Below are 72,089 nucleotides of genomic sequence, written 5' to 3' on the forward strand. Positions count from 1 at the left end.
GATTACTGTCATGCTGGACAAGTTTAGAGAATTTCGTGACGGACCCATGTCTGTCATATAGTTTTCTCCTCAGTCCAGCTCTGAGTGTTACTCTAAATTCTTAGACTCATATGATTGCAAATACAAGGTAGTGGTTTTGCAATAAGATTACTATTGTCTTAGGCAAAAACTCGTATTTTTAAAGCATGTGTATTATTTGTGTTGGGCGGGTACTTTGTCATAGGAAAATAAATGCAAGTTGCTATGAGTTTATTTTCTCCTTTTTCGCCTTCCATTGAAAACAGGTAGTGTGTCAAAGCCAGCCTATTTATTATTCTCCACACTTAAGACATGTTTCAGTGATGAATCTGACAACTTACACTGAGATTTTCTTCAGCTGTCATAACTGTGCTGTTTTAAAATAAGGCTTGTTGTATGAATCCTCCAAAAGGTAAGAATTCAATCATGTAATCCTCATTCATTCAATGCAACAATGTCACATCAAAGGCATACTTTTTTTAATTTTTATAATAAAATCCTTAAAAAGAAAAAGAAAAAATGCATCAAATAATGACATTCTTAATAGCATAGAATATTATTCCAAAGCATATTAGCTTCAAATATAGTGGTATTAAAAGATCTGTACTTTTATTTCAAGGAGTATATATTAGGTTAAATCAAAATCTTTGAGTATCTTAGTTCAAAATACGTATGCATTGCCTACATGAAAAACCCAGTGATGGATACTTAAGAAATTTCCATCTGGAATAAGTATGAGTCTCTCACAGAGGGCTCATACCCACTGTCACTCCACTCCAGCCATGCTGTTAATTACTCCTTCTGGGGGATCTTCTATCTTACAGCTCTGGCACTTTCTCTGCCTTTTCCTGTACACACCCCCCTAAAGACCCATATGATATCCTCTGACCTCCTTCAAATCTTCACATAAATGTCACCTTTTTTTCCGAGGAAAACTTTTATTTAAGGAACACAAACTACATGTATTTCATAAGTACAATTTTAAGAATATAGTAATTCTTCCCACCATACCTGCCCTCCCACTCATACTCCCACACCTCCTCCTACTCCTTCTCCCATTCCCAGTCCCATTCTCCACTAAGATCCATCTTTGATTAACTTTATACACAGAAGACCAACTCTATACTAAATAAAGAGATCAACAATTTGCATAAGAAAAAAAAACTGTTCCTCAACTGTTGAGACAAGGGCTGTTCAAAATCATTGCATCTTGAAGTTAATTTCACTTCTTTCTTTTTTTAGAAACTTAATTAACTTTAAAGAAGCACCCAGGAAGGATACATCATTTGTGAGCACTTAGCCATAATTATAATACAATTCTTTGATGGGAGAGATCCTGCATGGGAAGTTAGTGTACAGTGACTCTTGTTGTTAATTTAACAATTAATACTCTTATGTATGACTTCAGTGATTACCCAGAGCTCTTGACATGAGCTGCCTAGGCTATGGAAGCCTTTTGAATCCACAAATTCTGTCAGTATTTAGACAAACCCATAAGCAGAGTGAAAGTCCTCTCCTCCCTTCAAAGAAAAGTACCTCCTTCTTTGATGACCACTTCTTTCCACTGGAGGCTCACCCACTGAGGTCCTTCATGTAGGACATTTTTGCCACAGTTGTCAGGATCTCCCCCTCTGGAAACTGGCCAGGTTGCCACAAAGGAAGAGTCGAGGAAACTGAGGAAAGTCAAGCTAAACACATTTTATTGGTACTCTAGGCGACTAGGAGGAGAGATCCCTCAAGCCTACTCCTGCAGGCACAAGGCGCTATGGACCAGGGAGAGAGGCTGAGCAACCTCTGCTTTATAGTGTCTGAGGGTCCCCTTATATACGGTTTCTAGAGGTCAGCCCTGCCCTCGCACCAACCTCCCAGGGTCCTGTAGTCACAGCAACGATGGTTATGACGGTTGATTTGCAGTTTGCAGTTAGGCCATTTTAACGGTTTTGCAGTTGGGCCGTTTCATCTTCCAAACTGCACTATAGCACAGTTAATTTCTCCGCGAATGGGTCACTAACAACAGTGACTTGGCTTTCAATGCCTGAAATGCTTGCATGGGCATTTCATCCAGACCAGAATGCCTTAAGGGCTGATTCTGAGGTCATAGTGCTACTTAAAGCAATTGTCATTCTGAGTCTGCTGTGTGATCTGATTCCCATGTTGGAGCATTCACTTCTTTTTAATTCTATTATTATTACCAGACACTTAGTCCTATCCATATGATCACTTTAACACTTAAAATGGTATTTTTACCACCCAGCTTAAGGGGATTTAGGATCCCATGGGAAGTTTTTAAATTGTACCCTTAGAAGTAAGTCTGTAGCAATGTATGCAGAACTATATAGCTTTACAGTTACAAATTTCAAACACTTCAAAATTACAACTTTAGGAATATGATGATTCTTTCCACTGTTCCCACCCTCCCACCTGAAGGACCCTTATGGGGGAGAGGGACAAGAAACTAGGCCTGGGCAAATATCAGGGGCTTCTTAAGAGGTTAGATGTTCCCCAGAGTCCAGCGGGCAGGACATTCTCTGGGAAGGAAAAGACAATCCCCTTCAGAGAACCTCTAGGCACGCCCAGAGCAGAACTGCCCCTCCCCTCCGGGAAACCTCTGGGCGCGCCCAGCAGAGCTGCCCCTCCCCTTCGGAGAGTCTCTAGGCGCGCACTTATGATGTCACTGCGACCGGCCAATCCTGTAACACCTCAGCACTCTCCCTCAGCATTCTCCGGTATGCTAATTGTCCCTCCGAACCAGCCAATCCTGTGCCACCTCTGCATTTTACACCAGCACTCTCCACCAGCATTCTTCGCCAGCATTCTCCCATATGCTAATGTCCCTCTGAACTGACCAATCCTACGCATGTGCATTAGGAATATGCTAATTCATTGCCTATATAACCTGTGTGAAACTGCCGCTCAGGGCTCCTCACTGCCTGAGGTGGGGGCCCATTTGCGCAAACGTTCAATAAAAACCTCATGCTTTTTGCATCAACTGGTCTGGAGTCTGGATCTTTGGGCGTCCTCCCGAGCAAGTGGGCATCTCTGCAACTGAGAGGTCCAACACACCCATACTTCCACCCTCTTTCTCCTCCCTATTTTATTCCCACTTTTATTTTTTTACTGAGATCTATTTTCACCAAAGCCTTCATTGACCCTCCCCCATACTCTCTACTCCGATTCCCCAAACTGTTTTTCTCCACCACACTGATCTCCTCCTAATATACTGTATATTTGACTTATTTTAGCAGTAAGTATTCAGTAACACCCATTTTGCTAGAGTAGCGTTAGCATGCATGGTATGGCTTTGAGTCCATAATCCTGATGGCTCCAGTTCATAGCTATGGTTTTGTGACTCTGGAGTCAAGTGTTTGGAACAGCATCTTCCTGACTCTTCAGCTTTCTGTAGTTTGCAGAAGTGGGTTTTTCTCTTGTGGGCTGGTTCTCAGCTGGTATTCTGGAAATTGACCCTGGAGACCCAAGCCTCGCACCAGCTCTTCTTCTCAGTCAATTGTTTCTTCTTAGATTATCCAGATGTTTGCTATTTTCCACAGCTGAGCCTTGATTAGCACGATATTATATCCTCATTTTATAATAAGAAAAGCTGATATCAGAAACATTAATTGATAATAGCAAGTTAGGCCCCAGTTCATGTGGTTCCATAAATAGTATAGACTACAGATATTATAAAGGATACAGGTGAACAGCCAGATGGAAGAGATGCATAGAGCAAGGGATGGGGGAAAGGGTATGGGGCCACCATGCTCTCTCAGGATGCACCACCCTCCAGGAACCTCTACACATTCAGTGACACAGAAGCCCTTCCAAAACCCCCATTCTGTGGGATGTTTATTGAGGATGCATGATTGATTACCTCATTGGCCATTAGTAAAGTGCTTGACCTTCAGCCCCTTCCCTTCCTGGAGATACTGGGTTGGGGATGAAAGTCTCAACCTTCTAATCATGTCTTGTTTTTTCAGACGACCAGCTCCCATCCAGAAGCTATTTCATCAGCATAACCTGCTTATCACTCAGGAGTTCCCAAAGACTTTAGAAACCATGTGTCAGGAAGTACGAATATGTTTGTCCTGCTGTCACAGAGCAATCAATTCTAGATTCTTCTTCCAATGGTTTAGAATAGTTAAAACCTACCCTGTCCAAACAATTCTCCTCCTAATCCCTCAAAAACTGGGTTTTGTCCTGTCATTTGCAACAACATGGGAGGAACTAGAGGTCATAATGTTAAATGGAACAAGCTAGGCACAGAAAGACAAGTACATCATGATTTCACTCATCTGTGGCATCTCAAAAAGTTGATCTCTTGGAAGTTGAGAGCAGAATGGTGTTTACCAGAGACTGGGGGGATAAGGAGTTTGATTAACAGGTACTGAGTTACAATTATGCAGGAAAAGAAGCCCTGGTGTTCTGTTGCACATTAGAGTGTCTATAGATACTGATAAATACTGTATTTTTAATAAAAGCTAGAAGAAAGGATTATGAATGTTTTCACCATAATGAAATAATAAATGTTTGAGGATGTATACTAACCCTGATTTGAATATTACACAACATATACACATATCAAAACATTATATGATATCATATTAATAAGTATAATTTTATGTAGCATTTAAGAAATTTTTTAAGCTGTGGTTTCCTGCAACAATAAATAAAAGTTGTTTTCAGGCCAGTCCTCTTTCTGGAATACCTTGCACCTGCTACTCATGTCCATTAAAGGTGCTCCCAAAGGCAAGAAAATATTGCAACTCAATACTTGAGTGTTTTCCATAATGTATAATGTACAATATTTAAGAATTTACAAAAAAAGGTTGCAATAGAAAACAAATTAAATCCCAAAAATTGGCTGTGTGGCTCTTTAACCTGTTGTGTGGGTTTAGCACATAATAGAATCAAATCTTTAAATTACGCATGGCTTGTTTTCCTTTTCTGGTTATTCACTTGATGACTTGTGTGATTTGGGACACTCAGAGGCTGTGACTCTGGCTGCTGCTTCCTGTCTTTTGCACATTTTGTTGAGACAGCTAAACCTTTTCCATGTTTAATGACGTTTTGTGTACTTGTGCTTTTGGAACTGAAAATTTTTGGAGAGAATGCCAACTCAGAAAAACAGCATAGGCAGAAAATATTGTCCATTATTTATAAAACATTATACAGACAAATCAAAACATTTTATGTGGTTGTGCTTAAGTTTACTGGTTAAACAAACTACACCATGTTAGATATTTAAGAGGTGTTTCCAAATACATGATTCTTAAAATTTATAGAAGGCATTGGACCTTCTGGTAAATGTTTTCTTAAGTTGTTATCTAATGGTTGAAACGGTTTGCTAAATATTCATGTAATATTGCTATTGTCAGCAAGCGATCTAGGACTTGCTCCCTCATTTCTTTATTCTAAGCCCAACTTGTTCTTTCATTTCTCTATTCTCTTCAAGGTAGGAAACTAATTCTATTATGAAGGAATCTGTAGGACGCACCATTTAATCTTTAGACCTTATAAAAGAGATGGCTAACATTTTTCTATAATAGCATAGCCAAAATAAGAGCTTAAATAATAATCTCATAGCTAGATGTACTTCGCCATCATCGAAGTAAACAGTAAGTAGAAAAAACCTCCCTTTCATACCAAAGTGAAAGAAAGTTTTAAAGTGAGAATATAATTTTCCTCATGGGCATTGTCTACCTTAGAAAAACTACTACAGAACATGCCTGTGACTATAGACTTGTAGTTCAGGCCATCGAAGATTAGAGATGGGACTTGGGCACTCCCTTGACTTGCATCCTCTGGTCTGCTTTAACAAAAAGCAGGTGGAAAAGAAAGCTAGGCATCAGAAGCAATGGGTGGCAGGCCTATTAATGGCTGATCTGTACAGTGATCTGCCCTCAAGGAGACCCAACAGGCCAGTCCACTGCAGTGGCTTTCAATGTGGTATGCCTGGGCTTCAGCAGAAGTCAGCTTGTGAAGAGCCCAGGCAGCTCTGCCAAGAGTTGGATCACTGGAAATGGACCTGCCCTGGAGTCGAAGGATGCCCAGGTCAGAGCCACAGATCTTATTGGCTCTAAGCTGAAAAGCCCTTCACTCAGCCCAGCTTCCAAAGTGACCACCGCAGCTGAGGGGACGGCCACGTAGGGTCAGCAACACTGAAGGTAGAACTATAAATTTCTTGTTAGAGATGCCACCTGCCTTTACCTGGCCAGCTCTCCTCCCAGGCCAGCCAAGTAATGAAAGTCAACAGAGTGCCTTCCCCTAGGAGGTTCACACCTCCCTTAGGATGTACCCCATGTGAAGAGATAGATAGGTCTGGGCCTCTTAACTTACAAGGCCTAAAGCCCACCAGATTATTATCAAGCCCCTGCTGTCAGGTTCTATTTGCCTCTCAATCAGAAAACTTCATTGTAGCTTAGACAGCACCTTTCTTAGGTCCTCTAATAATGACTCTGTCCTTTGTTCTAGACCCTGTCTAGCGCACTTGGGCCTCATTCCTTCGTAATCATAACCTCTACTCTACCACCAATGGCTCTACTCCCAACCTGTGTGTACTGATGGTCCTCTTCCCCACTTAATGCTGTATAATTGTTCAGATCTGGTTAATGCCACTCAGGATCATTGGTTACTATCCTTACCCTGTCTTTTATGACCTTGTCTAAATATGATCAGAGTCAGCAAACTTGGAAGGCTTCCATAGCCTTGGTAACTCATGACGAGAGCCTAGGGTGGTTACTGGTGCCATAAACTGGAATGTCAATCTGTTGGGTCAAAAACAGGAGCCACTGTGCACTTGCTCCTCATGTGGGATCTCTGTCCTTAATGTGCTGTTCATTGTGACTTAATGCTATAACTAGTACTCAAACAGTATGTTTCACTTTGTGTTTCTATGTGGGTGCAAACTGTTGAAATCTTTACTTAATGTATACTAAATTGATCTTCTGTATATAAAGAGAATTGAAAATGAATCTTGATGTGAATGGAAGGGGAAAGGGAGCGGGAGAGGGGAGGGTTGTGGGTGGGAGGGAAGTTATGGAAGGGGGAAGCCATTGTAATCCATAAGCTGTACATTGGAAATTTATATTCATTAAATAAAAGTTAAAAAAATTATACAGACAAATCAAAGCCAGGCTCTTCCTCAGAAAAACTAAATCTGGTAACAGAAAATTCCACAACATAGAAAGAAAATGGAGTTGGAATGATCACAGGATTATAGGATGTTTTTCAAGGTATTTGAAACTCAGTAATAGCAAATGATCAAGTAACATATGAGTTAATTACACTGCATTTTTATAATACTGTTTGTCCTACTTATTATTCTACAAGTTTTTAAGAAGTGCTCTGAAAGGTATAGAGTCCAAAGTTGTAAGTTAGGTCATGAGAAATGTCTAAAAATTATTTTAGAAGAAATAAATTCTTTCTTAGCAATCAAAGTAGACGTTAAATTGCCAACTACTCAAATGGAAATTATAGTATAATAACAAACATAATTCCCCTTAAAATGGCAGTTTCATATTTAACATGATAGTTTGTGTGGTTTAAAAGAGAGGAGAAAAGAGACTAAAATCTTTGCTACCATCAATAGAAATTTTATTTTTTTTAAAAAAATCTTCTGCAAAAGAATTATAGCCCAAAACACTGTTACATAAAATGTTATCTTAAATATGTTATATGGGAAGTACAGATAAATAGAATGGCTAACTCCCAGAATGTATAAGAAAGATTGGGGCAGAAGAATTGCAGTGAGTGTGTGGGTATTAGAGAATGGCTCTTCTTCATGTATATAAGGTAAAAAAGGAAACTCTAGGAGAAAATCTCGTATGTAGATCTGTAGGATTTTCTTTCAAAAAAAATATACATTTGTTGAGTTGCCATTAAATTCTACAACCTGGGGGAGGGCACTATGGCACAGTGGATTAAGCAGCTGCTTGGGACACCCACATCTCATATCAGTGTTGGTTGAATAATGGCTACTCTGCTCCTGATCCAGGTTCCCATTAATGTTTCCTGGGAAGTGCAAGTGTTTGGTCCCCCGTCTGCCACCCATTGTGAGACCCAATTGGGGTTCCTGGCTCCTGACTTCAGCCTGGCTGGGCCCTGGTTGGGACAGCCATTTGGGAATTGAACTAGTGGGAACATCTCCTCTCCACCCCACCGCCTTCTATCTCTATCTCTGTCTGCCTTTTAAGTAAGTGAAATTAAGTAAACATTTAAAATAAAATCCACACCTGATACACCACCACACAAATAAAGGTTTAATACATATTTGTTAAACAGTTTAATACCAATGATGTTTGCTGCTCAGGGCAATTATTTGCTACTTTTGTCTAAATGGTGAAATGATGCCTAGAACAACAGGCACCAAATTCCATCCACGAAGCCAATATACTAAGGACAATAAAGCAGAAAGATGCAAAAAGATGGGGCTCTTTGAAGTTACCAAGAGTTGCTTCCTCAAGATATTTTGCTATATGAGATCACTAAATGTCTTTATTCTTTATGTCTAAAATGGTCACTTTATACTTGTGGCAAAGAACATTCCTAATTTATATAACCCTAAAAACATTTTATATTTTTTCAAAATCCTCAAAACATAGGCCCAGTCTACTCCTTCATCACATCATCCACAGACAAAACAAGCAAAAAACAAACAACAAAATCATCTGCTTACTGATTGCTGCAGTTCTTTATTTAGCAAGACACTTTTTCCAGAACATTTCGTATTGGCTCTTTCTTGCTTGTACTTTTGGCATTCCTTTGTTTGGGGATTTGGCATCCCTGTTTCAGAATGTTTTTGGCTCACAGATTCAGATGATCCTCAACATGTCCGTTTTTTAATTTATTACAGGTTTCTTGGTGCAATCATTACTAAGTGTTTGTTTTCAGTTTTTTCACACGGTTAGCATGCAATGCATAAATAGCCAATTCTGAAATTTTTCCTCACAAGAGCATCTTTTTTTCTGGATTATTCCCTCAAATAACTGCAAATCACCAACTGTGCCAGTTATTAATTATTGCAACTCGGTTCCAAATCTACCTTTGTCTTGTTTTGTGATGCAGGAACTAGACCACATAAAAATTTAACCTTGTCGTTGGGTGCAATGTCAGGCTTTGTCAGCAGGGGGCAGAGGGCAACATTGTGGGAGGAAGGGGCTTGCAGCATGTGGGACATTGCGACATTCATGCTTCGGCAAGGTTTGCTAGTCCTTTAGCAATCTCGGCAGTGTCTTGGAGGGCAGCTTGCCCATGAGTTTTGCCTACATCTCAGAGAACTGATTCCCAGTTGGTTAATAGGTACCCCAACACATGATGTCCAGGTAGCCCTGGTCTATGTGCTCTGCAAATTTCTCTGCCATTAAGTGAGCCACATCCACCCTCTCAAAGGGGATTTGAAATTCAAGGCTGGCCTCTCTCAGAGTCTTTTCCTTCTGTGAGTACCATAAAGGTATTTGTTATTCCATCTATTTACTAATCTTGTATTCTGTAGAATTCTCTTGGTCACTTAGTGATTAAGCGCCTGTTACGAGTGAATAATTAGTTATTTATTCCTTAGTAGCTAATTCTGTTATTGGATAATTAGTTTATGGTGAAAACTATATTGAAATGTTTCATTCAAATTACTGATTTTTCTCTCCTGACCATACCCTAACTGGCACATCACCTGCAGCTGTTCCACAGCAATTCTGCATGGGGAATCTATCTTATGCAAATGTCTCAGGAGTTGACCAACTTTCTGTTAATACAGATCTTTGGAGACAGTATATGATGGCTCAAGTATTTGGGTCCCTGCCACCCAGGTGGGAGACCTGATTGAGTTCCTAGCTTCCATGTGGCCCAGCCCCAGCTGTTGTGCGCATTTGGGAAGTGAACCAGCGTGTGGGAGATCTCTCTCACTGTCACCCTTGGGCTCTCTCTCTCTCTCTTTCAAATACATTAAAAAATTTTAAATAGACAAAAGATGGAAACAAACCAGGTGCATGTTAACTAAGGAATGGATGAGCAAAATGTGGTAGATACGTTCAATGGAGTATTAACCATAAAAAGCGGTGAAGGATATGTTACAACATGAGTGAACCTGGAAAACACAATGTCTAGTGAAAGAATGTGGACACAAAAAGCTACATTTTGTAAGATTCTGTTTACATGAAATAGGCATAGTAAGCAAATGAGTGATTGCCAGGGGCTGCAAGGAGGGGCTGATAGGGAGAGACTCCTTAATGAGTAGAGGACTCCCTTTAAGGGCAATGAAGTTATTCCAGAATTAGAAAGGGGTGATTGCTGTACAACATTGCATGTACTAAATGCCACTGAATTGTACAATTTAAAATGGTTACAGTGGTGAGCTTTATATTATGTGTGTTTTACTAAGATAAAAAATAACAGGAGGGGAGGGATTGGAAGGAGGAAATGTCTAAAGTTCTTCCAAGAAGCTTTATTGTAAAGTAGTGCTGAGAAATGGTTTTGTGGATGTGGAGTGAAGGGAATGTTCTTAAAATCTTGAATATATTGGTATTATATTACAATTACTAACAAGACACTGGAGGAGGAGATGTATGGTTACCAGTTGCAGGGAGAACACCCAAGTTCACCTCAAGATGAATAGATGAAGATTGTTTGAATCTGGTCCATCTCTAACAGATGATGTCATGATCTACCCTTTCCACTGACTCTCACGGTTTCACTTGGCTAAAGAGATGAATGGTGGCAGTAAGGGAGCAACATAAACTATGGAAGACCAGAGAAGCTAACAGATGCATTGCTTAAAATAGCAATTACATGTCACACCAACTTTTCTTCCCTGGTGACATAGTAAATAAAGTACATTAATTTGTCCTAATAGCAAGATGTATAAATGAGAAATCCTATCGAAAATGCTAACATACTGGTGGTGATTATAACAGATGAATAAACTGAATTGATCACTTCAATATATTTCACATGATGTAGAGTAAATGCTGGTTGAAACCATTCTGTGAACCTTGGAAATCTGCTTATTGAAGGATAAAATTATTCTTCATGCTTGATCTCAATTTTTTTATTTCTGAAAACCTTTTATTGGGGCTGGTGTTGCGGCACTGCAGAGTAAGCTGGCGCCTGTGACACTGGCACCCCATATGAGCACTGGTTCAAGTTCCAGCTGCTCCACTTCCAATCCAGCTCCCTGCTAATGTGTGAATGGGAAGGCAGTGAAGAATGGCCCAAGTGCTTGTGTTCCTGAACCCACAAGGGAGATCCAGATGAAGCTCCTGGCTCCTAGCTCTCTGTCTCATCCTCTCTCTTTGTAACTCTCTTTCAAATAAATAAATAAAATCTTTTTTTAAAAAAAGACTTTTTATTATGGAGAATTTTTATAACATGTAAAAAAGTAGAGAAAGAAAAATGATTCCCTGACTACCCATTACCCAACTTCAATAACCATCAACTCATAGATAAACCTGTATTATTTATATCTCCACTCCCTTCTCCCTTTTTTAAAAAAAGATTTATTTTATTTATTTGAAAGACAGAGTCACAGAGAGAGATAAAGAGAGAGAGACAGAGAGAAAGAGCGAGCGAGAGAGAGAGAGGTATTCTATCTGCTGGTTCATTCCCCAAATGGCCACAACAGCCAGAGCTGAGTGGATTTGAAGCCAGGAGCCAGGAGCTCCTTCCAGGTCTCTCATGTAGGTGCAAGGGCCCAGGGACTTGGGCCATCTTCCACTGCTTTTCCATGAGCATTAGCAGGGAGCTGGATCAGAAGTGTACCAGCCAGGACTCAAATCGGCAGCATATGAGATGCCAGTGCTGCAAACCAGGGCTTTAACCTATTGTGCCACAGCGCCAGCCTCTCCATCCCCTTCTCTTGCTATTTCTTCAGGATTATTTTAAAGCAACCCCAGTGTACCAAAAGAGGATGGCCAGTGCAAAGACTTTTATTCTGCAGTTTAAAATCCCATCCCTGGTTGAAGTAACACTTTAACAAAAATTGAATCCAGTCAATTCCAGGGAGAAATACATAGAGCAAAATAAGAGAGTTTTGTATCAGAAGCAACTTAACCCATGTAGAATGACTGGGTGTGGGCCATCCAGAGAAGCAGCTATAGCTGTCTATACACAACAGAGTGCTAAAAATGTGAAGGTGCTAACTAGGGGTTATCTGGGCCCTGCATCCTGATCATACGACTGTGCAGGTAGTGCAGAAACTTTCCTGTAAAGAGAGATGCTATTTGATTTTAAAGGCAGCACCTTAGAGAGAGAGAGATAATAGAGAACTTCCTACGACTTATCAAATCCCTTATGAAATTCTTCCTTCAAAGGAAACCTGTCAAGTGTTGTCAGAGAGCCTAAAGACTACAACAGCATTATCTGCAAGTCTTGAGATTAAACATGTAACTTCACTTCTTTGCTGATTGCAGTCACTCTGAAAATACAAGAAACTGGAAATGCTGACTATGAGAGGATGGATTTACAAGTCTTGATTTTCATCCTATGGTTCAAAATGTTTTTTTTTTAAAGAATGGAATATGCAAGAAAAATTTGCACATTTGGTGGGAGACTTAGGAGTATGTTCAAAAAAATACCAAGGGTGGAAAAGTGTTTTATAATGAAGATGAGAGAAAATTCTGCCAATGAAATTATAAAACAGTATGCTACTAAAGACAACTGCCATGATATAGAATATTCATCTACTTGAGTTAGAGAGCAGACCTTCATTTTTGTGTCCCCTGTATCTTGTAAACTACTTAAACCAAATTAATGTTCCCAACACTAACAGTTAGATACATTGCAAACAAAAATATCAAGACCAGACTTTCTTATTACATAAAAGAAATCTGGAAGTAGGCAGTTATGGCTTATATTATGAGTCTATAATGTTAGGGACTCAGGATTATCCAATTTTATGGGTCCACTGGCCTTAATTTAACTTTGGTTCTCATTGTCCAGGATAGTTGCTGCAGTACTAGCTATCATATCCGTAATCCAATCAACAATACAAGAAACAAAAGTAGGGTGTGCCAATCCTTGGTTGGAAATCTTCTAGAAATGTCCACATAACTCTTGCTCAAAAGCATGTTTAGTCGATTACATCTACATATAGGAAGTATAAGTAATCTTTTAGCTGACCTCCATGTGCCAAACTAAAGAAAATGGCAAAAATGTTGGGAAGCAATTCTCAGCTTTCTTCATAATATTCAATATAAAATAAAGATCCATCTAAAATAAAGATTCAATATAAAATAAAGGTCAGAAACACTAGATGACATCAGAATAGTAAATATGCTGAGGAAAGTAAGTATTCTATGTGACTAGGTGTCCAAATACAAGAAATAGTAACCACAATAAAACTAGAATAATAACTATTATTTACTGGGTTCATACAATTTGCCAAACACCATGCTTTACATGCATCATTGCATGGAATGAACACCAAAATATTAAGAGGTTGGATATGATCAGTTTTACTTTATTAATGAGAAAACAACCTCGGAGAGGTTGAACAACTTCCAAAGGTCACAGGGTTACTGAATGGAAGAACCATGGTGCAATCTATTTTCATCAACTCCTTGCTCTTCAGTGTGGTCCACAATCCAACAGCCTTGGACTTACTTGGAAAAAGTTAAAAGCAGACTCTCAGGCCTTCCCCCAAACTACTGAATTAAAACTTGATTTAAACAATGCCCTGAGGTAAGTAGTAAGTCCATTAAAAGTGGGCAAGTATCATTCTCTGCTACCTGTCATGAATATATCAGACCCCACTGAAGAAAGCCCTAATGTTAGTCTTAGGGAAATAACTTAAGTCATATAGTGTTTCTAGAATAATGCTAATCCTCATACATGTTTAGCAAGTAGGGCAATTGTTTCTAAACAACATAGAAGGTACACCAACTCTGGTGAGACATTATTTCCCCAAAAAGTTAAATTTTTGTTCTCATCAAGTTCATGCAAACATATTAACCCAGCTGAACAGCCAGCCCTGAGAAGCAGGTACTATACACAATGCCCGTTCACTTCCAGTTGGCTCTTGGTTCAGTCTGGCCCCATGCTGTGTCTTTGAAGTGCTTACTGTAGGAGTTTCTCTAATCCCTACATTTTCATTTTCTTATAGCTCAGCAGCTTCTCACACACTTTCCATCAAGCACCTGTGCATTCTTTGTAGTAACCCTGATTCATAGTAATGTGACATGTCCTTTAAAGTTTGCAATGATTTTTACTAGGATTGTTAACATTTGTGGTAGCTTCACTGGTTTTAAGAAATCTATCTCAACCTCTTTTTTTCTCCAATTTGTCCAATAATTTTTGAACTAATTTCGCAGAATGAATGGAACAATGTATAGCACATTAAAACAAAAAATGTCTGCATTCTGGAATGGCTGGAGTGGGCAAACACCATCCACCAGCTTTCACTAAGTACCTTTATTGTCAAAGATACAGAACTATTATAGAAAAAGATAGCAGGGATGAAAATAGAGTAAATATATCAAAATACTCACACAGATTCTCACCTAGATTCAAAAATGCTCATGGTACTGAAATGTTGAAAATTTCTGATTGAAATACAACTGGTTAACATAGACCATGACCTGGCTTCTTAGTCCTTGACACATTTACATAACCTCTGGCCTACAGACTAGCCCGCTCTTGGACCCTGGAGAGTTTTCTTTCTTTCTTTCTTTCTTTCTTTCTTTCTTTTTTTTTTTTTTTTTAATATTTGACAGGCAGAGTCAGTCAGTGAGAGAGAGAGAGAGAGAGAAAGGTCTTCCTTCCGCTGGTTCATCCCCCAAATGGCCGCTACGGCGCTGCACCAATCCAAAGCCAGGAGCCAGGTGCTTCCTCCTGGTCTCCCATATGGGTGCAGGGGCCCAAGCACTTTGGCCATCCTCCACTGCCCTCCCAGGCCACAGCAGAGAGCTGACTGGAAGAGGAACAACCGGGACTAGAACCCGCGCCCATATTGGATGCCGGTGCCCCAGGCGGAGGATTAACCAAGTGAGCCACTGCGCCAGCCTCCCCCCACACTCCCCACCCCCGGCTGAGTTTTTTCTGCTAAGTACCTATCTATCTGAGAAAACCTTAACCTAGCCTTGACAGGGATGTTTGCTGCAAGCCCCTAGCTTCCTGGCTTGAACCCCATAGTTGCTGCCTGAAGATGAGGATGTGACTATGAATGAAATCCACCACTTGTAAAACTTTCAACACCCCTAACCGCACTGTTCTCATTCACTTACTGTAATTAGTACCAAGCGTATTAAGAATTGGTATTTCTGCTGACATCCCATATAGGCACTGTTTCGAGTCCTGGGCACTCCACTTCTGATCCAGCTCCCTGAAAATGGCCTGGGAAAGCAGTGGAAAGATGGTCCAATTTTGGGCCCCTGCACCCACATGGGAGACTGGGAAGAATTGCTATTTTAAATAATGACATTTTATCCTTTTCTCTTCTGCTTCTCAAAATTTCTGCATTTGATTATGACACTTTTACTATGAATTCTGTCTTTAAAGGTATTCACTTTTTGATCAAACTATTATGGTCCATTTTTAGGCATGGACAATACCTGGTTGGCATTAGAAGGAAAACCAGAATCTGCAATGTTTTTCAGTCACTTTCAGTCCATTTTCTCAGCTTAACTCAAAATATTAAAGAGGCTATTTACTCTTTATGAACTTCTTTCTTTGATCAGCTTTAGAAACAAGATAGATTTTATTTCAATTTAATTTTTTAAAATACTGGTGCAATATATTCAACATCCATCCACTACTAACATTAAATATCTCCTGAAAATCTATCTTCCTGCCTTAAATAATTCTTTTAACATTGTAGATTTTAAAAATTATATGCAATAATTTAAAAGGTTTCCTAGCTCAAGGAAACAAGTTTGCAAAAAATCTGTCTCTATTTTAAACAAGCCTGCTACTATGTGTTATAATATATGGTTCTGTAACACTTTCATCTCACAAAAAAAGGTCTCAGGGCTGTGTGTGTGTGTGTGTGCGTGTGTGATAGAAAGAATGAGAGAGAGAGAGATCATGAAACAATAAGACATATAACACAGCTGCTTTTAGAGGGGTACTCAAACCAGTGGCAACATCCAGTTTCTCAAAAGGAAAGCAAACCACTTTTAACTGAAGGAAGATTAAATCTGTAACTGAAATCTGTCCTGTCATGGTTTCAGCCGAATAAACTGCAAAATCTGACAAGTGCGCATTCATGAGGTATGCCCAGGTAGAGGAGATGCTGACAACAGTAAGTCCTTCGGGAAACTCTACCCTTCAGTGCAAGCAGGTGACTGTGTTGATCCGGTGGGACTCTGAACCAGAACAAAAAATGCACCCTCATCAAAAGAATCAAATCCAGCTGACTTAGAAGACGCAGTTACACTGTTCAGCAAGAAACTACACGGAAATCCATACATGAACAAGTGGACTCGGGGTTAAGTAACGTTATCTACAGCCAGGAACTGGACACAATAGTGAGCCCGTCTTCCATCCGTATCTGTTCTTCCTGGGACTATTCCTGCCTAACTAAACCGCAAGCTTCATGAAGGGAGGAACGACCGCCATTGTCTTCATCACTACCTCCCCAGCCTAGTCAGCGCATGGGGCGCAAGGCCCTCTATTCGTTGACTCAATGAATGAACCCCTACATTTCACTGTTCAAGGTTTTTGTGTTACCTTCCTCGCTAAAGAGCATTCAAGTGAATTTTTGTCTCAAATGCACAAAAATTCCACATCTACAATTTATTTTCTTTAAAACAAGTGCAAGAATAACATGAGACACCATAACCCGCGGGACCTACAAGCACCGCGCGTGCGCTATTCGCTAACGCCGGACTCGGAAAGCCCCTCCCGCAAGAGAATCACCTTTGCGCATGCTCAGTGACGAGCTCCCGCTCAGTGGGCGGGTTCCAAAGAAAAGGAAATGGTCGCTGCGCCTGCGTCGCTCCTTCTGGGTCTTAGGGCGGCTGCGCAGGCGCACAGGTACCATTTTTGACCGTAAACATCCTGCCGATTTGAACCGTGGATTTGGGCGGCAGGAAGAGCCGCGGCGTAACGGCAGCCATCTTGTTTGTTTGAGTGAATTGGAAAGGAGGCGGCGGCTGTGGCGCCGGCGGGAGCCGCTCCGAAGCTACACCTCGCCAGGGCTCCCCCTTTCCCCGCCCCCTCCCCCGACCCTTTTCCCCTCCCCGGGCCACCCAGCGCGCCCAGGTCCCAGCGGAGAGCTAGGTAAGACAACTCGGCCGACCCCGTCTTTCCCTGCGGCTCCCTCCCCCCACCCCTCGGCCGCCGTCGGGGTGCGGGACTCGGGGGTGGGAGGGCGCGGGCAGCCCTCGCCGCGCCCCCGCGTGCTGCACCTCCGTGCCCCGGAGCGGCGGCGCTGTCGGCCCGGGCCGCTTCGCCCCGGGCCCGCCCTCGTCTGGGACCCGCGCGGGCTGGGCCCGCATCATCGCTGATTCGGTCACAGATGGTTCTGGTCCCGTCTGAGACCAACAAAAGCCGTTACTCGGGCGGTCAGCTCCTCTGGTCGCCCGGAGAAGGCGGAGGGCGGCTTGGGCCGCGGAGGGAGGAGGAGAGGGTTTGAACGAGCGCGCTCTGGGCGCCGGGCCGCCGCCTCCTCGGGTAAAAAAAATGGCTGGCTGGGAAGACGCGGGATTCGGGGCGGGAGGCGGTGTTGGCGGGCCCGGCAGCCGCGGTGCCAGCCCGGAGGGGCCGCAAGCGTCGGCTGCGCTCGGGGGGCGGGCGCCGGGACAGTGCGGGCCCCGCCGCTTCGGTCGGGATCGGGCTGGAGGGCGGCGGGGGCCCCCGGCTCGCTGCTGCTGCCCCCCATGTTTCTAAAAAAGACAGCTTTTACGTTGGGAATATGCGGTGTTGGACAGAGCAGTAGAAAACGTGACGCGGGGGGTGCATCTGGTTCTTAGGAAACGAGCATCCCTGGTTTTCCCCTCCACTTTTTCTAATGGTTTCTGTAAATGCTTAGGCAGTCAGGTGTTGTGGAGACACGCTGGGGGAGGTGTGTGTGTGTGTGTCTGACATGCTTGCTGCCGGCTTGGTTGCGGAGAAAGGCTTGCACACAGTCTGAAAAGTGGGTGACACCTTGGGGTCGTGCCGCCAGATTCAGCGGCTTTCTTCAACTCTGGAGAAAGGACACGCCGCGGGATTTGTTCTCTCTGATCTGTTTGTCCTCAGCGCTCAGAAACTCGTTTACGTGACGGGTTTCTGGTGAATGCTTTGTGCCTGTCTGCTTGTCTTGTCGAGTTTCTGTTTGCTCTCATCGTACTGTTTGTAATAACCATTGATTTTTTCTGGAAAAAAAAAATCTTAAAATGAGTGTGAATGACAGCGTGCTGTGTGAGTCTTCAGAGTCTGGAGACGCTTTCCTAAGTTGTAGAGTTATTAAATATCTGTGTTTAGTGTGGGAGGAAACTAATTATTTTTGGAAAGACACGGATGAGGACATATGCCATATCCGATGATGAAATTATTTAACAGTTTGCATGGTTGAAGTGACAGCAGTGAACATAGTGCTTGCTATACACACATCAGAATTACTTAGACTTCACGTTTTTGTGTTTATGCCTTTATTAGTAGGCTGTAGAATTATGCTTCCCACTTGAAGTGGCATATGATTAAAGTATACTTAAGAGTTTGCTTTTGATGAATTCTTGTTTAACAAAACGTAGAACATTTGAACAGTCTTCTACTTTTGCAGTCTGGGACACTTGAGAAATGATTGTGTTTTTGTTAAATTTTTATATCAGAGTTGTTCAGCAAGATCATGCTGACTAGTTAATGTTATGCTGCAAGGTTTTTTTTGGAAGTTATTGTTTGTATCTATTGTGGCACTGTGTTAAGTGTGCTATTCAGTTTTAATTTTCATGGCTCTTGAAGAATATTATACCACCTTAAAGCTGAGAAAGCTAGAACTCCGATATCAAATAACTTACTCTGCTAAACAACTAAGTGAGGAGGGTGCTGAATTGGAATCTAGGACTGTCTGTAGAACCCCTTGGTCAAAAACCAAAAATACCAAAAAGGTGGGGAGCTGTGGCCACATACCTTCTTTCCCTAAGTGGCTCACTCTCCACCCCTGGAAGGGATAGCTCTGTTCCTGAATTATGTACTAATGTTTGCCAAGGTTAGTAAATCACCAAATATCAAACTTAGATTTTTTTTTTAATAGTAGAAAAACTGAATTACATAGTGATTAATCAGCTTAACTTGCTACTTAATGGCAAAGCAAAATTATGTTTGGACAGTAAGTGTAATGGTTTTTACTTTGCAGTAGATGCTTTTCTTAGACACACACACACACACAGTGTATGAATTTCAAATACTACAAGAGGGCAAGCCTTGTTTCCCCTGCAGACTCTCCAGAGGTAGCCACTGTTACCAGTTTCATGTGTTTTCCAGATATTTTATGTTTATGCAAGTGTGTGTAAATATAGTCAGCCCTCTGTATCTTGAACATTCTGGGTGCAGATGCTCTATCTATGAATCTATTTCTTGGTCTCTGTGTGGTTGAATCCACTGGCGCTGCATCTTCAGATGAGTGGGGACAACTATATAGAGCATTCTTCCCTTTCCTCACTGTAATGTTGAATTTTTCCTGGACATTTTTCCGTTTTACTACCAAATTTTATGTCATTGTTTAGGCCTACATTGTATTCTTTTGTGTAGGTGTATTTATTTTTCAAGTGTGTTATTGGCCAGCTATGTTATTTCTAATGTTTTGTTATTAAGTTACCATAACAAGATAACATAGTGTTACACTTGGAAGTGTGAGCTCTGAAGTTCAACCTCTACTTCTGTTAAATATAGGTAACAGTTGCCTACCTCTGCTTTGTTTTACTGTGTTTAAAATGGGCTAGTATTTGCAATGTAGAATAATCATGATGGAGTTTGGATTCATAAAATAGTTGATACTTGGTAAGGTGGGGTCTGTTTCTGTTAATACTGTTTATAGCCAAGTATAATTTTTTTAAAAATTTGCCTAATATTTGTCCATTTTAGGGGATACTAAACAGCATTTCAATATGCATATCAGTGTGAAACAATCAAATCAAGCAGTTAGCATTTCCATCTCTATCCTTTGTGTTTGGCGCCTACCAGCTGCTCTCTTCCAGTTTTTTGCACACAGTTTTTTGTTGTGGACTATAGCTGCCCCACCACACTGGAACACTAGAACCTGTTACTTTCTCTCTGTTTTAGTGCCCATTATCCAACCTTTCCTCTCTCCACTGCCCTGCCCTTTTCTAGCCTCTAGTGATCACTCTTCTGAATTTAAGTTGACTGTTTTAATTTCCACATGGAGAGCTTGCAGTATTTTTCTTTCTCTGTCTGGCTTATTTCTTATAATGTAATGATCTCCAGTGTCATTCATTTCACTGCAAATGATCTCATTTTTTCATGGCTGAATAATACTCCGTTGTGCATGTATGCCACATTTTCTTCATCCTAGTTATCAGTTGGTGGATATCTAGGTTGAATCCATATCTTGGCCATCGTGAGTGGCATTGCAGTTAACATGGGCCTGTGAATGATCTCGTTAATAGGCTGATTTCATTTCTTTCAGATATATACCCAAGAAATGTGATAGCTGGCGCATATGATAGATCTATTTTTAGTTTTCTGAGGCACCTCCTTACTGTTCATAATGGCTGTACTAATTTGCATTCCTACCAGCAGGGCTTGAGGGTTCCCTTTTCTCAGCAGTGACTGTAGTGAGATGATATCTCATTTGTGGTTTGATCTGCATGTCCCTGACGACTAATGATTCTGAGCATTTGTTCATTTATTTGTTGCCTATTTGTGTGTCTTCCTTTATGAAACCAAGTATATCTTTCATATTAATTACTGTAACCTCAGTACAGTACTGAAAAGTATCAAATTTTGATAAGATGTTGCCAAGTGATCCTTCAAAGAGATCTTGCCATTTTATGCAACTGATAACCTAATAGATGAATGAAGGGTTGATAAGGACTGGGAATATTGTACAATACAAATAGCTTCAATTTGGCATGGATTCTTCAGGATAACTGAAAAGAAAGTACTCTTTTTTGTATTATTGAATATTTCTAAAATATCATTTGACATTAGAGTTAAAGTATTTATGATCAATTGAGAAAATGTTGCTTACTGAAAAAAAATCATGAAATTGCAAGCCTTCTGAGGTCTTTTTGAAAAGATTTATCAGAATTTAGTATCTTCAAAATATACAGACTAATCACCCTTTTTTTTTTTTTTAATTGGGTACAGGTTAGTATTACCGAAATAAAAATTGGCTTACAGAACAACAGTGATTGCATTTTCTTCTTGTTCATATATAAGCCAATAGCTGATCCAGTACTCTTTCCTTTAGTTATTAGGGTGATTTCCTCTTGCTAATTGTTTCCCAGATTAATTTTAGCTTATCTCCTCCCTCCCTCCTGCTCCCTTCCCATGCTGAGAAGGCATCTATTTAGGAATCTCTGCCTCTGCATAGCAGGGATATTTTAGGCATGGGGCTCTGACCAGCAGCTGAAGTGCTGGCCATGAGCTTCTGACACCTGTTGAGAAGTGCCAGTAGTGTTAACTTTTAAAACCTCTGGACTTTTTTCCATCTGTCAACTATGAGATCACTTGGTGTACCTCATTTACTTACTCATAAAGCACATACTCAGTAATTGTCATTTGGCAAACAGTTTCTTAGGAGCTGTCTGTTTATTTGTAACACAATTGTTTGCTTCCATAGTGAAAATGGGGGTTTGTCATGTGTGACAGTAACTATTTCTAAGAACTCACTGCCATATTGAATTTCTGTAAAATTCTCTAGGTTTTATTTATAGCACTGTTGGGACAGCTTAAGTTTTCTTTAGCAAACTTTTTAAGGCTTGAAGTATAAGCACTTACTGGAGGCTGCCTTTGATATGGAAAGCGTATTTTGATCTACCGAATACTGTGTAGTGAATCAGGAACCTCTGAGGTGTTCCTTTTTAATGCTTTCAACTGAGTGTTTTAATCTGAGTTCTTCCTAGTATAGTATTCCTTAGTTCTTAACTGCAAGTTTGGAAGAAGATTATATTTGGTGATTGATGATCTCCAAAGAGCTTCAGGTTCAGAAAATGAGAATTTCAGGACCTTTTGCTATTAAGTGGTAGAAGATGGATATGAGGCATACCTGTGTTGTTGTTTTCCTACCATGCCCCTACCCTCCCATACTTCTTGGACATATGTGAAATATGTTGCCTGTGATATATTGAGTATTGCAGCTATTTTTATAAGTCTTAAAATTAGTATACTAGTTCTTCCTGGTTTTTTATTCTTTTTCAAAATGGTTTTAGCTTTTCTAGTTTCTTTGCCCTTACATACAAATTTTAGGATAATCCTATTGTTGTAAATAAGTCTCATTAGAATTTTGATGATTGTTAGTGTTTCGTAAACAAAACAAAAACCTAAGCATACACTTGTCACACTACCCAGCAATTATACTTTAGGACATTTGTCCCAAAGAAAAGTTCACCAGAAGTCACAAGAATATTTCTAACAACTTTATTTGTAAATGCTAAAGTGTGAAAACAACACCATGTTCTTGGCAATGAAAAGAAACATACTGTTGGTAAATGCAGCAAGTTAAATGGATCTCAGCATTATGCTAATTCCCAAAATGCCACATTGTATGATTACATTTATAATGACTTCTATATAAGCGCACTTTCATATCTTACTTTAGTCACAAACATTGTGGGAAAAGATAGGAAGGAAATCGTTTGGCTAATTCGATTTAAGTCTTTTGGAAAAGAGAAATAACACTTTGCTTACTTAATGTTCTCTTCTAAACTGGAGTTTTCAGGCAGCCTATCTTTTTTATGAGTTAATACATTAGCTTGCTGAAAGAACAGTGACAGCAATATATTTGTAATTCTAAGACTGTTGTCCTAGATTTAATATTTAAATTATGAATAGACAAGTGCTTGTCAAATTCTTGAGTTATGTATCTATGTAATACTTTTTTGAGCCTCAGTTTTTCTAAAAACTGTCTGCCTGGCTTGCTTGGAGGAATATGAAATGCTTAGTATGGTGCTTGTCACTAAGTAATTATTTTTTAAAGGCTGTAGCTGAGAATCTCAATTTTTAAATATGAGATTCTGAAAAAAAAAAAAGGACTATTTCCATTGTCAGTAATCAGGATAGGAATGAAGTTAATATTTGATGGAACTTCCAAGAGTTTTACAATGACAGCTTTTACACTTGAACTAACACTTTAAGCTGACAATAAGACATGAAAGCAGTTTGACTCTTGTTCCTTTTCCCTTCAGCCTTTAATGTGTAAGGGTCTTTTTCTTTACCCTCTCAAAATTTAAACAATGAGCTCTGATAAAATGAATATTACACTTGCATTCACATCCTTAAGATTTCTCATGTCTAAGTAAATATTTCAGTTCTCATGTGGTGCTTATGTTCTCATATGGTGCTTATATTAAGTTTCTCTCTCTCTCTCAGGTTTCTTCCTGTTTGATAGTCAACCAGCACAATGTTCTACGCACATTTTGTCCTCAGTAAAAGAGGGCCTCTGGCCAAAATTTGGCTAGCGGCCCATTGGGATAAGAAGCTAACCAAAGCCCATGTATTTGAGTGTAATTTGGAGAGCAGTGTGGAGAGTATCATCTCACCAAAGGTATGTTTAATATTAGTATTTGTATTCACTTTGTTTACTGATGTGTGAAATGGAACTTAAAAAGAAAACAACAACAGCTTTTTAGGTAGGAATTTGTATATTGGAGGCAAAGAAAATCCATAAATTGCCCACAGTTTTCTGTATTATATTATGTGTTTATCACCTCTAGATGTGATTTGATGTGATCACAATTTGATATTCTCTTTAAAAATTCCTTAGGGATGTTTTTATGTTTGAATAGCAAATAAGCATGAGGTTGGGGCAATATGCAGATACTTTACATTCCTATTTCTAGGTGCATTTATACTTAGTTTATAGATATATGATATATGAATTGACAGAATATGCAAAATAAGGTATTCATGTTTAGGGGCCATCTATAACCTGTCCACCTAGTAAGTACTGTCCACACTACCTCATTTACCTACGTAGCCTTTCAAATGTACTTGTGGTTTCTTGAAGACACTGAGCTTTTTCCCTAGCTTAGAAGTTTTTCACTTGCTTTGCATTTTCCAAGGAACATCTTCCTATAGCTATTTGTTCCCTTAATTACTGTCTGTCTCCCGTTGGGATGGAAGCTTCGTGAGTTTCTTTTACCTTGCTTTGTTTACTGATCTGTATGTAGAGGAACTTTTAATAACTTTCTCTGAAAGTGGTCTGAAGCAGTAGTTTCCATGTTGATATTTCTCAGATAGTATAGTTTAAAGCTATACGAGGTTTTTGCTTTAACAAGAAGGATCTTAAAACACACAGATGCAGCTACCATTTACTATTAAAATTGGGATTTCGTTGAAGAACAGACAAGTTGGCTTAAAATTCATGAAGAACTAATTTCAAAGGAAAAATTCTGAAATACAATTTACATGTATGTTCACATCTGTGTTTTAAAGGTCCTTTCCTATACCTTGCATACATCACATGCAAACACCAGTTATCCCATAGTGGAGATGTTCCAGATTACACATGCATGGACTGGCAGCATGAGGAAGTACTCTCAGAATTTCCAGTTTGGCCAAGTATTGGCATAGTGTGTTAAATAAGAGGAATTCTTAAGAGAGGGGAATCTCGCCGGCACCGCGGCTCACTAGGCTAATCCTCCACCTTGTGGCACCAGCACACCAGGTTCTAGTCCCGGTCGGGGCGCCGGATTCTGTCCTGGTTGCCCCTCTTCCAGGCCAACTCTCTGCTGTGGCCCGGGAGTGCAGTGGAGGATGGCCCAAGTGCTTGGGCCCTGCACCCCATGGGAGACCAGGAGAAGCACCTGGCTCCTGCCATCGGATCAGCGCAGCGCGCCGGCCGCATCACGCCAACCGCGGCGGCCATTGGAGAGTGAATCAACGGCAAAGGAAGACCTTTCTCTCTATCTCTCTCTCTCTCTCACTGTCCACTCTGCCTGTCAAAAATAAATAAATAAATAAAAAGAGGGGGGAATCTCAAAAGAATAAAACTGGGGATGTAGCAGAGAGTTGGTCAGAAAAGTTACATGGTAAAGTTTATGTTTTAGGTTGGGAAAGTGAAAGTTTGTGCTTACAGCAAATTTTCACTTGTCTATGGACTTTTTCCTGGTTTTAGAGTTATAGCTGATGCAATTTATTGACATAGTGTTAAAGTCATTGCTATCCTGCATCTCTAAGACAATTCTAATTTGAAAATTTTAATAAAAGGAAAACAAACATCTTACTCTAAAAAAGGAAAATAAATGATGTATAGTTCTGTACTTAGCGAAAACTTTAATAATATTTTGGTATGATTATCAGGCTTTTGGAAATTTATGTATTCAAATAGTTTTTTGTTTTTGTTTTTAAAGACATATTTATTTGAAAGACAGTTACAGAGAGAGAGGAGAAACAGAGACCTTCCATCTGCTGGTTCACTCCCCAGATGGATATAACAGCAGGGCTGTGCTAGGCCAAAGCCAGGAGCTTCTTCTGGGTCTCCCACATGGTGCAGGCACCCAAGCATTTGGACCATCCTCTGCTGCTTTCCCAGGCAACATTAGCAGGAAGTTGAATCAGAAATGGACAAGCTGGCGCCCATATGATCTGCTGGCGCTACAGGCCGTGGCTTTAACCCACTAAACCGCAACACAGGCCTCGCACAGTTTTTAATGCCTGTACACAAAAACCACTTTCCATTGTTGTTTTTAAGATTTATTTTTATTTGAAAGGCAAAGCCACAGAGAGAGATACTCCATCCACTGGTTCACTCCCCAAATGGCCGCAATGGCCAGGGCTGGGCCAGCTTGGAGCCAAAAGCCTCTTCTGGGTCTCCCACGTGGGTGCAGGAGCTCAAGCACTTGGGCTGTCCTCTGCTGCTTTCCCAGGCGCGTTAGCAGGGAGCTGGATTAGAAGTGGAGCAGCAGGCACTCAAACTGGCACCCGTATTGGATGCTGCAATCAAGGCGGCAGCTTTATCTGCTATACCACAATGCTGGCCCCATGTTAAGTTGTTTTGTAGCAGGACTGCACTTTGTTGATGGCTCTGTCATTATTTTTAGGGGTCTCTGAATATAGATTTAGACCTTACATCCTTCAAAAAATTGATTCAAAATGAATTATAGACCTAACTGTAAAACACAAAACAATATAAGCAATATAAAGCTACCAGGAGAAAAATCCAGATGACTTTGGGTTTGGGAGTGACTTTTTACATATAGCTCCAAAGCCATGCTCCATGAAAGGAAGAATTCATAAGCTGGACTTCATTAAAATAAGATCTCTATTCTGCAAGACACTGTCCAGAGAATGAAAACACATATCACGGGCTGGGAGACAATGTTGTAAAACACTTTAGTGATCAAGGACTGTTAGACGAAATATACAAAGAACTCCTGGAACTCAGTAGTAAGAAAACAAGCAACTTGATTTAAAAACAGGCCAATATTAACATCACCACACCATTGTCTGGAAAATGCAGATTAAATCAAGATACTACTACCTACCTATTAGAATGGCCAAAATCCAAAACATACACCACCCCAAATGCTGATGAAAATCTGGCAAAACAAGATATGTTCATTCATTGGGGCTGGTAATACAAAATGATTCAACAACTTTAGAAGACAAACTACGGCCCAGGAGTCTTACTCCATGGTATTTATTCAGTGTAGCTGAAACTTAGTTTTGTATAAAAACATGCACACTGATGTTTATGGCAGCTTTATTCATAATTGCCAGAACTTGGAAGCAGCTAGCGTATCCTTCACTAAGTGGTACATCTAGACTGTGATATATTATTCAGTGCTAAAAAGAAATGGGATATGAAGCCATGAAAAGATATGAAGGGACTTCAAATGCATTCAAGTAAATCAATTTAAAAAGGCTATTTACTGTATGATCCCAGCTGTAAGATACTCTGGAAAAGGCAAAACTCTGGAAACATAAAAAGATGGAGGGGGTTAGAGAGGAAAAGGAGAGATGAATAGGTAAAGCCCAAAGGTTTTTGTTGTTGTTTTGTTTTGAAGATTTATGTATTTGAAATAGCTATAGAGAGGGAGAGACAGAGCTCTTCCATATGCTGGTTCACTCTCCAGATGGCCACAGTGGCCAGTCCTGGGCCAGTTGGAAGCCAAGAGCTCCGTCTGGATCTCCCACGTGGGTAGCAAGGGATCAGGCAATTGAGCCATCCTCCACTGCCTTTCCGATGCCATGACAAGGAGTTGGATCGGAAGTGGAGTAGCCGGGACTGGAACTGGCGCTCATATGGAATGCTGGCATCAGCTTTACCTGCTACATCTCAACACTAGGCCCGAGGATTTTTTTTTAAGAGCAGTTAAACTATTCTGCCTGACACTATACTGATGAAACATCTCATTATACATTTATCTAAACTTAAAGAATGTACAATATCAAGAATGAATCTTAACAAACTGTGGACTCATGGTGATGGTGATGTGCTGATCAAATTTATAACTTTGATGCTGATGTTAATAATACAGGAGACTGTATGTAGAGGCAGAGGGGTATATGGGAAATCACTGTACTTCATTCCCAGTTCTGCTCTAAACCTAAACTGTTTTTAAAAAGTCATTTTTGAAAAGAAAACTGACAGAGATGTGAACAGAGCTAACCTGAATCCAATCATGTAACAGTGTACTTTAATGCTGTTTTTGCACACAAAACAGCTTGTGCATGTACATACTTGGCACAAATAAAATATATTCTGTACATACTTACAGAAAAGCCTAGAAGGCCTAACAAAGTATTAAAATTTTCAGTAAGTGGTAGGATTATAGAGGTTTTGTTTAACCATTTAGTAGAATTTCTTATTACATTTCTCATCACATTCTCAGTCTTTCCTTAAAGATTTTTAGGAATATAATAGATGGGCCCAGTGATAAACTGATCTTTTAAGATTTTTGATGTGCACTAACAGTGTACTCTCTAGTGACGTAACATGAGTTTGCACTGCTAGTTAAGTTATATGAGAATGTGTTGTTTTCTATTTTCTTAGAGGTTATGCTTACTGAGATAAGTAAATGATTGTACTCTGTTCTTGAAATTGATATTTGTGGCTAATCTTTATTATCTATAAATCAGTATCAAGAGAGTTTCGAACTAAAAGGATAATAGATTTTTTGTAGTATGTGCAGAGTACTTTGCATCTGCGTTAGGTATGAGACAGTCTAACATCTGAAGGTACACATTAACAGCCATAAAGCACAACATACAGTATAGGAATAATGTAAAAGCTTGCAGTGTGTTTTGTAAGAGCAAATAATTTAATTTTAAAAAATAATTTCCAAGTCGGTTTTTATTTTTTAAGATATTCCTACAGAATCAACTGACCTGAAAATTTCTGTTTGCTTTATTGTGTGCTTTTTGTGGGGAAGTGTTGGTTTCGTTGTTTAGAACATGTGTCAGGTATGTGGTTCCATTGCAACTGCACGTTAGTGTGCTTGTTCTCTTTTTCGCCCATTGAAAGAGTCACCATCACCCTTTGCAGAACTGTCACTGAATATATATAGCTTGTGGTCTTCATTGCACTGACTGTAAAAGTGTCATATTTCCTTTTACATTTTCATAGGTTAAACTCTGAATGAAACTAATCCAGAAAAAAAGCTTTTGCAAACACCTTTTTGAATTATATAATTCAAATAATATAGACAAGGAAATGATGAAAGAGATTTTTTTCTCTTCCTTAGATGAAAGTATAAATTTTAAATTTACTAAAACCACATAAAAGGAGATTGTGTTTTTCTATTAGCAGTTTTAATTGGAAGTTAATTTTGTATCACGGATTTATCATCTGGCAAGTCTTAGATTTTATCACAAATTTGTTATAATTTGGGATACCTAAAAATTTTAGCAGTAGACTTCATATTTGCTGTAAACTATATGAAATGCCATAAATACAGAGTCATAAGTCTTAGAGTATTATGGAGCATTTATGTATAATACAAAAATACATTTTATTTTATAAGTAACATGTTAATCATAATTTAAATTTTGAGCAAATGTTTCCCAACTTTATGCATTATGATTTGGGAGATGATCTGGCAAAGTTTGCATTCAGATTATCTTGTTCTCAAAGTAAATTTTCCTGACTGTAGCCACAAGAATGTTGAATACTTTAGATTGTGTGTATACTTGTCATTCTTTTCCCAGCTGATTCTCACCTACACTGGATCTCACATTAGCATTGATCAAGATCTGCCTCGAAAGAAAATAGGCTGGAGGGGGGTGGGCAGTATGGAGGGGTGTACTTTCTAGTGAAAAAAGATGAGTACTATTTTTCTTTCTCTGTTTTCCTCAGTCAAGTAAAAATACTCAATGAAAAGTGGTTTAAACAATGAGTGGCTTTTTACTTAACTAGAAATTTGGAATGAAAAAGATCTAGGATTGGTTCAGTAGTTTGGGCTGAACAAATTCTGTTTGACTGCAAGCAGCTCTAAGCCCTACCTAGTCAAAATGCAGAAGAGAGGGAAAGAAGAAAGAGATACATTCTTGTTGGGAAAATCTCAGAAATTCTGTCATACTTTATACTTCTTGGCTGAACTGTGATACATGCCTACTCAGTAACAAATATTAGCAGAGAAGAATGAGGTAATCCTTCAAGCCTGGAGACATTTGCTTCTGAAACAAAATCAGCATTCAGTTTGCCAGCAATGAGCAGTGGCTGTGGATTGGTAACCTACAGTATCACAGGCTCCTTAGGGTACAGATGACTTATTGGATGGAATAATTGAGTTTCTGCTTCATATCTGTGAACAGAATGTTTTGGTAAGCTACCTTCATGTCTGTTTGTTGTTTTTTGTTGTTTTTTTTTTTTTAAAGATTTATTTATTTATTCGAAAGAGTTACACAGAGGAGAGGCAGAGAGAGAAAGAGCGAGGTCTTCCATCCAATGGTTCACTCCCCAATTGGCTGCAACAGCCGGAGCGATGCTGATTCGGAGCCAGGAGCCTCTTCTGGGCCTCCCACAAAAGTGCAGGGGCCCTAGGACTTGGGCCATCTTCCACTGTTTTCCCAGGCCATAGCAGAGAGCTGGATTGGAAGGGGAGTAGTCGGGTCTCGAACCGGCGCCCATATGGGATGCCAGCGCTTCAGGCCAGGCCACAGTACCAGCCCCCATGTCTATGTTAATTCATGAATTACTGTGCAATCTATCTTTTGAGGATACTTAGGGAATTCAGATAGACAATAAGAAAGTGTAGTTGATTAGAAGCAAATTTTAAAAATAAAGGGTATACAAGGAAAGTAAAAATTCCCTGTAATGATTACCTTTAAAACTGTACAGTTAAATGGAAAGTACATAATATGAATATTTTCTTTGTAGGTGAAGATGGCATTGCGAACATCGGGACATCTTTTACTGGGAGTAGTTCGAATCTATCACAGGAAAGCCAAGTATCTTCTTGCAGACTGTAATGAAGCATTCATTAAGATAAAGATGGCTTTTCGGCCAGGTATCGTTGAAATTGATTCTAATTTATTTAAATAAATGCTAATGAATTTGAGATCTAACATTTTATCTGAAAGGAAAATATTTTAGGAAAAAGCTGTTATATCTTGAATGATTTTTACCATACATGATCACTAAGTGCATTTTGTTTAAAATGACATGCTCTTTGTTTATTTTTGCCATTTTTTTTTTTTTAATATTTTATTTTTTTGAAAAGCAGAGTCGGAGAGAGGGAGACAGAGGTCTTCCCTCTGCTGGTTAACTCCCCAGGTGACTACAACAGCCAGAGCTAGGCCAGGCTAAAGCCAGGATTCAGGTACTTGTTTTAGGTCTCCCACATGGGTGCAAGGACCCACCAAGCACTTGGGCTATATCACCTGCTGCTTTCTCAGGCCCATTAGCAGGGAGCTGGATTGGAAGTGGAGAAACTGGGACATGAAGCTATGCCCATATGGGATGCCACTGCGCCACCACACCAGCCCCCCCCCCTTTTTTTTAAGGATTTATTCATTTATTTGAAAGAGCTACACAGAGAAGGAGAGGAGAGAGAGACAGAAAGTCCTCCATCTGCTGGTTCATTGCCCAGTTGGCCGCAATGGCCAGAGCCGCGCCATTCTGAAGCCAGGAGCTTCCTCTGGGTCTCCCATGCAGGTGCAGGAGCCCAAGGACTTGGGCCATCTTCTGCTTTCCCAGACCACAGCAGAGAGCTGGATCAAAAGTAGAGCAGCCGAGACTCGAACCAGTGCCCACATGGGATGTCGGCACTGCAGGCAGTGGCTTCACCCATTACGCCATAGCACTTTTTTATCTTTTTTAAAGTAATACATTTTATAGATAGCTGATAATGTAGAGTAAAATATAAAAAATAGTAAAATTGTGTTATCCCACTCTCCCTAAAATAACCAATTTCTTTTAACATTTACAGTATTCCTTTATAGTCATTACTTTTTTCCGTCAAATTTCATGCTTAAGTAGAAAACTGTCATTAGTACTTACTTGTTAATGTGTCTTTTTAAAGATTAATCAACTTAGTGTATAAATTACTGCTTTAATTTGTTTTAATAAAACAAGTATAATGGTTTATGATGGAAAAACAGAAGTACTGTGCTTCAAGGTACTTTGTATCTGTTACCATTCTTCTTATAATCATAGGAAATTGTGACCACCTCGCTTCCCTCTGGTCCCTAGATAATCTGTGGTGTAGTCAGTCCTTCAAGCTTTTTTTTCTTTTCCAGGTGTTGTTGACCTTCCTGAAGAAAACCGTGAAGCAGCTTACAATGCCATTACTTTACCAGAAGAATTTCATGATTTTGATCAGCCACTGCCTGACTTAGAGTATGTTTGTCTTTCTCCTTTTTAGTTAGTTACTTATTAGACCAAAAACATACTGCTGGTTTCCAAATCTGTAGTTTTCATTTGAATGTTTTGAAATTGAGTTGATATATAACTGAAATGTACATGCTTTCATTTAGGATAATTGTGTGTGTGTGTGTACACATATATATGTATATAAAACCTAGAAAGTATTTCTTCTAGAAGAAAATCACATGAATGTCAACTTTTTAACACATCTAAGATCTGAGAATTCTGATGTGCTTAGGCCCGAAGCTTGTAGTTTCCATGTATGTGCTTTCCGTGATGACATCAGTAGACTATCGTTTCATGATATTTTTAAGAGGTATAAAGTCAACTACTGGTTCTCTTCCTGGTCTAGGTATACTCAGAGCCAGAATTTTGTGCATTTTTTTGTTTAATAAACATAAAATAACTATGAAGTGCAGAAAAGGGTCATTGTCACAACACATATTTAAGAGGACAGAGTATAGAAATGACTATTATAGCAGACTACTGTAATATAGTTCCCTCTTCTCATGTCCTTGAAATCCCGGCTATCATACCATGATTGGGTGCAGGCGAGGGCCCGCACACTGTCGTCGTGGTGGGACTTAGCGTTCTTTAACAAGAAGCACTGGAGACAAGTTTCGGTGAACATGTCTGCTTTATTAACGACCAAGCACACCTTTTAAAGGGCAGGCAGAAGGAGTGTAACTATAACTAATTCAGGGCAATACTAATTCTATAGGATGAAGCTGATATTGGTGCTTCTCCAGTCAGCTAGAAGGTCAAAGTAGGCTAGTAGCTTTCCTGATGGACCTGGGCTACACCTGGGAGCAGTTTACCTGATTGGCAGAAGGTGGGGGCGGGGAATGTGCCTAGAGCATCTGCAGCCTGCCAGCAGTCAGGCTAACCTGCATGGGCTAGGCAGGCAAGTACAAGATCACCCACATCTCCCCGCTGTGTTTTAGGGCGGATGTGACCCTGCTTAGTGGGACAGGCAACAAGCCGAAACCCACAATAAGCTTTGGGTTAACTTGAAGAGCGCCTAGTGTGAGGATTAAAGACAGGGAGGAAAAAGAAGGGAAAAGGGGCTGAGCCCACTGTGTTCTGATTGGCAGGTGGGTGCACAAGTGTGGTCAGGGAGGAGCATGGGATCACACAGGGGGCATGGTGAAGGTGTAGTCTTTCAGCTCACAAACCTAATCCTATATACTTGCCTACATCATTCTCCCTTCAGAGACTCCATTCCCTTAATCCTAAAAAGATGTTGAAGGGCATAGAATCATCACATCTTCTGTAGCTGCTTCCTGTTTATGAGGGCCATAGTGCAGGCCCTGCCTCTCCTGGGTCTGGAATTCTCTATCTCATCAAACGAATTGCTTTGTGAGCTGGAGCAGTCTCGGTCATCGCCAATGTGTGTGTACCCTCTATGGTCAGTTATTCCCAGAAGTCAAGTTCTGAACCATGTAAGCTAGTTTATTAGCATAAGCATAAGCAAAACTGGAACAAGATCGGTTGCAACTGGAGTGCCCCTTTAAGATGAAAGGAACATATCTTACAGACTCCCAGATAGTGGGTGGTGATAGATTATAAACCCATTTAGTTTAAGCATAGAACATTACAATAGAAGAACACATTAGGAGTTTCATTGTCAGTAACAGTTCCCAGAGAGAATCAAAAGAGGAGGCAAGCACAAGTCTTGATGTGAGGAAAGCAAAGGCTTTACTTATCTTTTGCTTAAGATCTCTGACTGGCTAACAGGAACAACCAGACATGTCTTTTTAGTTCACCTGTGAAGACTTAAGAGGTAGACGTTTAATCCTAATTTCACTTCTCTGTAAGCACCTGGTAAAGTCCCTTTCATTTAAGCTGCAACTGATCTGAAGAGGATCTTTATATGAATGGCTTACTCAGGAATTCCTAATGTTGGAGCTTTTGTTAAAAGCTCCTTAATTCCTTGGAACACTTTTCTGTAGCTCCCCTGTCCAGCACAGTGTGTCTGTGTCAGGGCCTTTTAAAACAAATACAAAGGCTTAGAATCCAAATCCTGGAATCCATATTCCATAGAATCATGCCATCAGTAATTCCCAATGTTGGAGTTTCTGTTAGAAGCTCCTTAATTTGGAACAACTTTTGTAGCTACCCTTTCCAGCATTGTCTTCATCAGTGCTTTTTAAAGCTGTATACTAAAGCTTGGAATCCAAATCTTGGAATCCATACTCCACTGAATCTTGCTGTTTCCAGAAATATCTTTATATGCCTTTTTAGTCAATGAAGACCATAAATATATAAAATAGCTTCCCTTCTTTTGATTGAAAGAGCACACTTTTCTGGAGTTAGAACATATCCCAGGAAATCTACCTCTAGTTTAGGAACCTGAGTTTTGTTTGGGGAAATTCTGTATCCTTGCTTTCCCAGATTCTGGGTTTAGTGGGATACAGAAGAACTTGTCCCTTAGGCAAAGGTTTAGCACATAAGGGGCAGTGAAATAATTGTCTGATTAGTAGTCCTGAGGCCTTTAACCAATGTGTACTCTGTATTTGACCTTATGTTAAAACATACAAGTTAGGAATCTCACAGAGACTTGGGTCCAAGAGTTCACATTTGAGGCACTTAATAAACTTTAAAAAAATGCCTAAGAATGCAGGCAATGGAATTTAACACTTAAACATAACTAGAGCTTATGACACATAAGAATACTTCACACTAAAGGTAAATCTTGGGTAACGAATTTTACCATTAATGTTAATACTGTAACTCTTTGAGGACAGAGGTCCTGTATGGGAAGGTAGTACACAGTGACTCCTGTTGTTAATTTAACAATTTTAACACTTATGCATGACGTCAGTGATCACCCAAGACTCTTGAGATGAGCTGCCTAGGCTGTGAAAACCTTTTGAATCAGACAAAGCCATAAGCAAAGTGGAAGTTCTCTCCTCTCTTCAGATCTCTCCTCTCTTCAGAGAAAAGCACATGACTAATTCTTTCCACTGGAGTTTCACCCAGGGAGGTTCTCCATGTAGGGTCACTTTTTACACAAGTGTCCTGGCGTTTCACGCCTGAAATGCTCCTGTGGGCCTTTTTAGCCAGACCAGAATGCCTTTAAGGGCTGACTCTGAGGTTACTGAGTGCTGCTTAGAGCAGTTGCCATTCTGTGAGTCTGCTCTATGGACTGCTTCCCATGTTGGAGCATTTACTCCTCTTTAATTCTGTTTATTAGCAGTAAACATTTAATTCTATTAATATGATCACGTTAACAGTCCCATCTATATGAACATTTTAAATCTTAATCCTATCTATATGACCACTTTAAAACTTAATCCTATCCATATGATTAATCCTATCTAATATGATCACTTTAACACTTCAGATGTTAATTTTTACCATCTAGCCCAAGGGGATTTGGGATCCCCTGGCTAGGTGTAAGTCTGTATCCTACATGCCGAGCTATACAGCTTTACAGATTCTTTGTAGGACCTGAGAAGATGAAAACAGAAGCAGCTCTTTGCAAGCATGATTATCCTTAAGCATTTGACATGGATACATTGCATTAGTTATAATTCCTTTAACATTTGACCAAGCAATTTTTGTTTTGTAATACATATAATATGTATATATTTATATATATCACTCTATTAGGTGTGCTGAACCTGCAGACCGTGGGGGCTGCCATCTTGAGGCTGATTCTGTTGCCCATCCTCATGGTGGAAAATGGAGCATCCACTATGTTTGACACTCCACCTCCCTGATGCTAACATGTTTCCAGGCAACCAAAACAGTACTCCATACCCAGAATTAACAGTTGAAAGCATACTTGATTTGAAAATGAAAAGCCCAGGAATGTAGCCAAAATTCTCAATCTTTTTTTAGAGCTTTAATCTCAGAAAACATATAAATTGTCTTTAAAACACATTACAATGAATTTAGAATACTTAGAAGCTAGCCCTCTGTGAAAATCTTTCTCATCTCTGTCCAAATTTGGCAGCAGCAGGTCCATGTAGGTGCTGGTAGAGCCAGGGCTGGACATGCTGGAGCGGACACTGCCCCCTCCTGCATGGTGGCCCATGGCAAAAGTGCAGGTCCCAGGCAAGCGTGCGGAGTTAGAAGCGCAGGATGCCATGGCACTGATTGTAGTCCAGGTTGAAGCCACTGGAGTGTCCGCTGCTGACACCGTGCACAAATGCCCCCTCCTCCACAAGGTTTTGCGTGTTGGCAGGAAGCCAGTGCAGGTCCACATGTGCACACTCTGCAGGGTGAGCACACCCAAACCCAGCGTTCCTTTTCTCCAGCCTGCAGCCTGGCTGGTTACTTACATAAGGGACAGGGTGGAATGCAGAAAGATAAGCAAAGTTAGAAAATGTAGAGAGCCGTTTTTTCACCATGTCTACATGGGGAACCCACAACCGCGTCAGAGGTCCCTAGAAATGAGACAGGTACCCTCTTCACTTGCAGAGAGGGATTGGGGCCAGTGCACAGTGGGGGTTCCTGCAGAGACAAAGGTACTCTTCACCTAGCAGAGGGGGTTGCCACCCCCCACACACACACACCCTTGTTCACCTTATGCGTTCAGGTCCTACGTTGGGCTCCAGAATCACCCACAATTGGGACTGTGACTAAAACTTTTCAAGAGATGGAGTAGCCTATTTGACAACCAAAAAACTTTCTATACCACACCCCATTTACCTTAATACAAATTTTTCTGGCTTTTGGGATGATCTGTGGCATGTATTTAGTGTAAATTTGTGACCTATTTTGATATTGTATGGTTTTTTTGCCCAGAGATTTATTTTTATTTATTTGAAAAGCAACAGTGGCCAGGGCTATGCCAACCCAAAAGCCAGAAGCCAGGAACTCCATTCTGGACTCCCACATATGGGTTTCATGGACCCAAGTATTTGGCCCATCTTCTTTGTTTACAGGCACATTAGCAAGCAGCTGGATTAGAAATGGAGCAGCCAGAATTCAAACCATAACTACTGTATGGGATGCCAACATCACGAGCAGCAGCCCCATATGTGTATATGGTAATTAGTGCTAGGCACTATTGGGCTAGTTTTTTTCTCCCCTTGTACTTTTATTTGTTTGATTGTTTAATTGCAAGAGAGAACAAGCAGGACCAAGCTCACATCTGCTGGTGCTCACTCTTTTACTTTATTATTATTTTATTTATTTGAAAGAGTTACAGAGAGAGGTAGAGACAGAGAGGTCTTCCATCTGATGGTTCACTCCCCAGATGGCCGCAATGGCTGGAGCTGCGCTGATCCGAAGCCAGGAGCCAGGTGCCTCTTCGCAGTCTCCCAGGCAGGTGCAGGGGCCCAAGGACTTGGGCCATCTTCTACTGGTTTCCCAGCCCATGGCAGAGCGCTGGATGGGAAGAGGAGCAGCCAGGACTAGAACCAGTGCCCATATGAGATGCCGGCGCTTCAGGCCAGGGCATTAACCTGCTGCGCCACAGCATCAGCCCCTGGTGTTCACTCTTCAAATGCCCACAATAGCCAGAGCTAGGCTGAGCCAAAAGCCAGGAATATAACCAGGTCTCCCACATGGGTGGTAGGGAGGCAGTTACATGAGACATCACCTTTTGGCTGCCAGAGTCTACACTGGTAGGAATCGAATTAAGAATCAGAACTGAGAATCAAACATAGGCACTCTGATGTGGGACTGCAGTGGCTTAACTGCCAACCAAATGTCTGTTCCCTCCTTATACTTCCGTCATTTTGTTTAAAAAGATATTTTTTTAAAGATTTATTTATTTATTTGAGAGGTAGAGTTACATACAGTGAGAGGAAGAGACAGAGAAAAAGATCTTCCAACCGCTGGTTCACTCCCCAAATGGCCACAATGGCTGGAGCTGTGCTGATCCGAAGCCAGGAGCTTCCTCTGGGTCTCCCACACAGGTGCAGGAGCCCAAGCACTTGGGCCATCTTCTACAGCTTTCTCAGGCCATAGCAGAGACTGGATGGGAAGAGGAGCAGCCGAGACCAGAACTGGCGCCCATATGGGATGCTGGTGCCACAGGCAGAAGATTAACCTGCTACACTTTAGAAAAATTGTTTAAGATGTATATATGTATTTTGATAGGCAGAGTTAGAGAAGGGGTTAGAGACGAATCTTCCATCCACTGGTTCACTCAAATTGCTGCTATGTCCAGGGCTGGGCCAGGCCTAAGTCAGGAACTTCATCCTGGTCTCTCAGTGGGTGCTGGTGCCCGAGTACTTGAGCCATCTTCACTGCTTTTCCCTGGTCATTAGCAGGGAGCTGGATCAGAAGTGTAGCAGTCAAGAGTGTAACCAGTACCTGTGTGGGATGCTGGTGTTGTAGTTGGCAGTTTAACCCACTATACCATACCAACCCTCATCATAGAAATTGTTAAACACATTGAATAGTAAAGAGATTAGTATTATAAACTGCATATAACTATTATTTAATTTTTTTTATTTGAAAGAGATACACAGAGAGGGAGAGAGAGAGAGAGAAAGAGAGGGAGAGAGGTCTTCCATCAACTGTTTAACTCCTCAACTGGCCACAACAGCCAGAGCTGCACTAATCCAAAGCCAGGAGCTTCCGGGTCTCCCACGTAGGTGCAGGGGCCCATGGACTTGGGCCATCTTCTACTCCTTCATGCCATAGCAGAGAACTGGGTCAGAAGTGGAGTGCCGGGACTCAAACCGGCACCCACATGGGATGCCAGCACTGCAGGCAGTGGCTTTACCCGCTGCAGCACAGTGTTGGCTCCCAATTATTTACCTTATTTAATTATTATTTAGCCAATCTGGGTTTTTTTAAGATTTTTTTTTTTTTTTTTTTTTTTTATTTGAAAGAGTTACAGAGTTAAAGAGTTACAGAGAGGTCTTCCATCCACTGGTTTGCTCCCCAGGTTGCTGCAGCGGCTGGAGCTAAGCCAATCAGAAGCCAGGAGCTTCTTCCGGGTCTCACAGATGGGTGCAGGGCCCCAAGGACTTGGGCCATCTTCCACTGTTTTCCCAGGCCATAAGCAGAGAGCTGGATCAGAAGTGGAGCAGCCAGGACTCAAACCAGTGCCCATATGGGATGCTGGCTACAGGCTGGGGCTTCAATCCACCGTACCACAGCAGTGGCCCTTAACCATTTTATTTCATTTATAGTCCTCCAATTTACCTCCGAACTCTACTGGATTATTTTTAGATTAAATAACAAAAGGTTTTATTTCATCTATGATGCATCAATATTTGTCTCTAGAAATGAACAATTTTTTAAAAGCATAATACAGTACATCATTTAAAATTTACTAGTAATTCCTTACTGTAATATCCCATCCATGTTTTATTGCCCCCATTTGGCACATAAGCTTATCCCTAGCCGCTTTTGAGTTGGGGCTACAGGAGACTGCAGATTGCATTTGATTGCTGTCTCTCTTAAGTCTCCTCAGACTATGGTAGTCCTTTTGTGTTTTCCTTGCATTTTATTTACTGAACAAAGTTAGTAATTTGTTTTGAATTTTTTACCTTCAGGATTTGGCAAATAGTATTCCAGATTGGCATTCAACATTTCATATTTTTACTTCATATTTTAAAACTATATGAGGTTATTCTTGTTGGAGAAACTGAGTCTTAGAAAAGCCAAGGAACTTCAGAGTTGACACAGCCTGTCAGTTGCAGGAACCTGATGAAAACCTGTGCTTACCTAGCCCATCATTTCATATTTTTTTCTTTGTAACATATATTTTTGCCTGGTAAATTTTGGCCTATTATAAATTTGTTTAAAATATTTATTTATTTGAAAGAGTTACTCAGAGGAGAGGCAGAGAGGTGGGGGGGGGGGTCTTCCATTCGCTGGTTTACTCCTTAGTTGGCCGCAACGGCTGGAGCTGTGCTAATCCGAAGCCAGGAGCCAATAACTTCTTCCAGTTCTCCACACGGGTGCAGGGGCCCAAGCACTTGGGCCATCTTCCACTGCTTTCCCAGGCCCTAGCAGAGAGCTGGATCAGAAGTGGAGCAGCTGGGACTTGAACTGGCGCCTACATGGGATGCTGGCACTGCAGGCAGTAGCTTTAACCACTACACCACAGTGCAGGCCCCAAGCCTACTATATTTTGCTTGTTGATCACTGATGGTTTTCAAAATGTAAATTCAAATCAACTTTGACATTATTCACAGTCTTGCATTGTTTTGGAATTTGTGTATGAAATTAATAATTTATAAGTTGTATTATGTCATTTCCTTAAAGAGAGAATTAATATATTTTCAGAATGTGCAAGTGAAATTTCAGACTAAAGTGTATTTGAACTTCTTTTAAAGTGACATCGATGTGGCCCAACAATTCAGCCTGAACCAGAGTAGAGTGGAAGAGATAACCATGAGGGAAGAAGTTGGAAACATCAGTATCCTTCAAGAAAATGACTTTGGTAAGAGAAACAAATTCTAGTCATAATACTGTAGTTATTTTGTGACACTGCTAGCATTTTAAAAAGAAAACCAGACATATGTTATATTCATATTAATGGACTTGTAAGTCTAGTTAATTTTCATCAAGAAAACAGTTTCCCTTGCTGTCAGTGTATTAAACATTGTTTCCATTTGTGCACCAAACTTAACAGCTCATTCTTTGTCTGCTCCTGCTCTGCATAGGGTAATACAACTGTATTTTGATTTGTGTGAAAAGTCCCACTAGTAAAAACAGTGCTCATTTTTTTTAAAGGTATATTTATTTACTTGAAAGTTATATAGAGGGAGATCTTCATCTGCTGGTTCACTCCCCAAATGGCCAGAGTCCAGGGTTGGGCAGGGTGGAAGCCAGGAACTTCATCCTGGTTTCCCACATGGGTGGCAGAGGCCCAATCACTTTTATCATCCTGTACTGCTTTCCCAGGAACATTAGCAGGGAGCTGGATCAGAAGTGAAGCAGCCAAGACATGAACCAGCACTCACATGGGATGCCAGTGTTGCACGTAGCAGCTTAACCTAGTATGCCAGCACACCGGCCCCACTAATGTTCACTTTTAAACTAATCTGCTACTCAGAAACTGCAGTTATTTAAAATTGGTAATAAGTCAGATTCTTCTCTTGATGAAAATACCTAAGAAGTTTTAAGTCTGGCTATTAATATAACAAATATTTAGGTTTATCTACCATAGGATAACCTCAATTTGGATTGAAGTCTGAATTTGCTAGTCATGCCCCAGAGTTAATAGCCATGTATAATTTAAGAATTAATTCATAAGATTTAGGTACTAGATGTTTTAATATTTGAAGATAAGTAAGACTTTAGGAAGCAAATGTAGCATCATAATTGTAATACATTGTTAGCTAATGTCTTTTGTAACAGTGATATTTTTAACCTTTTTCATGGCTTACTAAAATTTGTTTAGGTGACTTTGGAGTGGATGATCGTGAGATAATGAGAGAAGGCAGTGCTTTTGAGGATGACGACATGTTGGGAAGCAATAATGCTTCCAACCTCCTATTAGAACCTGAACAGAGCACCAGCAATTTGAATGAGAAAATTAACCATTTAGAATATGAAGACCAATATAAGGATGATAATTTTGGAGAAGGAAATGATGGTGGAATATTGGGTAGGTCATGACAAAGTGGTAATTACAACATTTCTTTATTGAGTGGTGACGTTTTGGAGAAGTTGCTAATTCTGGGTCTTGAATTTATGTACATTTGTATGAATTGTGATCATTTGGTTCATTGAAAGTTTTCTGTAAAACTAGCTAAAAATGTTGGTGTAATACCTAATTGTTTTAAAGATGCTATATCCAGTATCTGAAATATTTTATATGAGCTAAAATATACAAATAAATGAAAATTTTTTTGTAGATGGTTCTTATCTACACTGTGTTGAAGAGAAACATGCAAATTGAATACAGATTTAAATTATTGTTTAAGTAATTGGCTGCTTTTTAAAAATTTTTTTTTTGCATTTTCAAATTATACCTAAATATTACATTCCCTATTTCAGATGACAAGCTCATTAGTAATAATGATGGTGGTATCTTTGACGATCCTCCTGCCCTCTCTGAGACAGGAGTGATGTTGCCGGAACAGCCTGCACATGATGATATGGATGAGGATGATAACGTATCAAGTAAGCATTTCATATTAGCATTCTGGGGATGGTTATATGGCATCCAAAAAGATACTTCTTTTTTTTTGACAGGCAGAGTGGATAGAGAGAGAGACAGAAAAAATCTTCCTTTTTGCCGTTAGTTCACCCTCCAATGGCCGCTGTGGCCGGCGCATCTCGCTGATCCGAAGCCAGGACCAGGTGCTTCTCCTGGTCTCCCATGCGGGTGCAGGGCCCAAGCACTTGGGCCATCCTCCACTGCCTTCCCGGGCCATAGCAGAGAGCTGGCCTGGAAGAGGGGCAACTGGGATAGAATCCAGCGCCCCAACTGGGACTAGAACCCGGTGTGCCAGCGCCGCAAGGTGGAGGATTAGCCTGTTAAGCCACAGCGCCGGCCCAAAAAGATACTTATCATTGAAGTCTCAAACTGCAAGTCCTACCTTGACTCCAGTGCCCATGACTGATTATGTATCATGTTCTATGTTTAACCCTGTGTCCCTATCCCTTTTTTGTCATTTGGGTTTGACTGTGGAGGAACTTTCTCAGAAGTAAAATCTTTTTTTTTTTTTTTTTTTGTATTTTTAATACCCATGGGGTTTCTTTCAGTTTCATGGAGAAACTTTTTCTCCCATTTGTAGAATATGTGTTGTATACCCAAACTTTTGTGACCTTTTTTTTTTAATAGTGGGTGGGCCTGACAGTCCTGATTCAGTGGATCCTGTTGAACCAATGCCAACTATGACTGATCAAACAACACTTGTTCCAAATGAAGAAGAAGCATTTGCTCTGGAACCTATTGATATCACTGGTGAGCAAACAAACCTTTATTTATAAGCCATAAAACATAAGGTCCTAGTCCTGGCTCTTGCCTGTCCACAAGATTGCTGATATTGGAGGTAACTAAGCTGCTTTGTCATCTCAGAGTTTACAATTTGAGTATTTTGTAGAATATACAATTTGCTGTGAAATATAAAGGTACAAAACAAGCTTTCTGCTAGCGTGTATATTGGTCTTTCGGAGTTCCAAGATGTTAGTGGCTCACATGTATAACAGTTGCAAAACATTGCAGGGCATTTGAAAATAAAGTGCAACAATGGCTAATCTGTTACCTTCCAAATTTCTGGATTCAATATAATGTGCAACAGTCTGGGAAAACCTCAAAATGCTTTATATAAAACCTTTGAAATACCAAAATAGAAATTGGTAATTTATTCTTTTAGTGCTTATTTAAAAGCATTGCAAAACTTGTTGAATTGGGTACTTGCTCTTCAGTAAGAGGCAATTTAAGATCTGTAAAGTCAGGATGTGTATTTTAAAATTTCTAGATGATTTAAGGAAACGGAGTAGAACATGTGAAACCAGCTACAAAATAATTTAAGACATGGTTTTTAGTTTAGTGCAAGACTGACCAACTTTTTGGGTTTCCTACTTAGAATAACTTGTCACCAAAAATTGTGACCTCAGCCTCTGGTCTCTAAAAAATGCTTATTTTGAGCCTGGGTTTCGTTCCCCACCACCACCTACACCCCACAGCACCACCCCTGCCCCTAAGATTTGTTTATTTTACTTGAATAGTGGTTACACACAGAGAGAAAGAGCTTCATCTACTGTTTAACTCCCCAAATGACTACAACTGCCTGAACTGGGCCTTCATCGGGGTCTTCCACCTGGGTGGCAGGGGCCCAAGCAGTTGGGTCATCTTCTGTTGCTTTCAATATCATGCACAGTAACAGGGAACTAGATTGGTATTGAAGCAGCTAAACTTGAACTGGTACTTATATGGGATGCTGCCATTACAGGTGGTGGCAGCTTAACCCACTGTGCTACAATGCCGGGTCAAAGCCTGGTTCTTTTTAGGAACTAAAAGAATCTGTATCCTTATGGAACTCAAATAATTACAGAAGCACAGTTATTAAGTAAACTATTTGACTTTGAAAAGTGACATAATACAGAGAACTGTAAAAAAGGTAAAGGGTAGGTCTGGATAAGGTGTTGCATTAAGTAAAATGAGATAGCCAGGCTTTGCCCATTGTAAGAACTTCAGCTTCTACTTTTAGGAGAGGGAACTCAGTAGCTGGAGAGAGGATTCTCACTGTATAATATCTTTAGTGTTTTTTAATCTTCAAGAAGTACAAATGTTGTATATATAAAAACTTACCATCATTTCTGCTTCTTAAAAAATTGAGGTAATGCCTTATCTACTTTATAAAGCCACAAAGACTAGAAAGGAACATAGGAAAAGTGTCTAGGGTGGAGTTTCAGGTCCATCTGACTGGACTTGGCCCATATAAGTGCCATAGTTGAATTACAGCTTTTTAAATAAGAGTTACAGTATTAGCATCCATTTATGGAAGGCTTAATATATGCCAGATAAACTAAGTATTTTACAAAGCAGAGGAGATAGTCATGCCAGGTCTAGTAGCTAAGTATTCCATGCTGACCTCTCAAGAAAATGACCTTATGCTTTGTTTTATTCCAGTCAAAGAAACAAAAGCCAAGAGGAAGAGGAAGCTAATTGTTGACAGTGTCAAAGAGTTGGATAGCAAAACAATTAGAGCCCAACTTAGTGATTACTCTGACATTGTTACGACTCTGGACTTGGCACCACCCACCAAGAAGTTGATGATGTGGAAAGAGACAGGAGGAGTAGAAAAACTTTTTTCTCTACCTGCTCAGCCTCTGTGGAATAACAGACTACTAAAGGTAGTAGAGTTTGCAGAATTATTTTTATTTCAAATACATTTTAGCACTTAGAAAAAATCTCAAACTTTTAACTACACACAAATTTATACACATTCATGGGCTACAATGTGATGTTTTGATACATGTACAGGTAGTGTAATCTAGTCAGGGTAAAAATTCCTGTTTCCTCAAATATTTATCATTCTTTTATGATGAAAACATTCAAAATCCTTTCTTCTAGTGTTGTTTTCATATTTAGAAAAATGAATGATACATATCCTTATTTGTATTTACTTTTTCTTCCCCCCAGAAACCTTTTATTTAAGGTATACAAACTTCATGCATTTCATAAATACAAATTTAGGAACACAGTGATTTCTTACCATCCTGCCCTCCCTCTTCCATTCCCATTCTTACTTTTTTTACCAAGGTCTGTATACACATAAGATTAACTCTATACTAAGTAAAGAGTTCAACATATAGTAAGGAAAAAAAATAAACTTCCTCAAAAGTTGAGACAAGAGCTATTCAGAATCCTCGCATCTCAAAGTGTCAGTTTCACTTCTGTAGATAACCATTTAGGTACTGTTAGTTACCACAGATCAGGGAGAACTTCTTAATCCTACCAAACTAATTTAGTGCATATTCCCCACCTCTCCTTTGCCCTTGTTCTCTGCATTCTCTGGTAACCACCATTATACTCAACTTTCATGAGCTTACCCAGTATTGGTCTTTCTGTGCTTGGCTTATTTTATTTAAAATGACTTCTGGTTCTTCTGTATTGTTGCAGATCACAAGATTTTGTCATTTTTCATGCCTGAGTAGTATATGTACTTTTTTTTTAATCCATTCAACACATGATGGACACTTAGGTTATTTCCTGAATCATTTTTGATCAAGCGTTTGTCAACTATGTGATACCTTTCTTACAGTATGCTGAGTATATAACCTCATCTAAAATATGGTGGTGACACCTACATGTTTAATAGTTAATTATAGGAGAGTGAAGAACTAATATATTAACTTAATGTATACTGTGCTTCAAATCTGTATTTTTTGAGGTTTTCTACTTTTCCTGAAAGAAAATCGTTTTGACTTGATGAGAATCTCCACCACCACCACCCCCCCATAGGCCCTGTGAAAGTCCTTAGGATATTCTTTGATTCAGTAGACTCACTAGAAATTTTTGTTAGAAATTAATTCAAAATGGGGGGAAACCACTTGTGTAGATATGTTGATGATATTTTATCTACAGATAGAGTAATGAGAACCCTAAAATTCTAAGAAAGTTGAGCCACATTTCATGTGTGATATATACACAAACACATTCTTGGTAGAATATTATGTATCCATTAAAAATATGTTAAATAGTACTTAAGGCTACCATATATTAAATGAAAAAAAAGCATAGTATAAGACTGGTTTGATGCCAAGTTCGGTTGAATACTAAGTTTGTAATATGAAGATAAACTGCTTACAAATTAAAAATCTTAGTAGAGATAATGAATAAAAATTTATTTTCAGCTTTTCTAAAATTGCTGCATTTAGAATTTAAAAACCTGTATTAGAAATCAGTTTAAGATGGGATTAAGAGTGACGATAAGATGTAAAGTTAAAATCTTACTAAGTTATGTATGCTGTACAATGATTACAATTCTTAATGAAAGCTCAATGTCAATGGTGTTTTCATTTACTGTAGATAATGTTATATTTGATTTGTCTTATTTATATAGCTCTTTACACGTTGTCTTACACCACTTGTACCAGAAGACCTTAGGAAAAGGAGGAAAGGAGGAGAGGCGGATAATTTGGATGAGTTCCTCAAAGAATTTGAAAATCCAGAGGTTCCTAGAGAGGACCAGCAGCAGCAACATCAGCAGCGTGATGTTATAGGTTGGTTCTGTTTGAATAGTTCCATGTTGCAATTTAAATATTTGACTTAAAGTTTACCTTTATATTGCTAAAGTAAAAAGTCAAGATGAAAGAGTATACTTAAAATTTTTGGGCAGGGACATGCATTGGATCCGATTAATTTGTCTTTTTAAGTTCATGGGTAGTGTGTATTAACAGGACACTGAAGTGTGTATTTCGAAATTTTATGTGCCAGATTTTTTAAATCCCCTCATAAGAAAGCTTACTGTCTTTGGAAAGACTTGAGGTTCAGGACTGAGTGATAATTTACTAAAGGATCATGCTACATTCGACTTTACTTTTAAGACCCTTGCTACCTTTTAGGTTTTGTATAAATTGAGTCATCTTTGTCAACCTAAAATTGAGGCTGCCTTTCTTCATTAGAGAAAGGACCTATGTGTTAGTGTATTCTAAAAGTAAATGCTTACAACATAGTGTTCAAAATTATATAACTGAAGTCTCCTCTTCAAATTGCAGATGAACCCATTATGGAAGAGCCAAGCCGCCTCCAGGAATCAATGGAGACCAGCAGAACAAATGTGGACGAGTCAGCCATGCCCCCACCCCCACCTCAGGGAGTTAAGCGGAAAGCTGGACAAGTAGACCCAGAGCCTGTGGTACCTGTAAGTAAGCAAGTGCATGCATCAAGCTATGCAGTCAATAGCAGGTAGTCTTTAAGGAGCCTTTTGAAGTGTGGTGGTTTAGGCAGAAAATGGGTCCAGAATAAAGGCAACTTAGGATACAAACACAGTTGCTGTAAGTGGGAGATATTCTAGGAGTCCGCAGTTTGTCTTTGAATAGTCTTTGGTGATCAAAGTGAGCAACTTTAGCTAATGTATAATCCTTGAGTCCAATTTGGTTCTGCTTTATTCTTAGCAAATATTCCTGCATATCTAATATGAGACAATTTTAGGTAATTTTATTAATAATCTGCTAAAAAAAAGTAACACTGTGTGGCTACTTCACTTTGGCTGACATTAAGTTCAGCTAGGATAGGAAAACTAATACAGGGAAGTAGTTGGGTTTGTTTTGTGGCTTCCAATTGAATAAATTTGAGCAAAGGGAGGCTTTGGGTAACCTTTGGTGCCTCCAAGAGATGACAATAGAATAGTTTTTGCACATTTTAAGAACTAGTTCTCTATGCCCTCTTGTGGTAAGGAGTTGTCAGTGGGAACATTTTTCTGTGTGAGCTCAGGAATGGGAACAGGTACGCAGAGTAGGTGACTCAAATACCACTTTCCTGGTCATTTCTTTTCTTTTTTTTTTTTTTTTACATTTTCTAGAACTTTTTTTTTTTAATTAAACTTTTATTTAATGAATATAAATTACCAAAGTACAGCTTATGGCTTACAATGGCTTCCCCCTCCCAAAACTTCCCTCCCACCCACAACCCTCCCCTTTCCCGCTCCCTCTCCCCTTCCAATCACATCATGATTCATTTTCAATTCTCTTTATATACAAAAGATCAGTTTAGTATATATTAGGTAACGATTTCAACAGTTTGCCCCCATATAGCAGCACAAAGTGAAAAAAAAAATACTGTTGGAGTACTAGTTATAGCATTAAATAAGAGTGTACAGCACATTAAAGACAGAGATCCTACATAATATTTTTTTAAAAAATTAATTAATTTTCTATGCCATTTCCAATTTAACACCAGGTTGTTTTTTTTTTTTTCATTTCCAATTATCTTTATATACAGAAGATCGATTCAGTATATAATTAGTAAAGATCTCAAGAGTTTGTACCCACACAGAAACACAAAGTGTAAAAATCTCTTTTTTACTTTTTCATGTTCCAAACCACATATACTAAGCCTAAGAGAAAGGAAATGCAGGAGACAGCCCAGAGAGTCTCATTCTAATAATAAAGAGTTCCATGACTTTTATTAAGAGTCAAAGCTTATGATTTTAACTTACAGTCTAATAAGATAGTTTTATGTAGTAACAGTTTATAGTCCTGGGCTAAAGACCATTTTTAATTTTGCCAATTTTTTTAAATGCTACTAGAGAGAATTCTTTTTGTGTTTGTAGAATTCTCACATAGACCTATTCAGTACTTAATTCCTAAAAGATACAAAAATGAGACACTTATCTTTTAGGGTAAAGTAATCATTAATTTCTTTGTAAATTACCTCGGTATTACAGCTTTACAATAAAATAAAGAGATGTACTAGGGGCAGAAGGGCACTGTAACTCCAGTATTTCTTTCCTTCTACCAAACTTCAGCGAACTGTGTATTTTCATATTTAAAAAACATTGCCCTTTTTTCTTACTTGAAGCCTCAGCAGGTAGAGCAGATGGAAATACCACCTGTGGAGCTTCCCCCTGAAGAACCTCCAAATATCTGTCAGCTAATCCCTGAGTTAGAACTTCTGCCCGAGAAGGAGAAGGAGAAAGAAAAAGAGAAAGAAGATGATGAAGAAGAGGAGGTAATGAGATACGGATTAGATAAAATCTCATTTCAGATTTCGCTAACATCTTCAGCGAGTCTTCAGCGAAGATTTCATATTAGAGGTTAATAAATATTGAGCATCAAAGTGTTTAAATCCAAGCCAGATTTAACCAAATTTTTAGCAGTATAGCTAATCAGTAAACATCAGTTTTCTGCTGTGTTATGTAACTCATTGAATTCCTGTGGCCTTGTAAAGGAACTATACTGATTTCTAGCTTTATCAGAGATCAATGGTTAACTTTTACTGCTGTGAGGATTCTCTGCCTCTAGCATAACCTCTTCTCTGGATTTTGTTTCTGTTTTTATTTTAAACTTGAGTAATAACATGACTAGCTTAAAAATGACTGAGGGAAGGCTTGTGCTTTGGGAATCAGATTTCTTTTTCAGTATACCAGAATAGCAATCACCTACATATATTGAAATAAAAAGCACTCTCAGTGGCACAGTTTCCATTCTCATATAAATTCCTTAATGAGCCAGGAATGAAAAGCTGCAATGACTGGCAGCAATCTGTGGACTACATATATCCTTCTAAACCAATGTAGAATCATACATTTAGGCAAATGTTTTCTGCAAAAGATAATGTTGCTTAAATATTAATAGTAAGCAAAGGAGTTTTGTGACCTTTTTGGGGGGCTCATTTTCATTCAGGATGAAGATGCTTTGGGCGGTGATCAGGATCAGGAAGAAAGAAGGTGGAACAAAAGGACCCAACAGATGCTCCATGGCCTTCAGGTATGTCAGTGTCATCTTCGTTCCTTCAAAGAGAAGTTAAGGTGTTATCACCAGAAACCCTACCTTTATGAAGTTTTTAAAAAGACATTTTAATTAAGTAAACTATTTTAGGCCAGCATCTAGAATATTTTTCCTGTGTTTATCCTGAGAAGAACTGTGGTAATAGTTCTCTTGAATAGTCTACATTCATATTTTTGGTTGAGCAAAATCAGTGTATTAAAATATTTAAATTTGTTGGATCGTGCTACAGAATCAGATGTCACTTAACCCTGGGCCTTAATGAACCAAACACAAAGAAGATGTTACTATGTATATCACATTAGATAGAAAAAGGAATGAGTTATTTTAATACATCAGAATAATTTGCTTGTTTCTTAGACTTCTTTAGATTATTGATATACCCCCATTGTATGATCTTCAAAATGTTCATCAACAGTACCAACGAAATATATAGTTCACTTTTATTGGCATCCTTTTTAAGTTAATGTGTCACCTCTGGTTTTATTTGCAGCGTGCTCTTGCTAAAACTGGAGCTGAATCTATCAGTTTGCTTGAATTATGTCGAAACACGAACAGAAAGCAAGCTGCAGCAAAGTTCTACAGCTTTTTGGTTCTTAAAAAACAACAAGCTATTGAGCTGACACAAGAGGAACCATACAGTGACATCATCGCAACACCTGGACCAAGGTTCCATATTATTTGAGGAGGTAGAAGCATTATAGCTAGTGTTTATTTCACTAGTGCATACAAATTGCCCCCATGTGTAGGGCACACAAAACCTTTCAAGAAAATTTAGGTTTTTGTCTGTACAAAAAGTCTCTGCCTTTTTCTCTCTTCATTTTTTTTCCTATTATGTTAAATTTAACAATTTCATCTTTAAAGGAAACTGCTTTATATGGTTACATTTGTGCTGATGGAGGAAACAGTGCCCCAGAAGACTATTTCAAACAGTTCAGATCACACGTGTGCAATATCGGTGCATGTACTAATGTTGAGTACCAGTCATAATTTTTATATTAGTTCTCCATCACTACATTGAAAAGGAAAACCTATCTATAAAGAATGCCTGACAGTTTAAGAAGACTGTTTGACAGGAACAAAAAAAAAAAGCCTTCCCATCACCAGTAACAACGGCAGTTGTCTTGTCAAACACTGTACGTAGGAATAGTACCTGAAACAGCCAAGGTCATCTTGAGATACATTTTAAAGTCTAATTCCGTAATAAGGTGTATGTGAAACTGTGCTGTGGCTGCTCCCTGTCAGCTATAAGAAGATAAGACTGACTCGGTTTAAAGTGTTCTATTTTGTGAATCATTCCAGTTAAGTCTTTTATGAACTTTGGTATCCTGGAGTTTGTAGTTTTAGGAATGCTCCAGAGTGAGCAGACAAAACTTTTCAGAGTCACACGACCATAGGAAACATTTATAATGTTCCAGGAGCTATAAATCAAGAGTTTTTAAAAAGATGCGTGGATATATCTGTTTGCATATTCAGATCATGAAAATAGAAATTGATTTGCCTACCAAAAGGGCAGATGGATGGGAAATTATACATGTGGTTGACTTAACCTTTTAGCAGACAATGCTGTAAAAACTAATGGCTTCTGTGATATTTATTATAAAAGTTAGTACTGATCTTTTTCCAGTGCTGCACACTCCGGTGTTTGGAACTTTTATTTTAATGGCTTTGCAACTGAAATCCTGTGTCTGGTTTCCTATAATTTAAGTGAAAAACACATCTAAATAAAGCTTTTATTAACAGACCAGATAGCACCAGAAATTATGTGACTATTGTGATTATCAAAATATGTTTTAACTTTTTAGGGAAAAATTACACTGAAAGTTCTAGCTTAAGTGTTGGCACTTTTGTGGGAAATCACTTTTTGAAACACAGACTTCAGTGTATACCCAATAATTTAAAACTATGTGAAATGTTTTAAATTTGTGAACTCGTAATTACTGTTTTAATGATTGAGTTTCTTGAGAATGGTAATTGTATAAAATTGCTATTGCAGCTTTAATTTCCATATGATGTGCCTGTAAACCATGGAATTTTCCCCCTTTGTAAAAAGACATTGTAGATAATTGAATGTTTGATTATAGAAAGGTCATTAGTTTCTTGTTACACATTTTGTTAGTCTGGTTTTTGTTGCCTATTGGGTTTAATATTGTTCTTGAAAATAGTTAATGCTATGTTATGTATAACTTTTCTAATAAAAGTTGTGTTATAAGCTGTAAATATTACAGTATTAGTTTATTCAATTGGTGATGTTTCCCATGAAAAAGCTAACTTGGAAAGTTAGCATAGCCAGACTCATTTAGAATGATTATCCTTGTAAGTTAAATGCTTTTTTTTTTTTTTAAACAATCTGAGACTGAAACATGAAGGACTCTAAACACTATGTGATCTGAAGCTGGCACCGCGGCTCACTTGGCTAATCCTCTGCCTGCAGCGCCAGCACCCCAGGTTCTAGTCCCGGTTGGGGTGCCAGATTCTGTCCTGGTTGCTCCTCTTCCAGGCCAGCTCTCTGCTATGGCCCGGGAAGGCAGTGGAGGATGGCCCAAGTGCTTGGGCCCTGCACTTGCATGGGAGATCAGGAGGAAGCACCTGGCTCCTGGCTTCGGATCGGCACAGCACACCGGCCGTAACAGCCATTTGGGGGGTGAACAAACAGAAAAGGAAGACCTTTCTCTCTGTCTCTCTCTCACTGTCTAACTCTGCCTGTCCAAAAAAAAAAAAAAAAAAAAAAATGTATGATCGGTATGACGTGTCTTAGAGTGTGCTGGTGCTAAGGAAGCCTTGAGACGAAGATCCCTGAAATTGCCTAGTACAGCAGTTGAGACACCTGCATCCCATGCTGGAGTTCTTGCTCGGCTCCTGATGCGGCTTCCTCGTATTGGGCACTGTGGGAGGCAGGAGGTGATGGCTCAAGTAGTTAGATCTTTGCCACTCACCTGGGAGAACCAGATGGAGTTCGAGGTTACTGGCTTTGGCCTGGGCCCATTTCCGGCTGCTGTGGACATATGAAGAGTCAATCAGTGGAATAGAAGATTTTCTGTTATCATAAAAACACTGGATTTCAAGTTTTTATCCTAAAACCTCTTGTAATTTGATGTTTACACAGACTTTTTGAAGTGCCTTCCTGAACTGTGACACCTTTTGGTGTATGTTTAGGTGTATGAACCCTAAACCAGCTAGGTGAGTGGGCAGGTACTGTAGGTTTCCTGGATAGAGCTGAGAAGCCTACTGGAAAACCAAGTGTTCAGCAGCTAGACAAGTACTGCCCTTGACATTCAAGCCACTGATTAGTCCTTCTGTGAGCTTTAATATACTAAGTTTATGATTTAAACCTTGATGTCCATTAAGCATAAATAGATTAATTCTGTTTGTAAAAGGAAAGCCAGTTTTAAGTACCAGTCAAGCCCAAATTCAGATAGACTAGAAAAGAACTATAATTAATATGAAACTAACTGATGTCAGCATAGAATACCATGTCATGCCAAAGTATCTAGGTGATATCGAAAAAGAAAGGATTCTCAGATGATAAAGCTTTTACTAAGATTTAAAAGATGGGACTGGCACAGTAGGTTAATCCTCTGCCTGTGTCACCTGCATCCCATATGGGCGCTGGTTCTTGGCTGCTCCTCTTCCAATCCAGCTCCCTGCTGTGGCCTGGGAAACCAGTAGAAGATTCTTGAGTGATTTGTGTATGTAAGTCCAATTTTTAATTGTGAGACACAAGATTGTTTTCAACACCATGAGGGTCACCTATCTGCAGACAGGTCCAGTTCTTCAGCCTCACTCAGGTCTGCAGCCTCCATTGAGTCGGCTGTGAGGGCTGCAAGGAAAGCAGTGCTATGGTGCCACCACAGCAAGGCTGCCTGGCTTCTTGTCTGTCATTGCCTCAGATGCTACAGGCTGGCTGCTTCCTATGTAAGAATTCGGTGTCTTGGGGCCGGCAATGTGCTGTAATAGGCTAAGCCTCTGCCTGTGGCACTGACATCCCATATGGGTGCCGATTTGTGTTCTGGATGCTGCTCTTCCAATCCAGCTCTCTGCTTATGGCCTGGGAAAGCAATGGAAGATGGCCCAAATGCTGGGACTCCTATACCTGTGTGGAAGACCTGCAAGAAGCTCCTAGCTCCTGGCTCCTGGCTTCGGATTTGCCCAGCACTGGCCATTGCAGCCATTTGGGGAGTGAATCAGCAAATGGAAAACCTTTCTCTCTGTACCTCTCCTCTCAAATAAATAGAAAGATACACTTATTAAAAAATAATAATAATACTGTCTTAGAGCTGGTGATGTGTCACAGCAGGTAGAGCCACCACCTGCAATGCTGGCATCCCATATGGACTCTGTTTTCATGTTCTGGCTGCTCCACTTCCCATCTAGCTCTCTGCTAAAGGCCTGGGAAAAGCAGTGGAAGATGTCCCAAGTATTTGGGCTCCTGCCACCCATTAGGGAGATGCAAATAGAGTTTTGGACTCCTGGCTTCAGCCTGGCCCAGCCCCTGCCATTGGAGCCATTTGGGGAGTGAGCCAGTGGGAAGAAGATAATCTCTCTCCCTCTAACTCTGTCAAATATGTTAATTTAAAAAAGAAAAAGTCTTCATTTCTCCCAAGGACCACAGGGGGAATCCTTATCCATGCTTTAGGTGATGCCTCCAAGTGCATAGTACAGTCACTCCTGCATAAGCATTCCCTACCTAATGGAAATGTCTTCTGAGAAGCACAACTGGGAAATCATAAGCCTAGAGAGAAATACTTCATCCAGAGACAAGGATTCTCGGATGATAGAACTTATCCAACCGAAAGTTGGTCCAGGCACCTGCATTCATAACAAGCAGGCAATTCCCAGCTGACATTTTCACATACTAGAATTTAGTCTTACCATTGGAGATGCCATCTGTTTTGGCCAGCATCTGGAGCCCTGAGTGATGGGAGAAAGTGCCCCCCTCTTTTCAGCTCCCACTTATGCTCTAGGTCTAATTAGTTCTCAATTGGCCGTAACCTTTTGAGTGGGAAATTCTACAATTCAAGAGTGGAATGAATCTAAGTTGAACAGACATTTCCAGAAGGCATCTGACCGGGAGCGGGGGAGGGGTATTCATGACCTGTAGTGTCACCCTAGCTGTTGACAGTCTCCTGTGTGTTATGAAAGGGCTCCAAAAGATAGGTGATAAGTGGCAGGGATAATCACAGCAGAGCTTTTCTCTAACAGGGAGTTTGGCCCAATGGCTGAGAACACAAGACTGGAATTAGAGGTAGGTAAGTTCAGTGTCACCCCTTCCTCTGACTAGAAACCGTAGTCAATGACCTAACTTCTCTAACACTCATAAGACCCCTGTGAATATTAAATAACCCAAGCCAAGGAAAGTACATAGCATCATGCCTGGCTCCTGCTCTGTGTCAGCTGTTTCCAGGCCAGATATTTATTGTTTCACCCTGAGATAGGAAGGATTCTGGTGCTAGGTGTACTGACAACCAAAACGGACATCGCCACGTGCCCTCCTAGAGCAAACCATTTTGGTAAGTCCAAGAGAATCAAGATACACTCTCAGAAGTAAACCACCCTCCATTCCCTCAGAGAAACCATTCACCCATCTTCTTTATTTCCACAATATCTTATTCATTGCTCTTGGGTGGAACATCACAATAGCTATAATTCACTTACTGCTGTAGACTATTTGACCGTAGCTTTTGGAAGACTTGTCTAACAGCAGAACCACCTAGCCACGTGTGACTGTCCTCATTTCTCCAAAGTCCCACAGAGGAAGTCCTTACCTATCATGCTTCAAAGAATGGAATGAAGCTTTCCAAGTTGAGCAAACTGGGACATTTCCAGAAGGCATCTGGCCAGAGGTGGTGAGGTGGGGATGAGGTGGGGGTGTGTCTCATATTCTGTTGTAATTATCCCAGCTGCTGACAGTCTCCAGCGTGTTATATGAAAGGGCCCAAAGCCCAGGACATAGTTACATCTACAGGGATAAACAAAGCAGCCACAGAAATTCTGAGTTTGGCCCAGTGGGCGTGATACACTTTCATTGGATTCAGCATGACTGATGGTTAAGTAACAAAGTAGAATAATTCCTATGAAGCCAGTATCTGCGGATATTGGTCCTAATAGTGGAGTTGTGAGTTCTCATGTCTTTTAAACACTTGTCATTTTGCATTTAAGAAACAAGGGTAAAAACTGACAAGGGAGAGAGAATAATTTCTCTCTCAGCAGATGGAATATCAGCTGCCCATCCCTTCAAGGGCCACCAAGGAGAGCCCTTGTCTGACCATGGGCTGTGTAGCTCTATGTAGAATTGGATCAAAACCTACCTCGTAGAGATGGTTGGATCAGAACAAACGGACAAGGGCCCCAGATTTGACTGATTCATTAACCAGTTCTGAACCTTTAGACTTTAAATGGGTGATAAAATACAGGAAAATACTTGCTTTGGGATTCTAGGACTCTCCAACAATTATTGGTATGAAATCTTGTTTTCCAAGAAATACCAGTGTTAGCCGGCGCCGTGGCTCAACAGGCTAATCCTCCACCTAGTGGTGCTGGCACACCGGGTTCTCGTCCCGGTCAGGGCACCGGATTCTGTCCCGGTTGCCCCTCTTCCAGGTCAGCTCTCTGCTGTGGCCAGGGAGTGCAATGGAGGATGGCCCAAGTGCTTGGGCCCTACACCCCATGGATAAGCACTTGGCTCCTGCCTTCGGATCAGCGCAGTGCGCCGGCTGCGGCAGCCATTGGAGGGTGAACCAATGGCAAAGGAAGACCTTTCTCTCTGTCTGTCTCTCACTGTCCACTCTGCCTGTCAAAAAAAAAAAAAGAAAGAAAGAAAAAAAAGAAATACCAGTGTCATTTTCTTCATGTTGACTTTCAGATTAAGTCCTAAAATTATTTTCATCAAATATTGTCACTCTTATAGGGAAAGCTATGTTGTTGTAACTGCATTTGTGGAACTTTCCAGATTGCAAAGTCTATGCACATATATTACCTCATTTAGACTTCATTATGATCTCGGGGCATGGTAGAGCAGGGGATAACATTTCATATGCAACTTCTCTAATCACGCAAATCTGGTAGTTTCTGTTGTTTCAGTGGTGTCCGCCTAAATAAATTTGGAATGGCTTGGGAGATAGGAACTTAGAGAATTTACTAGCTGCTATTATCCTCTGAACAGCATGAAGAAAATGAACCACTGGGCAGTAGATCTCTATTTCTCTGTCCTTCAAATAAATTTTCTTTTAAATACTCATTCCTGGAGCTTAACCTTGGCTATCCTTCTATTATTATTATTATTATTATTATTATTATTATTATTATTTGGGTTTTTGCCCAAAGATTTATTTATTTGAAAGTTAGAATTACACAGAGAGGAGAGGCAGAGAGAGAGAAAGAGAGGTCTTCCATCTGCTGGTTCACTCCCCAGTTGGCCACAATGGCCATAGCTGTGCCAATCTGAAGCCAGGAGCCTCTGCCGGGTCGCTCATGTGGGTGCAGGGGCCAAAGCACTTGGACCATCTTCTGCTTTCCCAGGCCTTAGCAGAGAGCTGGATTGGAAGTGGAGCAGCTGGGTCTCGAACCAGTGCCCATATGGGATTCTGGCACTTCAGGCCAGGGCATTAACCCCCTGTGCCACAGAGACGGCCCCTTATTTATTTATTTAAAAGTTACACAGAGAGAGGAGGAGAGGCAGATAGAAAGAGGTCTTCCATCTGCTGGTCATTCCCCAAGTGGTTGCAATGGCCGGAGCTGTGCCAATCCGAAGCCAGGAGCCTCTTCTGGGTCTCCCATGGGGGTGCAGGGGCCCAAGGACTTGAACCATCTTCCACTGCTTTCCCAGGCCACAGCAGAGAGCTGGATCAGAAGTGGAGGAGCCAGGACTTGAACCAGCACCCATATGGGATGCCAGCACTGCAGCCGGTGGCTCTACCCAATACGCCACAGCCCCGGCCCCTAAATAAATTTTTTTAAATAAAAATAGTAAGGTTTATTTGGAAGCCTGAAGATAAGTAAACAAAGCCAAAGTAGCAGTCAGAGGTTAGAAGTAACACAGTAAGCAATATTTCTGGTTTTGTTATCAGGTAATAGGATAAAAAACCACCTTGTCTTTCTCCTTCCCTCTGCCCGGTTTGCTGTACATTCTTCTGATCACCAACAAATATGGCTCCTCTAACAGTAACTGTTTCTGCATTCTACATTTAATTGGATCACATGTGATCCTTATAGTCAACAGATTAGAAAAAAAGGAAGCGGAAAAAAAAAAAAAAGCATTTCAACCACTCTGCTTTCCTGAATAAGATCATTTACTCATTTTGTTTAAAGTTTTATTTATTTGAAAGTCTGAGTTACAGAGAGGAGGGTGGGGAGAGAGGGGTGGTGGGGAAAGAGAAAGAGACTCTTCCCTCCACTGGTTCACTCCCCAAGTGGCCACAATGGTCAGGGCTTGGACAGGCCAAAGCCAGGAGCCAGGAACTTCTTCTGGGTCTCCCGCATGGGTGCAGAGACCCAAGCACATAGCCCATCCTCCACTGCTTTCCCAGGCACATTGGCAGGGAGCTGGATCAGAAGTAGAGCAGCCAGGACTCGAACTGGGGTGCAGATACGATGCTGGCATAGCAGGCAGTGACTTTATGCCACAATGCGGCCCCTAGGACCATTTTCCTAACTACTGGTTCAAGCTTGGTTTGATACATGCCTTGCTTCCAGGAAGACTGAGCTGTCCCAGCGTGACCCATGGCCACAGTGGTTTCTCACATGCACTGATGGCCTCAGAGTGTAGGAAGAAAAGGACCTTGGAAAATTATTCACAAAGAAAGATGTGGAAGTCCCTAGTGTGTTCAGGTTCTTCCCTGTATTCATGGCTTAAAGTAGCATCAAAAGGGTGGGCCAAGGGAAGAGCGAAGAAAAGCTGTTTCAACCATTAGTTTTCCTGAAATCTTTGTTCAGTGGCACTTTACTTGTTGCTGGAGTGATACTCAAGGCAAACTGGCTATGTCAAAGTTACAGCTGGTTAAGATCCTAGGTATAGTTACTTCTAAGAACAATCACATGACAATAATATAATAATACATTGCCTACTTAATATATTTATCATGATTAGAATTTGTCAATTTCTGTGGGTCAAGCTCTATGTTAAGCATGTCTCATACACTATCTCATTTAACCCAACATTTCTGAGAATAAATTCTATTAATATTACTAACAGATGTGAAAAATGAGTACAGTCTAAGCCATAATTGTATTGTTTTAGAGATTCCATTTATTCTTCTACTTTTCACATTGCTTAAAAACATTGTATTACACCTTTCTAGTAGTGGGTAATAACTATAATTAACATTATGAAGAAAAAATGCTATTCTTGCAATGTTGATGTAAGCATAACTTATGTTGTCAAAAAGTGAGTTTTTTTCACAAATTGTTCTTGAAAATGTTGTGATATTAAAGGAGATATGCCAAGCTTCAAGACAAAGACCTTGGTTCTGGTGCTGTGGCATAACAGGTAAAGCCGCTGCCAGCAGTGCCAGCCTCCCATATGGGTACTAGTTCAAGTCCCTACCAAACTAGAAGAGAAAAAAGGGGCACATTTTTCTCTCCCCAACCTCTGTGCACCAGCGTTCTGTAACATGCTGAAGAGGGAAGGCACCATTTTGGGCATACCTAACAGCTGCAACAGCTCATGTCCCTGTTCCCACAACCAGCCAAGCAGAGATGTCTGAGTCTGGCTGGGAGAACTGATGGGAGGTTGGGTCTTGTGACTGTGGGAGGCCTTGGTGTAAGCATAGATCCTGCAGCAGTGATCCTCACCAGGGAATCAGGGAGTCCCAAGTGTGGAGCCACCCACAGTGACTGCCCAAATCCATCACACCTTGCATGTTCCCACTCAGCCATAATGTTTTCACAATCCTGTCACACAAGCCTCCCACTGGGGTTAGTACCCAGGCACTTTGAGGACAGGAGGTAAGTAGGGGCCTATGCCAACAGAGCAGAGCAGACCTCCCCTCTGATAATAAATAGATAGATGATAGATAGATAGATAGATAAAAAGATTTGCCATGCCCAACCTGGGTGTCACCTTGGACACTCCCTTCACCCTGGAGCACTGAACAGAGCTGCTTGGGCACACCCACCACATGCCTCTTGGTATTCACTGAAAAAGAATACACACCACTAAGCCATAGAGGCATAGTAAAAAGATAAATCACCATAGGGAAAGAACAAAACAAAAAAGAAACCAACAGCATCTCCACAAATGCTGAATAATAAATGCAGCAATTCAAGAAATAAGAATAAGGATGACAACATGACACCCCCAAAAGAACATAACATTTCAATACTAGAATGTGAAGATAAAGAGATTGAAGAAATGCCAGAAATAGAATTCCAAAAAATTGATTAAAGGAAAACTTAGAAGTAATCAGAAGCAAATACAAACTAATAATAATAATAATAATAATAACATAATAATAACAAACTAATGAAATCTGTACATGACATGAAAGAAAATTCCTCCCATGAAATTTGAGATCTCAGCCGGCACCGTGGCTCATTTGGTTAATCCTCCGCCTGCGGCACCGCCACCCCGGGTTCTAGTCCCAGTTGGGGCGCCAGATTTTGTCCCGGTTGCTACTCTTCCAGTCCAGCTCTCTGCTGTGGCCAGGAAGGCAGTGGATGATGGCCGAAGTGCTTGGGCCGTGCACCTGCATGGGAGACCAGGAGGAAGCACCTGGCTCCTGGCTTCGGATCGGCGCAACTTGCTGGCTACAGCACACCAGCTGCAGCACACTGGCCATAGCGGCCACTTGCGGGGTGAACCAACGAAAAAAGGAAGACCTTTCTCTCTGTCTCTCTCTCTCTCTCACTATCTAACTCTGCCTGTCAAAAAAAAAAGAAATTTGAAATCTCAACGAAAAATCAAAATGAAATCTTGGAAATGAAGAACAAATATAAAATGTGGTAGAAGCCTTAACAACAGACCCAGTGAAGCAGAAGAAAGAATATCTGAGTTAGAAGACAAATCATTGGATATTTTATAGTCAGACAATAAAAAATAAGAAATTAGAAAACTCAAAAATAGTGTTGGGGATCTATGGGATACCATTAAACAACCCAACATAAGAGTCTTAGGAGTTCCTGAAGGCCTGGAAAGAGAGAATAGATTATAAGTCCTTTTTAGTGAAATAATTTCAGAAAGGATCCCCAATTTGAAGAAAGAAAAGGACATCCAAGTACAGGAAGCACATAGAACTCCTAATAGACATTATCAGAAAAGATCTTTACCATGACACATTGTTGTCAAACTCTCCACAGTAAAAAAACATAAAAAAAAAAAGATTTGAAAATGTGCATGAGAAAAATAGCAAATTACTTTCAGAGGATTGCCAATTATATTCAAAATTGACTTCTCATCAGAAACCCTACTGGCTAGGAGAAATTAACGAGATATATTCTAAGACTTAAGAAAAATAAAACTATCAAACCAAAACACTATACCCTGCAAAGCTCTCATTTGCGAATGAAGGTGAAATAAAGACCTCCCATAACAAGCAGATATTGAAAAAATTTGTCTGCTGGCGCCACAGCTTACTAGGCTAATCTGCCTGCGGCACTGGCACCCCGGGTTCTAGTCCCGGTTGGGGCACCAGATTCTGTCCCGTTTGCTCCTCTTCCAGTCCAGCTCTCTGCTGTGGCCCAGGAGTGCAGTGGAGGATGGCCTAGGTCCGTGGGCCCTGCACCCGCATAGGAGACCAGGAGGAAGCACCTGGCTCCTGGCTTTGGATTGGCGCAGCGCACCGGCTTGCAACACACCGGCCGTAGTGGCCACCTGGGGAGTTAACCAACGGAAAAAGGAAGACTTTTCTCTCTGTCTCTCTCTCTCTCTCACTGTCTAACTCTGCCTGTCAAAAAAAAAAAAAAAAGAAAAGAAAAGAAAAAAATTTGTCATCACTCATCCAGCTTTACAAAATATGCATAAAGATGCCCCACACAGAAACAAATATGGTCATAACTACAAAAGAAGGTGAAGGTAGAAAATCTCCTAGTATTTGTACAAGGGAAATCCAAAATAAACAATAGAAATATTTATGGAAAAATAGCAGAGCAAAGTCATTACTCATCAATAGATACCTTGAATGTAATTGATTACAACTCTCCACTTAAAGGATACAGACTGGCTGAATGGATTAAAAACAACACCTATCTATTTGCTGCCTACAAGAAACACATCTCAACCAACAAAGAAGACACATGCAGACTGGAAAGTAAAAGGATGGAAAAAGATATTCAAACTGCTATAATCCAAAAGTTTTATTTAATAAATATAAATTTCATAAGTACAAGTTTTCTATTAAAAAAAAGATATGCCATGCTAACAGAAACCAAAAAAGAGTGGTGTAGCCATCCTAATATCAGACAAAATAGACTTTAAACCAAAAATTGTTAAAAGAAATAAAAAAGGGCATTATGTAATGATTAAGGGATTAATTCAACAGAAAGATGTGACTTTACAGAGCACTTGTCTATTTAAAAGACATGTTAATGGATCTAACAGGAGACATAGACTCCAATACAATAGTAATGGGGCACTTCAATATCTCACTTTCAAAAATGGACCGATCAGCCAGACAGAAAATGAACAATAAAACAACAATTATTCGACACTATAGACCAAATGAACCTAACAAATATCTACAGAACCTTCCAACCTACAGTTGCAGAATAAACATTCTTCTCACCAGTGTATGGAAGTTTCTCTAGCATTGACCACATGCTAGGCCATAAAGCAAGTCTCAGCAAATTCAAAATAATCAAAATCATACCATGCATCTTCTCAGACCACAATGGATTGAAGCTGGAAATCAAGACCTCAGGAACCTCTAAAACATGGAGACTGAACAACATGTTTCAGGAAAAACAGTGAGTCATATAAGAAATTAAAAGATAAATCAAAAAGCTTATGGAAACAAATGAAGATGACAATACATGTCTAAACTTATGGGATATAGCAAAAGCAGTGTTAAGAGGAAAGTTCACAGTAATTGGTGCCCACATCAAGAAATTTAAAAAGCACCAAATAAATGAAATATCAATGCATCTCAAGGATCTAGAAAAACTACAGCAAACCAAACCCAAAACTAGTAGGAGAAGAAAAATTATTAAAATTAGAAAAGAAATCAACAAAATTGAATCCAAAAAAAATTACAAAAGATCAGCAAAATGAAGAGCTAGTTTTTTGAAAAAATAAACAAAATTGACACACCATTGGCCCAACTAACCAAAAAAGGAGAGTGAAGACTCAAATTAATAAAATTAGGTAAGAAAAAGGAAATGTAACAACAGACAACAAAGAAAAAAAAAACATCAGAAACTACTACAAAGAGCTGTATGCCAATAAACTGGGAAATCTAGCAGAAATGGATAGATTCCTGGACACATACAACCTACCTAATTTGAGCCATGAAGACACAGAAAACCTAAACAGATCCATAACCAAGACAGAAATTGAATCAGTAATAAAGAACCTCCCAATAGGGTGAACCAATGGCAAAAAGGAAGACCTTTCTCTCTGTCTCTCTCTCTCTCACTGTCCACTCTGCCTGTCAAAAAAAAAAAAAAAAAAAAAAAGCCCAGGACTGGATGGCTTTATAGTGAATTCTACCAGACATTTAAAGAACTAATTCCACTTCTTCTCAAGTTTATCAAAACAATTGAAAGGGAGGGAATCCTCCAAAATTCTTTCTATGAAGCCTGCATCACCTTAATTGCTAAACCAGAAAAAGACATAACAGAAAAAGAGAACTATAGACCAATTTCCTGGATGAACATAGACACTAAAATCTCAACAAAATTCTAGCCAATCAAATCCAATAACACATCAGAAAGATCATTCACCTGGACCTAGTGGGATTATTCGCTGATATGCAGGGATGCTTACATCACATTAACAAACTGCTGAACAAAAACCACATAATTATCTCAGTAGATATAGAGAAAGTATTTGATAAAAATACAACACCCTTTCATGATGAAAACTCTAAGCAAATTGGCTACATAAAGAACATTCCTCAACATAGTCAAGGCAATCTATGACAAACTCATGCCAGTGTCAGAGAGAATGGGTAAAAGTTGAAAGCATTCCCATTGAGATCCAGAACCAAACAAGGATCCCCACTCTCACCATTGCTGTTCAATATAGTCCTGGAAGTTTTAGCCTGAGTCATTAGGCAAGAAAAGAAATCAAAGGAATATAAATTGGGACTGGGAAGTCAAAATATCCCTATTTGCAGATGACATGATTCTATTTATAGGGGATCCAAAAGATTCACTTAAGGGACTATTGAAACTCACAGAAGAGTTGGTAAAGTAGCAGGATATAAAATCAATGCACAAAAAACAACAGCCTTTGTATGCACAAACAATGCCATGGCTGAGAAAAAACTTCTAACATCAATGCCATTCATGATAGCTACCATAAAATGAAATACCTTGGAATAAATTAACCAAGGATGTCAAAGATCTCTATGATGAGTATTACAAAACATTAAAGAAAGAAATAGAAGTAGAAAAAAAAAAGGAAAAGTCTCTCATGTATTTTTTTTTTGACAGGCAGAGTTAGACAGTGAGAAAAAGAGAGACAGAGAGAAAGGTCTTCCTTTTGCAGTTGGTTCACCCCCCAAGTGGCCCCTATGGCTGGCACGTTGCGGCCGGCGCACTGCGCGGATCCGAAGCCAGGAGCCAAGTGCTTCCTCCTGGTCTCCTATGCAGGTGCAGGGCCAAGGATCTGGGCTATCCTCCACTGCACTCCTGGGCCACAGCAGAGAGCTGGACTGGAAGAGGAGCAACTGGGACAGAATCTGGCGCCCCAACTGGGACTAGAACCCGGGGTGCCAGTGCCACAGGTGGAGGATTAGCCTAGTGAGCCTCAGCACCAGCCTCCCATGTTCATAGATTGGAAGAATGAATATCATCGAACTGTTCATACTGCATAAATAATTTACAGATTCAACATGATACCAATCAAAATACCAAGGACATTGTTCTCAAATATAGAAAAAAGGACGCTGAAACCCACATGGAAACACAGGAGATTCCAAATAGATAAAACAATCTTATACAACAAAAACGAAGTTGGAAACATCACAATACCACATTTCAAGACATACTACATGGCAATTATAATCAAAACAACCTGGTACTGGTACAAAAACAGAAAGATAGATCAATGGAACAGAATAGAAACACCAGAAATCAATCTTATCATCTACAACCAATATATATTTGATAAAGGAGCTAAAATCAGTTCCTGAAACAAGGACAGTCTCTTCAAAAAATGGTACTGGAAAAACTGGATTTCCACATGAAGAAGGACCCCTACCTTCCTCCTTACCCAAAAATTGAATCAAAATGGATGAAAGACCTAAATATATGAGCTGAAACTATCAAATTATTAGAGAACATTGGAGAAACCCTGCAAAATATTGTCATAGGCAAAGAGTTCTTGGAAAAGACCCCAGAGGCATAAGCAATCAAAGCCAAAATTGACAAATAGGATTACATCAAATAAAGAAGCTTCTGTACTGCAAAAAAAAAAAAAAAAAAAAAAAAAAAAAAAAAAAAACCCTCAGCCAAGTGAAGAGGCAACAGACAGAATGGGAGAAATTATTTGCAAACTATGCAACTGATAAAGGATTAATAACCAGAATATCTAAGGAGATTAAGAAACTTCACAACAACAACAACAACAAAAACAAACAACCCACTTAAGAGATGGGTGAAGGACTTAAACAGACATTTTTCAAAAGAGGAAATCCAAATGGCCAACAGAAATATGAAAAACTGTTCAGGATCACTAGCCATCAGGGAAATGCAAATCAAAACCACAAGAAGGTTTCACCTCACCTCAGAATGGTTTCCAAACAGAAAGCAACAAACAAATGCTGGTGAGGGTGTGGGGAAAAAGGTACCCTAACCCACTGTTGGTGGAAATGTAAACTGGTAAAGCCACTGTGGAAGATAGTGTGGAGATACCTAAAAAATCTGAATATAGTCCTACCATATGACCCAAGCACCCCACTCCTGGGGATTTACCCAAGAGAAACGAAATCAGCATATGAATTATTTATCTGCACCTCCATGTTATTGCAGCCAAATTCACAATAGCTAAGACATGGAATCAACCCAAATGCCTATCAATTGAAGACTAGATAAAGAAATTATGGGATATGTTCACTGGAATAATACACAGTGGTAAAAAAAAATGAAATCCGGTCATTTACAACAAAATGGATGAATCTGGAAAACATAATACTTCATGAAATAAACCAGTACCAATGGGACAAATACTACATGTTCTCCCTGACCTGTGATAACTAATAGACCTAAAGGCAATCTGTTTAAGTGAAATTGACACTTTGAGAAGCAATGACTTGAATAGCCCTTGTCTTGACTGTTCTTGACTGTTGGGGAACACACACACTATTTGTTGAACTCTTTTTTTTTTTTTTTTTTTTTTTACAGGCAGAGTGGACAGGAGAGAGAGAGACAGAGAGAAAGGTCTTCCTTTGCCGTTGGTTCACCCTCCAATGGCCGCCGCTGCCGGCACACTGTGGCTGGCGCACCATGCTGATCTGAAGCCAGCAGCCAGGTGCTTATTCTGGTCTCCTATGGGGTGCAGGGTCCAAGCACTTGGGCCATCCTCCACTGCACTCCCGGGCCATAGCAGAGAGCTGACCTGGAAGAGGGGCAACCGGGACAGAATCTGGCACCCTGACCGGGACTAGAACCAGGTGTGCTGGCGCCACTAGGCGGAGGATTAGCCCATTGAGCCACGGCGCTGGCCTGAACTCTTTACTTAACAGAGTTAAACATGTTTATTTGTTTATTTATTTATTTATTTTTTTGACAGGCAGAGTGGACAGTGAGAGAGAGAGAGAGAAAGGTCTTCCTTTTTGCCATTGGTTCACCCTCCAATGGCAACCACAGCCGGCGCGCTGTGGCCAGTGCACCACGCTGATCCAAAGGCAGGAGCCAGGTGCTTATCCTGGTCTCCCATGGGGTGCAGGGCCCAAGCACCTGGGCCATCCTCCACTGCACTCCCGGGCCACAGCAGAGAGCTGGCCTGGAAGAGGGGCAACCGGGACAGAATCTGGTGCCCTGACCAGGACTAGAACCTGGTGTGCCGGCGCCGCAAGGTGGAGGATTAGCCTATTGATCCATGGCGCTGGCTTAAACATATGTTTATAAAGTCAGTTGAGGGGCCAGAGCTGTGGCGTAGCAGGTAAAGCCACTGCCTGCAGTGCCGGCATCCCATATGAGCATGGGTTTGAGACCCAGCTGTTCCACTTCTGATCCAGCTCTCTGCTATGGCCTGGGAAAGCAGAAGATGGCCCAAATCTTTGGGCCCCTGCACCTGTGTGGGAGACCTAGAGGAAGCTCCTGGCTTCTGGCTTCAGATGGGCACAGCTCTGGCCATTGCAGCCAATTGGAGAGTGAACCAGTGGATAGAAGGCCTTTCTCTCTCTCTTTCTGCTTCTCCTTCTCTCTGTGTATAACTCTGGCTTTAAAATAAATAAATATCTTTTTAAAAAGTCTACTGAAAATAGATCTCAGTAAAAAATAAGAGTGAGAATAAGAGAGGCAGGAGAAAAGGGGATTGGGAGTACAGGTGGGAGGACTGGTATGATGGAAAGAATCACCATGTTCCTAAAGTTGTAATTATGAAGGATATGAAGTTTGTAACTTTAAAGCTGTATAGTTCCATGTACATTCCTAAGACTTACTTCTAAGGGTACCATTTAAAAATTTGCCATGGGACCCTAAGTCCCCTTAAGCTGGGTGTTAAAAATACCATCTTAAGTGATCATATGGATAGGTTTAAGTGTCTGGTAATAATAATAGATAGAACTAAAAAGGAGTGAATGCTCCAACATGGAGAACAACCACACAGAAGACTCATAGAATGACAATTGCTTTCAGTAGCACTGTGATTTCAGAATCAGTCCTTTTAGGCATTCTGGTCTGGCTGAAAAGCCCATGTGAGCATTTCAGGCATGGAAAGCCAAAGCACTGTGGCAAAAAATGTCCTACTTGAAGGACCTCGGTGGGTGAACCCCCAGTGGACAAAACTGGTCATCAAAGAAGGAGGTGCTTTTCTCTGAAGGGAGGGTAGAACTTCCACTTTGCTATGGCCTTGAAAAAATACTGACGGAGATTGTGCATTGAAAAGGCTTCCATAGCCAAGGCAGCTCACTTCAAGAGCTTCGGGTAATCACTGAGGTCATACATGAGAGTGCTAATTGTTAAAATAACAAGAGTCACTGTGCACTAACTTCTCATGCAGGACCTCTGTCCTCAAAGAGTTATTATAATTATGGCTAAGTGCTCACAAAAAAATGTATCATTCTTGGTTGCTTCTTTAAAGTTAATTAAGTTTCTTAAAAAATGAAATTAACTTCAAGATGCACTGACTCTGAATAGCCCTTGTCTCGACTGTTGAGAAACAGATATTTTTTCTGTTTTTTTCTTTCATGTAAATTTTGAACTCTTTACTTAGCCTAGGGTTGGTCCTCTGTGTATAAACTTAATTGAAAATAGATCTTAGTGGAGAATGTGACTGGGAATGGGAAAGAGAGGAGGAGGAGGAAAGGGAGGATGGGTATGGTGGGAAGAATCACCATATTCCTAAACTTGTACTTATGAAATGCATGAAGTTTGTATTCCATTTCTTTGGGGAGGAGGGTGAATAAATAAAGAAAGAAAGAAATTTTTTTAAGGGGATAGTTTATAGCAATTGGTGCCTACATCAAGAAATTGGAAAGGCATCAAAGAAATGAGCTATTAATGCATCTCAAGAAACTAGAAAAACAACAACAAATCTGCTGGGTCTTAGTCCACCCGTACAGGATGGACTGGGTCCGAGGAAAGATAAGTGCGCCACTCGCCCATTCCCCAGCCTCCCGATCCTGGAGACAATCAGACGCAGCGGGGAGCCAAGTCTAGCAAGGACTCATTTACTTCCTGCGAAACAGACCCACCCGTACAGGATGGACTGGGTCCGAGGAAAGGTAAGTGCGCCGCTCGCCCGTTCCCCAGCCTCCCGATCCCGGAGACAATCAGACGCAGCGGGGATCCAAGTCTAGCAAGGACTCATTTACTTCCTGCGAAACAGAACCTTTTATAGCACAAAACTGCAGAGTCATTGGGGCAGGGCTAAGGACCAACCAATCACTTAAACGGTCATTTTACGGGGGGATTTCTATAGGACTAGCCCTATGTCTATACACTTGTTACTAGTTTTGTCACCTCCCCTGATGTTGTGCAGCCAATTAGTTTTAGCGATAAACAACTTTGGATTCTGCCCACCTTACTTCCTTTGGGCACCATCATGTAACTAATTTCCCCACACAAACCAAACCCAAAACAAGCAGGAGAAAAGAAAAAAAAAAATCGACAGGCGGTTCCAAGATGGTGAAATAGGGAGGGAGCTTACTGATCTAGTCAAGGAGAAAATAGTTTAATAAAAGTGGAGGTAGTATAGTCTCAGAAAAGGGTTAAGGAAAAAATAGCAGAGGAAACTCTTCTGAAATTAGAGGGACACTGTGGACCTATGTGGAGGGAGTAGGTGCCCACGGCTTGGGACTCCAGCAGCTGAGAGTCTCTGCACCAGCGCTGGAAAGTGAGGTGAGATGAGATCGCAGAGCCTGAGACACTGGTGAAAAGTGGCAGGAAGAGCCTAAAGGGAGCAAGGCTTGAAGCCCCATGGTTGAAAGTACACCAGCCTAACTAGAGTAGAGAAAAAATAAAAGAGATGGTACAGACACATTTCTCTCTCTCTCTCCAATCACCTTACAAATGTGTACAAGCCGATAGAGCAGGTGCCATTTTGGACATACATAACAGCTGCACCAGCTCATGTCCGCACCCAGCAATCAGCCGAGCAGAGAAACCTGACTCTGGAGGGGAGTAATAACAGGAGACTAAGACCTAGTGAATGTGTAGAGCTTCTGAATCGGGGCTATGAAAAAAAAAAACAAAAACAACTGCAGGCGTGTGGGAGAACTCAAGGTGTGGCTAAGACTTTGAGTAGTCTCAGAGGGAGACACCACAAGCTCAGGTGGTCCTGGCTACCTGGTGAGAGACAGTGTTGGGGAATCAGAACTTACACTGAGGTCTGCACAGATCCTTTGTGTGGTCCTTGGGACAGAGCAGCTGAATATTATACCCACAAGATTAGCGCTCATGCACTAATCGCCATCGAGGAGTAGAGCTCAACTGAGGGAATTACTTCCCTTCTGATTAAAAAAAAAGAGAATATTTACCATGTCAAACCTGGGTGTGTCACCTTAGGCACACCCTTAACCCTGAAGAACTGAACAGAGTTCTCTGGCCACACACACCACAAGCCTCTAGAGATTTACTGAAAGCAGATAGTCCACTTATCTACAGTCATAGTACGATAAAAGCCACTGCCACATCAGCAGCAGCAGCAGAAGAAACCAATGAGTATTTCGATAAATGCTGAACAATAAATGCAACAATAAGAAATGCAAGAAATGGAACTCAAAAAAATTGATCATAAAATTACATAGAAGTAATCAAAAGCAAATGCATTAACTACTGAAATCCATGTAGGAATGAGAGAAAATCTCTCTCATGAAAATGAAATCTTGGCCAGTGCCGTGGCTCAATAGGCTAATCCTCCACCTTGCGGCGCCGGCACACCGGGTTCTAGTCCCGGTCGGGGCACCGGATTCTGTCCCGGTTGCCCCTCTTCCAGGCCAGCTCTCTGCTATGACCCGGGAGTGCAGTGGAGGATGGCCCAAGTGCATGGGCCCTGCACCCCATGGGAGACCAGGAGAAGCACCTGGCTCCTGGCTTCGGATCAGCGTGGTGTGCCGGCCGCAGTGCGCCGGCCGTGACGGCCATTGGAGGGTGAACCAATGGCAAAGGAAGACCTTTCTCTCTGTCTCTCCCTCTCACTGTCCACTCTGCCTGTCTAAAAAATAAAAATAAAAAAAAAGAAAATGAAATCTTACGGAGGAATTGAAATGAAGAATTCAATAGAACATGAAATTGAGATATTGAAGAGAAATCAAAATGAAATGAAGAATTCAATAGAACAATTTAAAAATGCAGTTGAGAGCCTTAGAATCAGTGAGGGAGGCAGAAGAGAGAATATCAAATTTAGAAGACAGAGCACAGGAAATTATACAGTCAAATAAAAGACAAGGAGAGAAAATTAGAAATCTAAAAAATATTGTTGGGAATCTACAGGATACTATTAAAAAACCCAACATTCGGGTTCTAGGAATTCCTGAAGGCATGGAGAGAGAGAGAAAGGATTAGAAGGCCTTTTTAGTGAGATACTAGCAGAAAACTTCCCGGGTTTGGAGAGAGAAAGTTCAAGTACGGGAAGCACACAGAACTCCCAATAGACATGACCAGAATAGATCCTTACCACGACACATTGTAATCAAACTCACCACAGTGAAACATAAAGAAAATATTCTAAAATGTGCAAGAGAGAAACACCAGATTACTTTCAGAGGATCTCCAATTAGACTCTCAGAGGACTTCTCTTCAGAAACCCCACAGGCTAGGAGAGAATGGTGAGATATATCCCAAGTACTAAGAGAAAAAACTGCCACCCCAGAATATTATATCCTGCAGAGCTCTCATTTGTGAATGAAGGTGAAATAAAGACCTTCAATAACAAACAGAAACTGAAAGAATTTGTAACCCTCCGTCCATTGTACAAAAGATACTTAAGGATGTGCTGCACACAGAAACACAGAAACATTGTTATCAATATGAAAAAAGATAAAAGAAGAAAAATTCTCAGTAAGAGATCAAAGGAAATTCAAAGTAAAAATTGGGAATATTTTTGGGAAAATGGCAGGGCAAAGTCATAACTTATCAATAGTCACATTGAATGTAAATGGCCTCAACTCCCCAGTTAAAAGACAAAGACTGGCTGAATGGATTAAAAAACAAAACCCATCTATTTGCTGCCTACAAGAAGCACATCTCAGCAACAAAAACACACACAGACTAAAAGGGAAAGGGTGGGAAAAGATATTCCATGCCAACAGAAACCAAAAAAGAGCTGGTGTAGCGATCTTAATATCGGATAAAATAGACTTTAACACAAAAACTGTTAAGAGATAAAGAAGGGCACTACATAAAGATTAAGAGATCTATTCAACAGGAATATGTAACTATTATAAATGTATATGCAGCTAATTACAAGGCACCTGGCTATTTAAAAGAAATCTTAAGGGATTTAAAAGGAAATTTCATAATGTAGTATTGAAGTGTGTGTTCTTTTGGGGGGTGTCATGTTGTCTTTATTCTTGTTTCTTGAATTGTAGCA

The 72,089-nt window shown here is 40.3% G+C and overlaps 1 protein-coding gene across 1 annotated transcript; it reads left to right on the top strand.

Annotated features, from left to right (window-relative positions):
- The first annotated feature begins 17,046 nt into the window (after window positions 1–17,046).
- RAD21 (RAD21 cohesin complex component) lies at window positions 17,047–51,960 on the top strand. Its single transcript, XM_062188078.1, has 14 exons — window positions 17,047–17,220; window positions 23,473–23,647; window positions 30,425–30,554; window positions 31,786–31,885; window positions 40,165–40,271; window positions 41,235–41,441; window positions 41,834–41,959; window positions 42,624–42,746; window positions 44,418–44,641; window positions 46,354–46,513; window positions 47,009–47,154; window positions 48,813–48,962; window positions 49,637–49,720; window positions 50,232–51,960. The coding sequence occupies exons 2-14, from the start codon at window positions 23,504–23,506 to the stop codon at window positions 50,421–50,423; spliced, it is 1,893 nt and encodes a 630-aa protein (XP_062044062.1). The 5' UTR covers window positions 17,047–17,220; window positions 23,473–23,503; the 3' UTR covers window positions 50,424–51,960.
- Window positions 51,961–72,089: the final 20,129 nt, after the last annotated feature.

The sequence above is a fragment of the Lepus europaeus genome, chromosome 4, assembly GCF_033115175.1.
Source record: "Lepus europaeus isolate LE1 chromosome 4, mLepTim1.pri, whole genome shotgun sequence".
Classification (NCBI taxonomy): domain Eukaryota; kingdom Metazoa; phylum Chordata; class Mammalia; order Lagomorpha; family Leporidae; genus Lepus; species Lepus europaeus.

Bases quoted from the DNA above. Each gene is read 5' to 3' on its own strand.
- RAD21 (XM_062188078.1), top strand. From the start codon at position 23,504: ATGTTCTACGCACATTTTGTCCTCAGTAAAAGAGGGCCTCTGGCCAAA. The intron at 41,442-41,833 runs GTAGGTCATGAC...TCCCTATTTCAG, and splicing joins AAATGATGGTGGAATATTGG to ATGACAAGCTCATTAGTAAT. The intron at 44,642-46,353 runs GTAGTAGAGTTT...TTATTTATATAG, and splicing joins GGAATAACAGACTACTAAAG to CTCTTTACACGTTGTCTTAC.